General features: G+C 31.8%; 3 protein-coding genes and 2 non-coding genes across 6 annotated transcripts; 4 read left to right on the forward strand and 1 right to left on the reverse strand.

The window, feature by feature from the left end:
- Nucleotides 1-1,109: 1,109 nt before the first annotated feature.
- LOC111624557 (short-chain dehydrogenase/reductase family 16C member 6-like) lies at nt 1,110-11,663 on the reverse strand. 2 transcript variants are annotated; one of them, XM_023367431.1, is made up of 5 exons: nt 11,115-11,662; nt 9,943-10,187; nt 2,687-2,803; nt 2,465-2,594; nt 1,110-1,379 (listed from the first exon to the last, which is right to left on the reverse strand). In XM_023367431.1, the coding sequence occupies exons 1-4, from the start codon at nt 11,568-11,570 to the stop codon at nt 2,498-2,500; spliced, it is 915 nt and encodes a 304-aa protein (XP_023223199.1). In that variant the 5' UTR covers nt 11,571-11,662; the 3' UTR covers nt 1,110-1,379; nt 2,465-2,497. The 2 variants fall into 2 exon arrangements, with proteins under 2 accessions (XP_023223199.1, XP_023223198.1); XM_023367430.1 differs by lacking the exon at nt 1,110-1,379 and adding an exon at nt 1,515-2,355 and having other exon boundaries at nt 11,115-11,663.
- Nucleotides 11,664-27,842: 16,179 nt separating this feature from the next.
- LOC111624551 lies at nt 27,843-28,759 on the forward strand. The gene is made up of 2 exons (XM_023367425.1): nt 27,843-28,093; nt 28,186-28,759. The coding sequence occupies exons 1-2, from the start codon at nt 27,843-27,845 to the stop codon at nt 28,757-28,759; spliced, it is 825 nt and encodes a 274-aa protein (XP_023223193.1).
- A 2,574-nt stretch (nt 28,760-31,333) lies between these two features.
- Nucleotides 31,334-31,439, forward strand: LOC111624585. Its single transcript, XR_002756605.1, has one exon. It is a non-coding gene; the product is annotated as a U6 spliceosomal RNA (small nuclear RNA).
- A 685-nt stretch (nt 31,440-32,124) lies between these two features.
- Nucleotides 32,125-32,196, forward strand: Trnam-cau. Its single transcript has one exon. It is a non-coding gene; the product is annotated as a tRNA-Met (tRNA).
- Nucleotides 32,197-34,881: 2,685 nt separating this feature from the next.
- LOC111624559 (pre-mRNA 3'-end-processing factor FIP1-like) lies at nt 34,882-60,213 on the forward strand. Its single transcript, XM_023367432.1, has 5 exons — nt 34,882-35,085; nt 48,682-48,819; nt 50,606-50,926; nt 53,251-53,457; nt 59,105-60,213. Exons 1-5 carry the CDS (start codon nt 34,933-34,935, stop codon nt 60,014-60,016), a joined length of 1,731 nt encoding a protein of 576 aa, XP_023223200.1. The 5' UTR covers nt 34,882-34,932; the 3' UTR covers nt 60,017-60,213.
- Nucleotides 60,214-72,089: the final 11,876 nt, after the last annotated feature.

A 72,089-nucleotide genomic window follows, 5' to 3' on the forward strand; every position in this document is an offset into this window, starting at 1 on the left:
TGAGGTCACGTGATGACATCAGAATTTCCGGGTCTCTTTCCGTAACAAGTCCGCCCCTGGTCGGAGTCGGAGTCGGATGATAAGGAAAAGTCGGAGTCTGTAAATTTTTACGCGACTCCACAGCCCTGCCTAGTACTCAGCCACCGGTGTCAATAGAGTATAACCTACTAAACCACATAATAATAATAGTAATCTGTTAATAAAGGTGTCAAGATCCCAACTATTGTTTATTTGAATTTTAATTCTCCCAATGATAGAGGGGTTTAGAGAGATTTAATGTACATTAAATCTCTCTAAACCTCTGTACGCACATAACAATATTTACTTGAAAGCATTGTTACGGTTGTAAAATAAACGAGTGTTATTCTCAGATTTTAGTTACTTGTAACATATTAAAGAATATTCATCATAATTTGAAATTTTGCTAATAATGTCCAGCGAGTGAGCTTGCTTTTAGGCTAAATTCTGTATATTCGTTAATAAATTCTTAGAAATAAGTTAAACAATAACTCCTCGCTCACTANTCGGCAAGCTAAAAAGCTTTATTTGTACACTAATACGCTAATATATTTCATTTATACTCTATATTACTATCCGATTTAAATATTAATGTCAAATAGACTTACTTACTGCGTAAAGTATTGGGAATGGAGTAAGCGTAATTCGGCGACGAAAGTATTCGATATTCCTAACTTTCGACGATTTAGAATATTTTTCCTATCCAAATTATTCGTTTTTGAGGTTTTTTTTTATTTGCGATAAGATCGAAGGCAAACTTAAAAAGTTTAATTGATATAACTGATAGTTTAATATAAAATATTATATAAAATAAAATAGTTTGATATAGTTTAATTGATATAATTTTCGACTACTGGCACGTGGCCTACCTACTGTAGTAGCTTGTTTATATTTACGGTTGGCAGATGGCGCGTTTCAATTGTAGGGTAATTTCCTCGTGTGAGTACACGCGACACGGAAAGACGACGGAACGGTAACTGTTTCCGTCGACGATTTCCGTCGTTCGTTGCCGCATGTGAGTACCAGGCTTTATGTGGATATAATCGCTTATTATAAATGAGTAGTAGAGACATAAGATTATATTTTACAAGAAGAAACTTTATTCTACAGAGTACATAAGAGATACAATAAAAAATAATTAACATAGTGTAAATGGTGTTCAGGTAAACTTTTTGAGAACAATATTCTGAACGGTAAACAAAATAATACAACTGCTAAATTCGGGAGGATTGGAATGCAGCTATTAACAGCTTAAACCTGAGTTGAAAGTCTAGAACTTTCAGTAATTTTGTCCGAGAATTTCTTATTATTCGGCCTTCATCCATTGGAAGTCTTTCGTAACCATAATGATCATGCAAGTCCTCCAAGGAAAAATTAAAAACAATAAAATTAAAATGAAGTAGAACAAAAAAATTATAACTATATTAAATTAGCTATATTAAATTTTTGCTTTATGATCGGTATGAATTTTTTTCTTAAGAGAAATGCTGTAATTCTTATTATTCATTTCCAAGAACGAAATATCATTTTATAATACCGAGCCTATGAAAAATCAGCATTCGGGTTATTAGGTTTATAACAAGAATTAATTTGATCGTAAAAGCGGAGTTTATTTCATTCGTGGTTTCATATATTTCGATTATGTAATTCCAAGGGATTGTCTCTTAATATTTTCATCAGATACAGGTTAATTTTATACTATTTGCTCACTAGGATTAACATTAAACATTATTATAATACGGAATGAATTTTAAATTTGAGAGTAAATAATTACTAGGACATCGCGCGACTTTGTTGCTCGTGATAGAATTGATGCGGAGCCGGAAGGAGAGAAGCGATCCCTGCACCTGTTAGGCACAGAAGAGGAGATTCTTGTACAGTACCTGACAGACGCGGACAGGTGAACTTTGCACTTTCCGCCACAAAAGAGGCTATCCTCGATAGCCTCTTTTGTAGCCTCTTATCTCTCGTATCTTCAGGCTACGGGAGACACGATCTTTGCACTGGCCAGGTACGGAGAAACGAATCCAAGAACAAAGCAATCGATGGCGATTGCTTTGCTCTTGTGTTATGTTCGTTTTCGCGCCTATTTTCCATTAGGCGCACGTAATACTGTTTTTATTTTTGATCCCTAGGCGTAAATTCCGTTAGGTCCATGCTCGTCGCATCAGAGAGCATAAACATTGTCACTGTAATACTTTTGTATATCGAAAACGAAGTCATGGACTCCTATTTTCACTTTCTTGGCTCTGTTATAGATAACAGAGGGAAAATATGCCAATCGGTCGTTATTTGACCGATTGCCATACTTTCCCCCTCACAGAAACATCGCAAGAACTGGAACATACAATTTAGTAAAAGAAAACAAGTAAACTTCATAAAATTTAAACAAATATTTACATAAACAGCAAGAAATATCATACAGTTATATAAAAACAATACTTACAAAGGTAAAATTTATAAAAAAAACAAAAGGTTATTAATTGTTTTTTCTCGATCTTCCAACAAAATTTTTCATAGAGTTATACCCTTGTAATAACTCGTAGTATACAGAATATGCTGTTACAGGCATTATGCTACCAAAACAGAAAAAATATATATATATTATATGTGTATATTTTAGATAAAATTTTAAATAATTAAATTAAAAATAGCAGAAAACACTAACGCTTTCACCATGACTATAGCGCTAAAGATACTTGGAAGAATAACTGTCTCTTGATTGCATCTTACACCAGATATTACTTCGTCGGCAACGTATTCAGGTGTCAAGACTGAAAAATATCTGAAATTTTACAGCATTTTAAGTTTTTAAATGATGTTTAAAATAATTTATAAAATTAAATCAGTATAAAACCCAAGAATAAAACACAAATATGTTATATCGAGAGATACTGGAAATTTACGATTACTCTTCAATATTTCTATATGTTCCAGCTTAATATCTACTCTTCTGAGTGTTAAAATTTATTTAAAAACCTCAAATTACGTATTCAATTTTTTATTTTAATATTTTATATTAAAATCCATAAAACCGAAGCCCAAATCCCTACATTTGAGTATTATGGTAGAGTAAATAAGTTAAACGAAAAATTATAAATGACAATATGTGACGTAAATTAATTAAAATCCACATTAAATATGTTAGTGATATTTTTTATGTTGTAAAATATAAGGAAAAATACTAATTTTTATCAACTTATATATTGTTTATATGGATGCCTGCGGTGTTTAAATAGGATATTCGGTGGAGAGATGAGATAAGGCAACGCAACATTTGGGCAATCTCCCGATATCTTCCGAGAGGACTTTCTATGGAAAACTGGCCTCTATTTAGATGTTAGACAATGTGAATAAAAGTTTAGTCAAGTTTACCCCCAACTTTGTATATTCTTTAAACTTTTTTTATGAATCATTTGCCGCTCATTTGCTAGTATTTGCTAGTCACATATAATCGTTTCTTCATAATAATAATAATAATAATAATATATGCAGAAGCTCACGTTCGAAAAATAGGCCACAGTCTCCCTTGGTTACCGGTGGCGAAAGCAGCATCGGCCCAAGCATGGCTACTGCAATGCCCTCAACAGACGTGAGGAATCAACCTAGCCTTGGTGTTTCTGTGGCAATGCATCCACAGACCACAAAGGCTGGAAAACGATGCCAACGGATGAAATAGACAACAGAAATGAATGAGTTTATCATCCGTACTTACTACACAATCACAAAACTCGAAACAAACATGACAGCATACAGACAACAACTACACCATAGATTCACACAACAATATCCTCACCTCACGTCACTGTCACCGAACAAAGGGTTGTCGATCAAAAAAGAACAATTATACACGTCAACCTTATCCCACAAACAACACTTGAACTTATCAAACAACAGGTTGCTGATCAAATACATCAACAGACAGAAACATTTAACATTAATGAAGATCGTGTAACCTGTCAGGATAATCAAGCAACAAGCATTGATAATAGCACACATACAACAATTACCATTAATGATAGTACAGACACTTCCACATCCATCACTGATAACGTAGAGAAAGATTTAGTTAATACGCTCTCACTTATATTTCAGGAAACATTTACTAAATATACAGGTACAGATCCCACACAAAGACCACGAATACCAAAATCAACACGTCAAAGGTAGTAGGGAAAACACTAAATTATGTAAACACTCACTTACTACCAAACTACATTCATTCAATTTCTACACTCTCAGACATTCATACATTAGTTTATGCTGGGGCAGTTACGGTAGTAACACACCATGGACTGAAAATACAATTGCAGACAAACACACACAAAACACAATTCTATCACAAGCCTGCCTGGCAGAGACGAATAGAAACACAAATAAATGACATTAGACAGCAATTAAACAGGCTGACACAGTACACTAAAAACAAAATAACACCCAAATTAAAGAAACAACTCAAAAATATTTTCAAGAAAATCAAAACACACACAAAACATGAACATCACAACACACACATTACAAAATACATCGATACACTAAAACAAAAACTCGCAGCCAAAGCACGTAGATTCAAACGATACAAAACATGTACACTACGAAAACAACAAAATAAATTATTCACAAACAATGAAAAACTTTTCTACAGACAAATCAGTACTGAAACAAACATTGATACACAGCACAGTGGAACATCAACAGAAGAAGAACTCACAACTTATTGGTCTTCTCATTGGTCCAATGCTGTTACACACAATGCTCATGCAAGCTGGATCGAGGAGGAGAGCAGAAACTTGCACAACATACCAACTGTGCCCTGTGCTGAAATAAACGTACACGACATCCGCTACGCTGTTAACAGAACACACAACTGGAAGACACCTGGTGTAGACAACATTCACAATTTCTGGTACAAAAAGTTTACATCACTGCACCAGGAACTAACTAAACATCTAACACAAATCATCATCAATCCNTTTTTTTTTTTTTTTTTTTTTTTTTTTTTTTTTTTTTTTTTTTTTTTTTTTTTTTTTTTTTTTTTTTTTTTTTTTTTTTTTTTTTTTTTTTTTTTTTTTTTTTTTTTTTTTTTTTTTTTTTTTTTTTTTTTTTTTTTTTTTTTTTTTTTTTTTTTTTTTTTTTTTTTTTTTTTTTTTTTTTTTTTTTTTTTTTTTTTTTTTTTTTTTTTTTTTTTTTTTTTTTTTTTTTTTTTTTTTTTTTTTTTTTTTTTTTTTTTTTTTTTTTTTTTTTTTTTTTTTTTTTTTTTTTTTTTTTTTTTTTTTTTTTTTTTTTTTTTTTTTTTTTTTTTTTTTTTTTTTTTTTTTTTTTTTTTTTTTTTTTTTTTTTTTTTTTTTTTTTTTTTTTTTTTTTTTTTTTTTTTTTTTTTTTTTTTTTTTTTTTTTTTTTTTTTTTTTTTTTTTTTTTTTTTTTTTTTTTTTTTTTTTTTTTTTTTTTTTTTTTTTTTTTTTTTTTTTTTTTTTTTTTTTTTTTTTTTTTTTTTTTTTTTTTTTTTTTTTTTTTTTTTTTTTTTTTTTTTTTTTTTTTTTTTTTTTTTTTTTTTTTTTTTTTTTTTTTTTTTTTTTTTTTTTTTTTTTTTTTTTTTTTTTTTTTTTTTTTTTTTTTTTTTTTTTTTTTTTTTTTTTTTTTTTTTTTTTTTTTTTTTTTTTTTTTTTTTTTTTTTTTTTTTTTTTTTTTTTTTTTTTTTTTTTTTTTTTTTTTTTTTTTTTTTTTTTTTTTTTTTTTTTTTTTTTTTTTTTTTTTTTTTTTTTTTTTTTTTTTTTTTTTTTTTTTTTTTTTTTTTTTTTTTTTTTTTTTTTTTTTTTTTTTTTTTTTTTTTTTTTTTTTTTTTTTTTTTTTTTTTTTTTTTTTTTTTTTTTTTTTTTTTTTTTTTTTTTTTTTTTTTTTTTTTTTTTTTTTTTTTTTTTTTTTTTTTTTTTTTTTTTTTTTTTTTTTTTTTTTTTTTTTTTTTTTTTTTTTTTTTTTTTTTTTTTTTTTTTTTTTTTTTTTTTTTTTTTTTTTTTTTTTTTTTTTTTTTTTTTTTTTTTTTTTTTTTTTTTTTTTTTTTTTTTTTTTTTTTTTTTTTTTTTTTTTTTTTTTTTTTTTTTTTTTTTTTTTTTTTTTTTTTTTTTTTTTTTTTTTTTTTTTTTTTTTTTTTTTTTTTTTTTTTTTTTTTTTTTTTTTTTTTTTTTTTTTTTTTTTTTTTTTTTTTTTTTTTTTTTTTTTTTTTTTTTTTTTTTTTTTTTTTTTTTTTTTTTTTTTTTTTTTTTTTTTTTTTTTTTTTTTTTTTTTTTTTTTTTTTTTTTTTTTTTTTTTTTTTTTTTTTTTTTTTTTTTTTTTTTTTTTTTTTTTTTTTTTTTTTTTTTTTTTTTTTTTTTTTTTTTTTTTTTTTTTTTTTTTTTTTTTTTTTTTTTTTTTTTTTTTTTTTTTTTTTTTTTTTTTTTTTTTTTTTTTTTTTTTTTTTTTTTTTTTTTTTTTTTTTTTTTTTTTTTTTTTTTTTTTTTTTTTTTTTTTTTTTTTTTTTTTTTTTTTTTTTTTTTTTTTTTTTTTTTTTTTTTTTTTTTTTTTTTTTTTTTTTTTTTTTTTTTTTTTTTTTTTTTTTTTTTTTTTTTTTTTTTTTTTTTTTTTTTTTTTTTTTTTTTTTTTTTTTTTTTTTTTTTTTTTTTTTTTTTTTTTTTTTTTTTTTTTTTTTTTTTTTTTTTTTTTTTTTTTTTTTTTTTTTTTTTTTTTTTTTTTTTTTTTTTTTTTTTTTTTTTTTTTTTTTTTTTTTTTTTTTTTTTTTTTTTTTTTTTTTTTTTTTTTTTTTTTTTTTTTTTTTTTTTTTTTTTTTTTTTTTTTTTTTTTTTTTTTTTTTTTTTTTTTTTTTTTTTTTTTTTTTTTTTTTTTTTTTTTTTTTTTTTTTTTTTTTTTTTTTTTTTTTTTTTTTTTTTTTTTTTTTTTTTTTTTTTTTTTTTTTTTTTTTTTTTTTTTTTTTTTTTTTTTTTTTTTTTTTTTTTTTTTTTTTTTTTTTTTTTTTTTTTTTTTTTTTTTTTTTTTTTTTTTTTTTTTTTTTTTTTTTTTTTTTTTTTTTTTTTTTTTTTTTTTTTTTTTTTTTTTTTTTTTTTTTTTTTTTTTTTTTTTTTTTTTTTTTTTTTTTTTTTTTTTTTTTTTTTTTTTTTTTTTTTTTTTTTTTTTTTTTTTTTTTTTTTTTTTTTTTTTTTTTTTTTTTTTTTTTTTTTTTTTTTTTTTTTTTTTTTTTTTTTTTTTTTTTTTTTTTTTTTTTTTTTTTTTTTTTTTTTTTTTTTTTTTTTTTTTTTTTTTTTTTTTTTTTTTTTTTTTTTTTTTTTTTTTTTTTTTTTTTTTTTTTTTTTTTTTTTTTTTTTTTTTTTTTTTTTTTTTTTTTTTTTTTTTTTTTTTTTTTTTTTTTTTTTTTTTTTTTTTTTTTTTTTTTTTTTTTTTTTTTTTTTTTTTTTTTTTTTTTTTTTTTTTTTTTTTTTTTTTTTTTTTTTTGCAAATCTACACGTTTGGAGATCTTCCGAACCCCTCAAAAAAGTCAATAAAGGGGAAAAATTCGCGTGCGTGTGTATGTTGGCGTCTAATTTGTTTAATTTTTTTATTTTCTGTTCTGAGATTTTAACAATATCTCAGAATGGGTAAAGTTTAAGAAACGAAATGTGGCACTGTGGCTTGCGTATAAAGGGGCATTAATACTATTAAATTTTGGTTCTTAATTAAAGGTCGACAGGTGAAGACATAAAAGTGGTCACGTGTCATATCTTTTAATGAATGTTTTACTCGTTATTAGCATTCAAAATTAAAAAAAAAATAAAATAAAATTTGTCTCTACTCTCAAAGTAAACTTTTTTGTCATTTTATAATAGTACAGTAAATCCCGTTAAGATGTTCTCACGTAAGATGTTAGAACGTATATGGGGACACGATTTACTTCAACTACTTTGACGCTTAATAATTAACTCTTGTGTTCAACCATCTGACTCCGATTCTGACCACTCTGACCATAGAAATTATTAGGCTTCAAATAGAGTGAACAAAATCATGCCCCACACACACAGTCTAACATCCACACATATAGAAAAAAAACCTCGAATCTTTTGCATATCTCGAAATTTCAAGGTGTCCTGAGTCCAAAAATGTAAAAATTTGGAAAGGGTCATTTTTTTGATCGAGCGCTACACTTTCCCTATGTTATATATAACAACCGGAAAAGTAAAAATTATCGAATGCATATTTATATATTACTTAGAAGAGTCTTTTAGCTTTGGAATAAAAAGTTTCTACGTTTTATCTTTATTACAACTCTATTTATTGAATATTTTATTCTGAGGTCACGTGACGACATCAGAATTTCCGGGTCTCTTTCCGTAACAAGTCCGCCCCTGGTCGGAGTCGGAGTCGGATGATAAGGAAAAGTCGGAGTCTGTAAATTTTTACGCGACTCCACAGCCCTGCCTAGTACTCAGCCACCGGTGTCAATAGAGTATAACCTACTAAACCACATAATAATAATAGTAATCTGTTAATAAAGGTGTCAAGATCCCAACTATTGTTTATTTGAATTTTAATTCTCCCAATGATAGAGGGGTTTAGAGAGATTTAATGTACATTAAATCTCTCTAAACCTCTGTACGCACATAACAATATTTACTTGAAAGCATTGTTACGGTTGTAAAATAAACGAGTGTTATTCTCAGATTTTAGTTACTTGTAACATATTAAAGAATATTCATCATAATTTGAAATTTTGCTAATAATGTCCAGCGAGTGAGCTTGCTTTTAGGCTAAATTCTGTATATTCGTTAATAAATTCTTAGAAATAAGTTAAACAATAACTCCTCGCTCACTACAATTGAAGCAATTATTGAAGTGGGGAAGAAACTATAATCTGGAATGTTACAAATACTTGTAAGTGTTCACTAACAAGCAATTTTAATTACCTAACAAACAGCAACGAACGATACGTAAAAGCTTTTTAAAACATAAAGTTGAAGGCTTACCCGACTCTGGTATAAATAAAAATCACGTGACCTCGGTGAGGCACGAATCACTACTGTTCAGTGATTTTATTCATTCCGCCTTTGGTGGGCTAATAAGATATTTAAACATCGCATTTATTCCCTTCTTTAAAAGGAAATTTTGGCACCTATTAACAAAACTGCTATTCAAAATTTAATTCTAAATTTATGTATTGTTCTACTTAAATTTATAGGCTATATTTCACATGAACATTACTCTATTGTTAAACTCGATATTTACAGAGTAATTAAGTAACCAGCGCCAGCTCAAGCATTTATGATGTCCGGGTTGTCCGCCCGTAGAGCGGGCCCTGTAAGTAGCAAACACTTTAATATCTTCACGTATCTGAACACCTACTCTAATGATTAAAGTAGTGTTTAGGGCTTTTTACAGAAAAAAACTAATTGTCAAATCGCAGTCAAATTTGGTATAAATATTGTCCTGAATATACAGTTTCGATTTTCGGGAGTCATTCCCTTCGACAGATCTCACACGTCTTGCGTTTTCGTGTCCCATCAAATCAAACTGTATACAAAGTAACAAGTAACTGTATATATTTGGTTTATTTGTTTATGGCAGGGATGTCTTCCGGGAAGACTTTCTAAAGAAAACGGCCTAATTAGGTGTTACAAATGTGAAGAAATCCTGAGAAGCTCGTGGCCAGCCCGTTGACCAGGCGCGAACCCACGACGAAATTTCAATGTTCAGTGGTTGTATCCGCTCGTCTACTGATGAGATATTATATATATATATATTTCCCAAATAATAATAATACATTCCCAAATAAAATTGTGCTTTACGTTATCAGTTATTACAAACTTAAGAAAGTGCTTGTTACGATACATATAAAAGAAAACAAAGTTAATGGCTATATAGCGTGTACGTTTAATGACAAAAGTTTAAGAGTAGGAAACAACTTACCCCCCATCAGCTCCTTCAAATAAGCCTGTATTTATGAAGAACGGTGCCACTAATGTCATCTTGATACCCGAAACATTATCGTTTTTCAATTCAAAATGTAAAGATTCGTGTGCAGCGATGGCAGCAGATTTACTGGCGCAGTAATCGGAAAGACGATTTATTCCAGAGAATCCGGCCAAACTAGAAATCGTCACAATATGACCATGGTTCATACTGATCATATCAGGCAGGAAGGCTTTCAGTGTCTAATTAGAATAGAGAATATATTTTATTTTCTAGATATAATACATAGGCCTACATAATTAAATGTTTATTCTAGAATTATAATTTATGTAAATATTGTCTCATATTTAATGTATTTGTGATGCAATAAATAAAAATCCAACGAGAAGTTACGAGTTACGTAACTTCCCGGCAAAAACATTTAAAATTGCGTATGGTGTCATCTTTTATTAGATTTTTATTTAAAAAATTTTACATTATTAATTATTATAAAATAAGAAAAAAAATTATCTCCCCACCCCACGGATCTTTACTTCTTCGAAACGGAGAGAATTTTTTGGAAGAAAACCTGTCAAAAAAAGGAAACCTGCTAAACCGGAAAAAATATTCATTACCCTGCTATTGCGGTTTACACAGGTTTATTGTATTGTACAATATATTTACATGAAACGTATTAAAATATTTTATTGTTACACTTCTTTCGTTCGCAAAAAAAATGTGATCTATAATAATAAATTGCATACAAATTTGTAGTTTATTTTTCATTTCTTTAATTCATAACAGCATAATTTTCTATTTTTCATTGTTGTTTTATTCTGCCAAAGTGAAAAAATAATTAAGGAGGGAGTAGGCTAAACATAAATGTATTTATCAATGTAATTAAATACAGTAAAGCCTGCGTAAAGCGGAATTGCATGTTAACGAATATTTTTCCCGTTTTAAACAGGTTTTTAACAAAGAAAAGCGCTCCGTTCCGAAAAATTTATCCCGTTTAGGCCGGTTTCCGTTTTATCGAGGTTCCGTTTTGAACAGGTTTTACAGTATATAATATTAATTATTAAAATTGTATGACATGCGTTTAGAAGATGGCACTGTAAAACGTGTTGCTAATTTTTTTATGTTAAACAAAAAATTGTCGCATATTGTTCAAACAAATTAATTTAACTCACCCAAAAATGTGCTATGACGTTAACTTGAAAGGTCTTCTCGATAAGATGATCGGGGATATCCAAAAGATTCTTCCCCGTTACGATGCCAGCATTGTTGACAAGTATAGTGACTGGACCCACTTCTTCCTTCACTTTACGCGCCACAGCGTAAACTTTCTCTCTATCGGTGACATCACACACATACGAATGACATTCACCTCCTCGGCTCTTCACCTGTTGCTGTGTTTCGCGATTACCTTCCTCGTTAACGTCCCAAATTACCACACGACACCCCACACCTGCGAATCTCAGCGCTAGTAGACGACCTATTCCGCTTCCACCTCCTGTAATCAGTACAATTTCTCCATCCAGTTCTTTATAACGAAGCTTTCTCGGTACAAACTGCAACACTACCGCCTCTAACCAGAGATATAACATGTAAAATATGTTTACAATCACCTTAACTACCTCGTTCATGTTTGTCACACGTTTGTCAACTTCGCTTCACTCTCAGCATGCTTCGCATATAAAGAGAGATGTGACATCGGTCACGTGACTACTACAAACGAATAAGTGTGTTGCGTTGTAGTGTATGTGTACGAGTAAAAGGAGCGAAATAAAAAGTTGGTTATCAAGGGTAAATTATGTAATCACAGCGATTTATCATTCAATACTTCTGGAATATCATAATATATTATATTTATGTTTTATTTTACAAGTAACGTATTATCTCAGGACGAAATTTTTTACAATTATAAAGAATATACGTAAACAAAAATAGAGTTTAAACATATTTTTCATTTGATTTTTAAAGCGTTAAAATAATAATTGGCAAGAAATTTAACACAATAACTGGTAAGTAATACCGATAGCATATACACCGAACTTCTGATTATCCGTGCGGTGAAAATACTAGAATTACTATAAAATGACAAAGTATCATAAGCAACATTTAGCTTATCTTTGCTCCCTCAACTGTAAATTCTAAGAGATGGAAGTAAGGTGAGTCATTAGCCTTGTAATATTATTTTACAATAGACGTAGTTGGTGTTATAACCAGCTGATTTAAAAAATACTCTACTAGTCCTAGAATAAAAATACAGTAATTTGAATATATATAAAGAATTTTACAGATAAATGTAGAATATAAATTTCTACACGGTATTTCTGAAAGTAGAAGAAATCTGCATTTTATATTTATTGATTAAATATACATTTTAGCTTATGAAACTTTAAACTCAAACTCACACTTATGTGGTGTTTTAACAGAGTTCAGCTGTATATACACTGAAGTTCGTTTAAACACTCTGAAGAGATTTTTTTATAGTTTAGAGGAATATCCGTGTATTTGGTTTTGTGCAGGAATTAACACAGAAAATCGAAAGTTCGGTTTACTTGCAAAAGAAACTGGCATTCAGATTATTGACAAGAAATTTAAGAATATACTTTAAAAATATATCAAACTTTTTAAAGATACTATTAATTTAATGCTTGTTTATGTCTCAATTGTTCCATTTTTATTTAACTATTCAGTTATCAATATCGTATTATATAAGAAACGCCCCACACACGTGTACTGTATTTTTATAAATATGCACTTTGAAGGCCAACTTCTAAGAATTTTTAATGTCTGACACAACATTTTCAAATAAATAATTGTAAATGAGTAAAATGTTAAAATGATATTTATAATACATTTGCGGTTAAAAGATTTTTTAATAAAAAGTAAATACACACAAAAATTATTATTTCTATGATTCTCCGGTACAACTGACCGTGGAAAAAGACCGTCTTTGTGCCTACATGCTAAAATACCTTTTTCAAGATAGAGAACTTAATTATAATTTGAAAAAAAAATATCCAGCAACGAGTTGCTTAACTCTTCCAGCAGCAAAATTTAAAACTGCGATTGTCGCCATCTGTTATTTTATTTAAAAAACTTTTTATATAATTAATTATTATAGAAAGGTAAAAAGGGTTAATTTCGAGAGTACAGATGATTTTATAAAAACTTGTATTAATAAATGCTAATAACAAGTAAAATCTTTATTAAGTCGATCTTCACTCGAGATACAACTCACTATCCCTTTTATCTCCCCATCCTCCGGATCTTTAACTACCAAAATTTAACAGCATCAACCCCCCCAATACTTAAATCTTCCTGCAAAATTTTGGAAATTTTCGACGAAAGGCACGGGAGTTATTAAGCTTCGAATTGGGTAACAAAATCATCCTTTCATATACACAAACATGGATATACACAGAAAAATCCCCAAAATTTTTTGTCATTTCTCGTTTGCCTTTTCAAGGTGTCCTGAGTCCAAAAATGTAAAAATCAAATTTTCCTTTCCTTTTGTTACAAAAGAAAATTTGCCAATCGATCAAAAAATGACCCCCAAGATTATAACAGCCGAGAAAGTAAAAATGGCAATGAATTTCGAGTTTATAAAGTTATTTTTAGTATAGTTTACTACGGACGAATTTTCCATAACTGGCACCTACCAAAAGCGGCCATTTTTCAGAATAACTTTTCTTTCTTAAACAAAAATACATAGGATATAACCTGAAAAAACGGTCATGTACAGTAATTTCAGACCAACATATTCCCGTCAGTTGCCATTATATAGAGGTTTGACTCTATAAATTTTTATTTACTAGAATATTTTACAAAATTATCTACTTTCGAAAAAATACTGTAATACCAATTTTTAAGAAGAAAGAAGGTAAAATGACAGACAGTGATGTGTTCAGTCCTGATCTACCAAAACAATTTAACAGAGCTTATCGTTTAACGAAGCATATTTTTAAATGAGATTTTTATTTAATTATTTTAAATACCCCGCAGAGAATTAATTTAACAAAAGAATACAAGGAAAACTCTACGTTTAAAACTTGATTTATATGAGACTATTTTGGTAGGAGGATAATGATGACGAAATCAATTAACTTGAAATTAAGTTAGATAATAATAGACATGTATACGGTATATTAGACGCAAAATCAGATAGAAGGGAAAAACACGGCTACTTGGCAAAAGTAGGCTATTACTTTCCTGGCTGTAATATATAAGAGCGGAAAAATATGGCGATCGGTAAAAAAGTGACCCCTCCCAAGATTTTTACACCTTTCGAATTTTGTTCACTCTGTTTGAAGCTTAATAACTCCCCTGCCTTTTGTTGAAAATTTTAGAAATTTTTCAGGGAGGTTTGTGCATTAGAGGGATCAATACTATTAAATTTTGAAGGTTAAAGGTCGAGGCGGTTGGGAGATCATGTGTCGTATCTCGAGTGGAGTCGAAACTAATGAAGATTTTGCTCGTTATTAGGATTTATAGGCCTATATATATATTAAATAAAACGCAACTCTACCGTCGAAATTAAGTTTTCTGCCGTTTTATAATAATTAATAATATAAAAAGATTAAATAAAATCTCATAACAGATGGTGCTACACAGAATTTTAAGTTACTTGTAAGGAAAGTTACACTAATCATTTCTGATTTGATTTTTATATATTTTATCGATTTAATTCAAGGGTTTTAATGAAGGAAGGTCCCACATTTATGTCTGGCATGTGCTTCATCTCACTTGTTTTAGGCCCTGGATAAGTAAATAATTTAAACTCTTTAATATTAAAGAGACAATAGCTTATTGAAATTCTTATTTTTTATAAAAGTTCGCGATGTTACGTATTAAAAATATGATTTTTATTAGGCAAATGTACTAACAGAGTTTGAAACAGAAAAAAAAATCTATAAATAAATATCTATATAAATATTTACTTACATTTAAGTACACATTCAATAATGACAATGAACTTTCGCTAAATGTCAAATTAATTTCCTTAATAAAGAAGGATTAGAGAAATCTACTGTGACGTATCGTTACTTTTCCTTCATATCTGATTGAAACCGAACATGCGAAGGGATGCATTTGTTAAATGACTTTTCTTCCAGTCGGCGTGTCAAATCTTTCGCTTTGTCACAAGTTAACCATCCCTAGAATAGTTTATTCATAAAAATCTGTCTGTATGTACCACGGAATACAATTATAATCATATATAATTTTAGTATTGGAGATTGTATCATGAAGGAAAAATTACGATGCGGCCGAGTATATTCCTTTTATGTGTTATTTTTAAATAAAGCATTACTTAGAACGTTAGCTTTTATTAAAATAGAGACCACAATAATATTGAAAAGTCGGACTATTTAAATTATTATATTTTAAATAAATACCTAAAAAATCTTCAATAAATCCAACACTATTCGAGATACGACACACCAATCCCTCGATCTCTCCAACTACTCAATTTTTAACCACCAAAATTTAATAGCATCAATCCACTTAATAACGCAGATCTCACTGCAAAATGTACGAAATTTTCGACAAAATGCATAGGAGTTATTAAGCTTTAAAGATGGTGAAAAAATCGTACCCACCATACATACACTAACGTCCGTACATACAGAAAAAAAAAATCTTCAAATTGATTTGCATATCTCTACGGTTTAAGTTCTCTAAATCCAAAAATGTAAAAATTTGGGGTAGTCAGCCTTTGATTGATCGCCATACTTTTCCTCTGTTATATATAACAGCCAGGAAAGTAAAAATTAATATTTCAGCTACAGAATAAGCAACGTGTTCAAATTGTTAATTTAACACGTTTCTATCAGACATTGTTCCATTTTTACGTATCGTTAACCTCAAAAAGTAATGTATTAAAAATATTTTTCCTTAAAACAAGTTCTCTCGAAAGTAAATTTACTTGTCAATAATTACTCAATGGGAATTACTGACAAGTCAATTTATTAATACTCACCAGCCACTCACTAGTAATAATACTAATTCAGCGAGTAAAACAGTGTATTAATGAGTTTGCTATATCGAGAGTGAGCATGACTCTCTATATAGTGAACACTTTGAAGGGATTGAGTGAAATCGTTTATTGTATCAAGTTCACAATAACACAGAGAAACCCTAATTTTTAGCTTTCTATGTAAAAAGTAAATAATAGCAATTTAAAATTAACTTATAAAAGTGTTATTCTGTTAGTTAAGTACGTACAGTCGAACCCCGTTTATAAGTTTTTTAAAAGGAACCGTGTAAATGGGGGTGCGACTGTATTGGCTCTCGAAGACGAATAAGGGCTTCATATCCTATTTCACAATTATGCTCGGTGTAAATTAAATAATTAAAAGAAAAATTAATTAAATTATATAACTCACAGTTAAATTATATAAGAAAGTAAGAATAAAAATGTTTAAATTGATCGTAACAAGGAAATAAATATTTTAAACATTAATATAGTAGTACAACATATTATTGTTTTGTTGTATGTTTCTATTGTCTACTTATTACTTTGAAATGTGGAATGTTGTTCTGCATAGCTGTAGAAATGTCCAAAATTTATAAAAAATATGAAATTGACAGAGTATTTCTTTAGGCTATTTCAGTGTCCTTCTTTAAATTATATTTTGAGACACCATAAAGTGTCTCTAAAGTACACGGTTTCAACATAGAGAGAATAAAATTTATGTTAATAAAAGTTAAGGCTATTGTTTTTTTTCTACTTAAAGAATGTATTGACAAATAGGGAAAGTGATTTATTTTGATATAAACATTACTTGGGTGTTTATATCTGACTGATGACTGATAAAATATGTTATAACAGTTATCCCGTAGAAATAAATATAAGTCTGAAACAAGTTTGTAAACATTTGTAAGATACTCTTTAATTGGGCTGCAGTTTTCAAATTGGAGACCTAAACATTCCCTTCTAAACACTGTCCTTCGTTAATCTCGAATTAGGTAGATGATAATCGAGACCAGATATGAAAGCATGGAGACTGGAGGTCCCGATTAACTATATAACTTATATAAACTTATGGTCTGAAGTCACGTGACACAAATTGAAAAGTTTCTCGAAAACGGAGTTGGAGTGATTTAGTTTTATTGGTGTACGGCAACGGGAGATGTACCGAGAGAGGAGTGACTCCCGGCAAGTCTTTTATGGAAAACTGGCCCCTATTTAGGTATTATTAACGTGAAGAAAACCCGAAAACTTGGCCACGCACGACCACGTAAGCTGGACAACGGGTCAGGTGTTTGGCGGTTTAATCCACTCGGCCACTGGTGGGCGCAGAACAGAGTTAGGTACGTGAAAATCGAGATCAGATACAGAAATCTTATTTTTAAATTAAAACATAATTAAAAAGTTCAGTATGACATTGTGATGATGTCACAATAAGTAATTGCTCGTTCTTTTATAATCAAAAAATTATATAAAAGAACGTTTATGACTTTCCGCATGGTTTATCACACTTGCGTTGGATGTCATTATTAAGAAATGATGAATCGTATAATTTCTATAAAAATTATAGAAATAGAAACTGTATAGAAATATTTTCTATAGAAATTTATAAGAAATAATACATAATTTATACAGAAATTATAACAATAGAAATTTTATAGAAATATTTTTTGTAGAAATTATAGACATATAGAAGAAACAATATNAATAGGGAAAGTGATTTATTTTGATATAAACATTACTTGGGTGTTTATATCTGACTGAAGACTGATAAAATATGTTATAACAGTTATCCCGTAGAAATAAATATAAGTCTGAAACAAGTTTGTAAACATTTGTAAGATACTCTTTAATTGGGCTGCAGTTTTCAAATTGGAGACCTAAACATTCCCTTCTAAACACTGTCCTTCGTTAATCTCGAATTAGGTAGATGATAATCGAGACCAGATATGAAAGCATGGAGACTGGAGGTCCCGATTAACTATATAACTTATATAAACTTATGGTCTGAAGTCACGTGACACAAATTGAAAAGTTTCTCGAAAACGGAGTTGGAGTGATTTAGTTTTATTGGTGTACGGCAACGGGAGATGTACCGAGAGAGGAGTGACTCCCGGCAAGTCTTTTATGGAAAACTGGCCCCTATTTAGGTATTATTAACGTGAAGAAAACCCGAAAACTTGGCCACGCACGACCACGTAAGCTGGACAACGGGTCAGGTGTTTGGCGGTTTAATCCACTCGGCCACTGGTGGGCGCAGAACAGAGTTAGGTACGTGAAAATCGAGATCAGATACAGAAATCTTATTTTTAAATTAAAACATAATTAAAAAGTTCAGTATGACATTGTGATGATGTCACAATAAGTAATTGCTCGTTCTTTTATAATCAAAAAATTATATAAAAGAACGTTTATGACTTTCCGCATGGTTTATCACACTTGCGTTGGATGTCATTATTAAGAAATGATGAATCGTATAATTTCTATAAAAATTATAGAAATAGAAACTGTATAGAAATATTTTCTATAGAAATTTATAAGAAATAATACATAATTTATACAGAAATTATAACAATAGAAATTTTATAGAAATATTTTTTGTAGAAATTATAGACATATAGAAGAAACAATATATAATTTCTGTAGACATGAAGTTACAAGTTGTTTCTTCTACGAATATACGTGATACATATGTACTGTACGTGTTTCCTCTGAAATATCCTAATATAACCGGAACATTAGAAAGTGCATTATCCATATTTTTATTATTCTGCCATTTTTACAGATTCATGTGTATACATATTTTTAATTATTTTCTCTCAGAAAAAAAGCTTAATTAATAAAGTCCTTTTAGCAGGGTACGTTATGTGCCTGTCAATAAAACACTAGAAGTCCAAGATGTATAAATCTGATCACTAATAAATATTAGTGTTGAAACGAATAGTATATTCGGCCTCAGGCCTAATACCGAATATTCGGCCAGGAGTGTGGCCGAATTGCCGAATATTCGGCCAAACTATTCGGCTTGATTAACGCACGTACGAAAATTGGCGCGCAAACCGCATTATGGCAAGGACCTGCTCTCTATTGGCCCGCTATCACTACACTTCGCCAATCGCGTTAATTCTTGACAGTTGTAGCGGACAGACACGAGCGTCATGGCAGTATGTGATAAATTATGATATCAAATGTGGATAACAACGAAATGACCTACATGTGTAAATAACGGAAAAAGAACAGAGAATGACCGCGAAAATATGAAAATAAATATGAAATTGAGTTGATAACATAATCGAACAAGTCGAGGTAGCTTATTGGAGGGAAATTCGCGGCCGTCAATGCCAAACAATTGTTGTCATAGACTTCGGAAAGCTAAATGCTTGTAATGAATGTCACTTAGCGTGCACGGGCGAAAGCCTGGGGCCGTTCGGGCTACCAAGCTGTCTCGAATCAGTGAAATCATAACTGTGACTTAATTTGACGTCCTGTCTCTTTTCACCGTTATCACCAGGCTATGAGTCAAGTAATTGTAAAATGGGAAATCTACGACGGAAAAGTGACGAATCGAAAGTATCGTGAGCGCGTATTATGATGTATGCATACGTGGACTAGAGCGATAGAGGAAAGAGAAAGGGAAGAGCGCTTAAAAAGAAGGATAGGCAGGGTCAGACCTCAGATGTACGACGATTCTCGAACGAATAAGTGTGTACGTCTGCTGATCTTTGTAATTATAAATTGCGAATACATGTGACTAATATTATTTTCTTTTTTATTTTGTGCATGTTATAAGTTATAAATAAATATAAACAAGCAACATTAACCCGATAACATTAAATCTAAATACCAAAATGATAAATTTACTGTGTTTTTGTTATTTCTTACTTCTGTTTTTAGGTATTCGGTATTCGGAATATTCGTTACATCACTAATAAATATCTTATGTCTACATTCAGAACCAATGATCAAGATTTAGAATTAGAAGGTAACCAATGTTCATTCACGTACAAAAGTAAAGTGAATGGCAATTGGTTAATTGCGAATACAAGATAAAAACAAGTGTTGAAAATGTAAAATATTAATATAGTTTATATTCAGAGCTGATTTATTTTAATATTTTTATTTATATGTAATGTGACCTTTCGGGTCGGGTCCTCTTTGGTACCCTGTCAGGATTGACACCACCGTGTTTCTCGAAACACGGAAACCGAGACGGCGATTACGTCACGCCGTCGCGCGAGCGGTCCCGTACGTGGTCAGACGGATTCGTAATGTCGATTCGAGAGACAACATTGGAAGTGACTCAGATACACTTAACAATTAACAAGGGTTTATTTAAAAATCTATTGGATAAAGTGTTGTCGCAGAGAGAGAGAGTTCACATACGATTCGCGGGGTGATAAATACCTGGAGTTTGGTTGATTCTTGAATATACTTAATCCAAAGTTCTAGCGACGACGTTCGTTCAAGTTTCTTTGGCACTTAATAAATCCTGTTGCAAATAATCCAAATAGGAGGCACAAAAACACAAAAGTCCGGTTGCTATCTGACGACTTCTATCCAGAGGAACGGCGGCGACTGACTCTCTTCGGCCGTCTCTGATGATATTCACGAGCGATTTCGGCCGTGCAGACGTTAATAGTTCACGAGAAAGCGTCATGTTGCTTTCGAGAAAATGTAACGGGAGACTTTCTCAGGTAGCTAAGAACAACAATTGTTGCGTAATTCGCGAAACGTTATTATTAAAGACTATTTCTAATATAAGAAGTTCTGCTATCTTAAAGTAACATTTATTACTTTACTTGCAGTTCTTTTATTTGATTTCAAAACTCAATTTTGTAAAGATTCGTTAAACAGTGAAACAATTAATTAAGGCTGGGGCACACGAACGTATAAAGTACAGTACGTTTGTTACGACAAACGTATTTTTGTATTGACGTTGCCATGACAACACGTAAGCGTATAATACACGTACAGTGTGATACGTTTAAAAAGTACTTTTGCCGACTTTTTAGCCATCCCGTTAGTACTTATAGACGTACTGTACTTTATAAGCTGCGTGTCTGCAGCCAAAAGTGAATTATAGGTCCGATCGAAACAGTTTGAAACTTTACAAAAATATTTCAATAATTTCATTACTTTCGCAAAAAAAAAGCAATATGTTAAAGACAGCTTCAGGATGGATCAGATACGGAACGAAGACATAAGAGAGGATCTGCACATATTCTCCATGAATGACAGTATATAACAGAATGGCAGACAGAAAACTGCCAAAGAAGTTGTTCAATCATAAATTTAGAGAAAGAAGAGACGTGGAAGAACCCATGAAAACATGAAATGAACTTTATTAAAGCTGAAACATTCTCGAATGATTCAAGTGATAGTAATTATTCTAAATTCTAATGTCAAATTACGCATGTTTTCTGTAAAGAATGATGTTCGTGAAAATTGTGTAATCTTCTGATTACGCATGTTTCATACGACTTTATTGCATAAAATTTGCCTGAACAAGTCTAAACAAGTTTAAAAAAGTCTGAAAAGTTCAAAAACACAGTTTAAAAGTTATACTGTAGTGAGATTTATGCTCACATTTCGTCAGATTTAATCACTAAAATAATATCGTTTTCTTATGACTTTCTAACAGTAACACGATACATAGAACAGTACATAAATATTCTGTTGTTAAATCTTAAATGTGAATTACAATTTATTGTAAATTTATAATTTAATGTAAATTTTGTGAGTAATTAGATGAAAAATTTTGTTAGTAGTTGGGAATATTGAGAAATCAATAAATTACAATGTAATGTAAATGTGTGGTGTAATTAATTACTATTTTTAAATACCTTCAGTTCTTAGCAAAGTCTAGAGCGATAAACTATGTACACTCACTGCCAAAAGTTAAGCACGGAGCAGAAAATGTTCAGGTCCGGAAAGCCATCTGCATTTGAGAGGCTGCAATTCACTGCAGAGGTAGGTGGAAGTATGAAAATATGTTACATTACTATCAATCATGGTTACGTGCCACGAAATATGCAAAACAGGCAGTTGTATAAGAAGCTAGCCTTCTGAAGTGTGAGAGGAGTTGCATTTAAGTGCCAAGAAAAAGTGTGGAGAACTGTCATATAATTAGTTTGCATGACTGATATGTTTCTATGACTTCCAGAAGACGAATGACAGACAGTGAGAGCTGACGGTGTGTGGGATGCCTTGAAGCAGGACAATCAATCACAGATGTTGCTCTTTTCTTCGGCGTTCATCATTCCGTCATTTCACAGTTATGGAAACAATTCCAAACAAGTCAAACAGTTGTCTGAAGACCTGTGGCCGGTTGCCCAAGAGTTACGACCCCTGCAGAAGATCGCTATATTGCTGTTGTAGCCAAGCGGAATCAAAGAGCAACCTCTACACGTGTGACATCGATGGTTGCAGCAGCGATTGGTAAAATGATATCTGCTATTACTCTGCGCCAAAGGCTACACATGAACAGACTGTACACCTGGGTACCACGAGTTTGAGTTCCACTATCTGTCCAATCCAGAGGCACATGATTAAAGTGGTGTCGGCAACATGTGAATTAGACTGTCTGATTGGGGCAACATTATGTTCACGGATGAGTCGCATGATGAGCCAGATGACAAATGTGTAAGAGTATGGAGAGAAAAAGGCACACACAATCGACCCCAGAACATCATTGAGCATCACGCATTCCGAGGTGGAAGCATTATGGTGTAGGCAGGCATTTCGTTGGGATATCGCACCGACATCACATCTATCGAGGGGGTTCTGTGACGGCTGTCCGGTATCAGGATGAAGTCCTTGAGCCCATTGTGAAATTGTATGCTGCAGCAGTTAGTCCTGCTTTTGTTTTAATGGATGATAACGCACAACCCCATAGAGCTGCCCTCGTCGACAACTACCTCAAGAGTGAGGGAATCACGTGTATGGATTGGCCGGCGTATTTGCCAGACCTCAATCCCATTGAGAATCTTTGGGATGCCCTCGGCCATGCTGTGTGTGCACGTTTCCCCCCCCTGTCACTCTCACAGAGTTGCAAACTGCTCTACAGGAGGAATGGCACTTATTTGACTCTGGAGTGGTTGATCACCTCATGGAAAGCATGGTTACATGCTGTAAACTTTGTGTAAGGATAAGGGGTGACCATTTACCCTAGTAATGTCGGGTTTGTTTGTTTGTTTTGGATTTAAACATCATTTTGTTAATGATTCCAATATGATTTCATCTTATACTTTATGAAAATTCAATATTGTTTTCATTTTTCTATGTAATTCTTTGTGTTGTTTCATGCATAAACATATTTGCTACTGTCCTGCTGCATTTCGTGTCAATCACAGCTGTACTTGTCGATTTTTTTGCAGTTTATCGCTCCGTGCTTAACTTTTGGCAGTGAGTGTAAATTGATTCCATTCATATTAAAGAAAGGAAAGAAAGCGATTTGTTCTCTTTCTTGCTGATCGGAGAAAGAGCCGAAAAGGCTAAAACTCCATATGAAACAGTAAGAAGAAGACGAAGTTCTCTTTCTTTGACTTGAATGCAGAAGGATAAAGCAATTGTTAATGTTCGACTATTGTCACACGTGCTTATTTTAATTTACAGCTCCAAATTAATCTTATTATCATCAGATTATTTATAAATTATATTAATGAGCATCGCAAAAAGTTTAAACAAGTTAATTTAAGTCAGGAAAAATTGAACCTCAGAAATATTTCTATTAATAAAAACAATTTCGATGTAGTATACCAATGAAGCGCTCAAAGAAAAAAGCTATTAACGATAAAATTAGCCCAATTCCTAGAATTAAAAACGGGCCAGGTAAGTCATTCATATTCAGAGCTTGATCAGTTTCTGAATTTTCTTCAAGTAAAAGTTGATATCTTCTGATCTCGTTGTCTCTATCAGTTACGAATTTCCTTACAATTCCAATGTCAAATAATTGTGAAATTTTAAAATTAATTAAATACATTACGTATTGAAAACAAATATAAAATGAAATATTTTATCAAACATTTCTATAAAGTACTTACGTGTTATCGATGACTTTTGTATACGGAAATGTCTTACGGAAACCAAATCCAATGTTTGCAAAATATAATTCGTCGATAGACAGAAAAAAATTTTCAATTCCATGAAATCTCAGAGCAAGTTGTATGAGAGATTCAAAAAATATGAAAGCAGTTTTTTCTTTCATCATTCCTACTACAAAATCATTACTAAGTTTATCATAGTGTATTTTATTCGATCTGAGTAAATTTTTCAACGCTAAACCACTGCTCTCGGTTGATTGCTGTAAACATTTAAAACAGTTTATTAACAGTATTTAAAACGTAATTATATATATAGCGTAATAGATTATAATTGTAAATATATATTCACAATTAGAAGAAACTTTTTTACTATTGAATAAATAAATAATTGACACTGACAGGAAAGAGCAGAGAATTGGCAGATGTTCTAAAGTAAAGGAGGGTCGGTATGGCTTGCTTACAAGAGAAAATGGAAAGGATGAAAGGCTAGAGAAATTGGTTGTGGCTACAAGTTGTGATATTCTGGGATGAGAAATGGAAGAAAATGAGTTAGTATTGTGGTCTGTAAAGAGCTGAAGTAGAAAGTAGTAGAAGTAAAAAGAATAAATGACAGAATTAGGATGATCAAGATGATCCTTAGAAAGACAGTTTAGAACTTTCTCAGTGTGTATGCTCCTCAAGCATGAGTAGGAGAGGAAGAGAAGAAAGAGTTCTGGAATTGTCTAGATGACCTATTACAGGGAATATCAGAATGTGAAAAGGTAATAATTGACGGAGACCTAAATGGGGATGTTGAGAGAGAAAGAACAATTCTGGCCCTCGATAATTTGTACCATCGTTTTACTAATATCTATGTCCATTTTTCAGAATATGCGGATACCGTACCTTACACCCTTCGGCAGGAACCACACCGACTCGGCACTTCCTGGAAACAATGTTAACACGTCCTTCGTTTTTCACGCTCGTCTTACGACCACAGGCTTAGGCTGTGAACACATTAGGCGTTGGGCGTTGCTTTAAACGCGCGTTAGCAGCGTACACACCGCGCGTTTAACACGGCGTTCGACGGCCATTCGAACTGGCTCAGTTTGGAAATGGACGTGAAAGTAATTGCTTGTGTATGGCTCCTCTATCGTCGCTATAAAAGACGATGGCAGAGGCGAAGAGAATTTTGGGTGCACCCAATATTACGAGATAGACTGACGCATGGAATGTTTATGACGTTGTATCCAAAACTAAGACAATATGAACCTAAGTTTTTTAATTATTTTAGAATGTCTATAAAATCATTTGACGATGACTGGTCGCTTTTGGATTTCATCAATAAATAGATCAGTATCGAAATGATCGTTCTCCATTTTGGCCAACGAGCGTCCACTCTACCCGAAAGCGCGCGATCGAATGTACAGAAACATGGAGGCACATGTATCTCAAAGCGCGCGGCTGACGTCCGCAAAACCCGCGTTCTAACCAAAATCTATCAACGCGCGGTTGGCCAGAAGCGCGCGTTTGAGTGTGTATATTTATGCGGAACTCTTGGTTCTTTAAAACGCGCGTTACCAAAGCACGCGTTTCAAAACACCTAAGGTGTACACAGCCTAAGAGTGTATATCCCAGCGCGCAACGGTCAGGCAACGTCATGAGATTATCGTGAACGATCCAGCGGCTCGTCCGTGCCGCGTAGAGAATTAGAGACAAGAGGGGATGAGAAGGTGGTATAAAAAGGATCTTGGATAGATATGCTGTGTAAAGGTTGGACAAAATAACACAAAGGATCTTGGATAGATATGCTGTGTAAAGGATAGAGCTAACTGATGGGAGAGACATTAGACAGCGTTGGAAGCAATACTTATATGGTCTACTGAACTTCCAGTCTATGATTGAAATGGATCTGGAAATGGGCAAAAAGGAAGACGGAATTGAAGTAATAAGTGGTCATCAAGCGGTCAAAATCATCCTGAGTAAAATGGAAAATGGAAAGCTGTGGGTCCAGATAGAATACCGATGGAATAGCGGTGGAGACATGAAAGGCATTGGGCAAGAGAGGCTATGAAGGCTAACTGGATTATTTAATATAAAATTTTGAATCTGGGAACTATGACAGAGGAATAAAGAAAAAGCTATCTTATACTAGTATACAAGAACAAAAGGAACATTCAGGATTGCTCAAGTTACAGAGGCATAAAGTTGATGAGCCACACATTAAAAATCTGGGAGAGTTAACCCCTCTACACTCAAGACTTCCGAAGGGACTTATACCAATTCTCTGGATTGGACACTCAGGGAACTTTTTGACTATCACTTCCCAACCGATAATCCTGATCATGACAACGAATCCCAAAGAGACACCCGTAACAACTGTAACTACCCAACGAATCAAAGTAACGATAGAATATTCTTAGTGAACGAAGTCAACCACGCAATCAAGCTAATCAATAATAAAAAAGCTACAGGAATAGACCGTGTAACGGGGAGAATGGTCAAAGAGGCCTTCTTAGCAATTCCCATGTCTTTTGTCACATTGTATAATCGCTGTCTTGACTTGGGATACTTTCCGAAAAGTTGGAAAGTCGGATCAATTAAGTTTATAAGAAAACGACCAACCGAAACCTCTCAATCAGCCAAAGACTTCAGGCCTATCAGCCTGTTACCTATTTTGGGAAAAATTATGGATAGATTAGTGATTAACAGAATCTTAACTTTTCTCAGGAGTAAAAAGGCCCTTAGCCAGGACCAACATGGCTTCACTCCAGGCAAATCCACAATAACAGCAATTAACCGTATTATGGATTACCTAAATAGAGCTAAAAGAAATGCCAGGCACACCCTTCTTGTATCAATTGATTTTAGAGGAGCGTTCGACAGTTTGTGGTGGCCCGCCATATTACAGCAACTCCAAATTCATAATTGTCCTAGCAACTTATTTTATTTAATTAAAAGTTTCATGACCGATAGGAAAGTGGGCTTCTATAATAACAATATCAGTTATACACGTCAAGCCACATTGGGTTGCCCTCAGGGCTCAATCTCTGGCCCTGCGTTGTGGACCATTGTCCACAATGACCTACTCACCACTCTCAATAATTCTGAAGGAAATCATCTATTACAGGGCTACGCCGATGACACAGTTGTATTAGTATCAGATAAGAATAGTGACAATCTTCCTACACTCTGTAATAAATTGCTGACAAAGATCTCAAATTGGAGTAAGAAAGTTAAACTGTCATAAATTACTCAAAATGTTTGTATATAATATTTTCTAAAAAGACCCCATTACAACGCAGCCCCTGCATTAAAATTGATGGTGTCCGGATATCTAGTCTCTGAAATCATATATTTGGGAGTTAAACTACAACAACAACTGCAGTGGACAGGTCATATAGAAATGGTTGTAGCAAAAGCAGTTAAGGTATCAAATGTACTTATCAGTATTGCTAAAAACACTTGGGGAATTGGCAGTAAAGCAGCCAAAATGATTTATCTTGGGGTAATTGAGCCCATCATTCTTTATGCTGCTCCTATCTGGGCAAAGGCCTGTTCAAGAATTAACATTCAAAGGAAATTATTTAAGGCTCAAAGGGTGGCAGTCCTTAGAATTTGCAGGGCCTATCGCACCGCATCCACCTCTGCGTTATTGTCCTAGTAGGATTGATACCCATTCACATCAAGGCCGGGATGGTAGCTACTAACTGGAAATTTAGTAACCTTTTTGATAATGAAAATCCCCTGAGCGACAACAACAAAAATATTATCGCAGATTTTCCCGACCAGATCAAAGAAGATATTTCTAAGTTTGGTATAGAACAAACAAATGTCGACTTAAATGTGGAACAGGACTATCCCCAACTAGATAGCATCGCTTCAAGACCAAAACAATGATATCTCAATTTATACAGATGCGTCTGTATAAATTGAAGCAAGGAAACAACGTGGGCTGTGCTTTCATTTTATATAGCCACCGAAATGGTTCGTCTCACAGATCGGCCTATAAACTAGGTCCTCATTGTTCGGTACCACCGGCGGAAATTCTGGCCATAGCCAAAGCTATTGAACATGTCTACTCTGATTGGTTTTCTCCGAACAAGACAATAACAATTTATACAGACAGCACCACAGCCTCAATAGCAATTTTACACATAGTCACATAGCAATTTACAGTCTCAAGAACAAAAAGAGAAATATCCTTAAAATTCACAAACTTATCACGACTAACACCCATAACCATAACATTTCGTTCAGCTGGGTGCGCGGACATTCCGGTATATCCGAAAATGAAGCTGTTGATGCTCTTGCGAAAAAGGCAGCCAACTCTCAACTTATACACACCTATACGAGAATCCCATTATCAACGATAAAGAATTGGAACTTCCAACGTTCAGTAAAACAGTGGCAGGAAGAATGGGACAGTTGCACCACCGGTAGACAAACCCACAGTTTCATACCAAATATTGTTCATCGCCTTGAATGGAGAAACTTCACCTCATCCTTTGCCATGAGTCAGATCTTAACTGGTCATGGCAATTTTAATGCCTATCTTAAGAGATTCCATATTCGTGACTCCGAAGAGTGCTACTGTGACAACGTCTCTCGACAGGACACAAATCACTTCCTATTTGACTGTGCTCTCTTCAACACAGAAAGGACAAATCTCATTATGTGCGTGCTATACGAAGGATTCAATTGGCCTTGTTCACTGTGCACCCTGATAGACAATAAAAACATTTACAAGGCTCTTGAGAAATTCATCAACGAAACCAAGGCGCTTTTCCCTCCAAGGGACGTTCAAGATAACAAAAACGATGATGGAAACTAAGGCTTCAGCTGTGAACTAAGTGTTAAACGGGAAGCGACCTGGTTACATTTATTTTATAATTGTTACTAAACGGTGTGTGTAATGTGAACAAACTGTTGATTCCGGCAAGCATATAATTTTTTGTACCTCTTTATTAGTGGTTTATGTCGTTAATGCTCTGCAATCAATGTACAGTTTCTGGTAAATGTGGTGTCATCCTAAGTTGTATATCTTTAATTTTAATGTCAACCAAATGGTTGTTGCACGGTAAATTAGAAATATGTTATAAAATCCAGAATTGTCTTGTCGGTCACTAACCACTTCTGGAATAGTCTTAACATCCCAATCGGAAGTATCATATATAATATACATTGTATCTATGTTTTCATTTTCCTTATGTACAGTACATAACCATTCCTGATATTGTCATAATTTCGTCACCCAAGTTCGGTGCATTATTTNTGGATCGAAACCACTCTCTGCTAAAGTTGTAATTTTGTTTTTCTCTCCTCTAACTTTGTCTTTTCGCGGATTTCAATCCGGAAACGCTGTAGTAAGTGGATACTGTTATTTCTTATTAAAATCGAGACAATTCTTACCAGCGATAACACAACGTTTTCTAATCGATGCTTCTTATTCTATTTGTTCGTTATGAAACTTAAATCATCGCAAAGAGTAATGAACGTGATACGAAAGAAAATTAAAATTTTAGTGATTAACACTAAAATTTTAATTTTACCGCAGTGTCGTTAAGAGTACGTATAAAAAATTTCATTCAGATTTAAAGTTTAATAATTGTTTTAATTACTTTTCGCTCGGTCATGTGCGTTAGAGTTAGCATGGATTTAAAATACTCGAACCTGATTTCATTATTTCAGAAATCTCACGGAATATTTTCGATTAGTTGAAAACGAAATGGAGACCGTTCACCATTCCCAGCAACACCGAATTGTCAAAGCGAAGAAAGGGTTTGTAGTTTAAAATAGAACTGTCTAGATAATCGTTGTGATAGTAGCCTATATTTTATAATTCCGAGTAGACAGCTTTGCGTTCGAACTGAAACGATGCAACGCCATTAGAAAAAAAGTGATCTGTACGCGGTTGGTGTACTTTTCCGAGTACCAATGAATTGAACTCGGGAAACGCTTACGTAAATATTTCACTTTCGAACAGAACACAAAGTTCATTATCGAATTTTCACTAGCATTTACACAGGATATTTTCTTAAGTGGTCAGTGCCAGGTATGTCGGCCCCCGTTTCCCCGTAAAAAATCCTGTTAGTGCCAAAGGACAAAAAAAGATAATCAAATATATAACATATGTGAGGAACCGGGGATATATTAAGAATAGGTGAATAATATATTGATTTATAAAATGAATAAATGTTCCTTACTAAGGTAAAAAAAATTTTCAATACTGTATACTTACTCTTTAAGGAAAGTGTAAATATGCTTAGAGAGTCAGTTATAATAATACAATATCTCGATGCTTTGACAGATATTAAATTAAATCAGCATTAAATTTTTACGTTCTGAAATATTATTAACTTTTCTCCTCAGCTAATTCTAATCTGGTCAAACCTATTCAATCTTTTTATAACTTCTGCGTAAGTTACACAGAGTTATGCAACATTTTATCTCATAATAACGGTTAATTAATTATTATTTTTAAAAAAAATATTGGTTATGGACAAAGTAAAAGCGGATAGAAAAGACATTTTACTAGACTTACGTCCAATTGACATATCTACATTTTTGATACCTTAAAGTTTATTATATTATAAGAACCCTATCGGAATCAGCAATAAGAAATGTATATTATAAATCGAAATTTAAGTACTTCAATTTTAGCAATTTAAAAACCGAATTTGTAGAATAGGTCGGTCGCGTTAATCAATAAAATATGACAATTATTTCTATTTATAAAAAAACCAAGCATAAATGATAAAACTAAATAAATTCAATGTGGATGAGTTCAAAAATTATTATAACAATAGCAAGAAATCGCTGTAATTTATATCGTAAATCAGATTCTTTCATATTTAAGCACCTTTTGCTATAAAACAGAACATCGCAGCTGCGAAAAATAACCCGTCAGCGTGAAACCAAAATACCACGTAACACAAATATTGAAATTTGTGCTTCACCATCGTTTACTATCTGACAATGCCGCGAAATGATATTGCAATTATCAAGTACAATTGCCGAGAGCTACAGTAGTATAAAATTTAAACAAGCGTTCGACTTCTGATGATTGTATCAATAGCTCGTGATTCCAAAGAACGGAAGTGTAATGTATAATATAATTATTAAGGTCAAATTAAAGCAGGCCGAAAAACGACTGATCTTGGCAGGTATAACACTCAGGTCGAAGGGTGTAGCTATCGCAGGATGTAAAGAATGCAACTATCCATCGTCGGTCAATAACTTATCTGAGAGAATTTCAAGAAATTTCCAAAATCAATCGTTCGTATTTTAAACGAACCGCTATAGTTAAGTCTATAAGGTGCTGTCTGACGATAAACGTAAACACACCCGTGAAGACGCGTGAGCTGAAGTTGTTGGTATATATACGGCCGATCCGGTAATACCGAGTGTACAACTTCGGTCGTACATATTCTAAAATTGGAACGATACAGAGAAGATTAGCATGGCCCCTGCGCAAGGATGACACGCAAAATCGTGAAGCGTTCCATATTTTTTTAATCCAACTATTCGAATCGTTTCCGCGACAAAACGAACTTGGCTTACCAGCGAGCGGTATATCTGATAACACACATTCTCTATTTTCTGAAAACTTATCAACGCTTTCTTGTTATTGAAAAGAATGTGTGCATTTAAGCAAATAATTTTCTGCATAAATTTAAGTCATCTTCAGGAAATACGAAATAATGTATTGAAACTTTAAAAAATAATCGAAATTATACAAATTGAGTTTTCCATCATTACAGATATAATTTAAAGGAAAGGTCATATTAAAAGATTTCTTGCCTGTTTATTTTAAAAAGCTTTAAACATTTTGTTTAATTAAATTAAGTAAATGGCAAAAATTAAGGAATTAAAATAATTTCTATTTACAGTTACACTTGAACTTTTCGTAAATCCTTCTTAGATGAAAACAAACATTCGTAGTAAAATAAATGCTTCAGTTAGACGGAGTGTTGAGAGAGAAACTGGTTATGGTAAATGACGTGTTTTTCATCGAAGTATAAAAGTTGAAATTAGAAATACCGAGTTATACTAGTTGGAGCTGTTGATAGTTTCGTCATTTCATTGTGTAAACTTGCATAGATATTTATCATCAGATATTATTTATACTGTTCAATCAATGGCAATCTACTTTATTTAGAAAGTATAAAAAGCCGACAGCCTCTTATGTTTGGTAGAAGCAGAGTGGCGCAGTGGGAGCGTGCTGGGCCCATAACCCAGAGGTCGGTGGATCGAAACCACTCTCTGCTAAAGTTGTAATTTTGTTTTTCTCTCCTCTAACTTTGTCTTTTCGCGGATTTCAATCCGGAAACGCTGTAGTAAGTGGATACTGTTATTTCTTATTAAAATCGAGACAATTCTTACCAGCGATAACACAACGTTTTCTAATCGATGCTTCTTATTCTATTTGTTCGTTATGAAACTTAAATCATCGCAAAGAGTAATGAACGTGATACGAAAGAAAATTAAAATTTTAGTGATTAACACTAAAATTTTAATTTTACCGCAGTGTCGTTAAGAGTACGTATAAAAAATTTCATTCAGATTTAAAGTTTAATAATTGTTTTAATTACTTTTCGCTCGGTCATGTGCGTTAGAGTTAGCATGGATTTAAAATACTCGAACCTGATTTCATTATTTCAGAAATCTCACGGAATATTTTCGATTAGTTGAAAACGAAATGGAGACCGTTCACCATTCCCAGCAACACCGAATTGTCAAAGCGAAGAAAGGGTTTGTAGTTTAAAATAGAACTGTCTAGATAATCGTTGTGATAGTAGCCTATATTTTATAATTCCGAGTAGACAGCTTTGCGTTCGAACTGAAACGATGCAACGCCATTAGAAAAAAAGTGATCTGTACGCGGTTGGTGTACTTTTCCGAGTACCAATGAATTGAACTCGGGAAACGCTTACGTAAATATTTCACTTTCGAACAGAACACAAAGTTCATCGAATCGAAATGTAACTGAAAAATAATTTAAATATCAGATTTAGTGTGAAAGAGTTTAGTAGGTTTATAAACACACCTGTGCGCGAACAGGCACACACGGTCATCATCCCATAAATAGCATTGTAGAAAGCACAAAATTGCGGTTTGTTTTTATCTAAAATTTGAAAATTGGAAGTTTGAAATGATTGCAATGCATATTTTTACCACATGTATAAGTAGGTGATAAAAGAAAGTAACACCGTGATCTACCATGGCTGCAAAAATAAAACAATCAGACCTCCGGACTAACGGACTCCAGTAGCAGAGTGCATACACTTTCTCTACTAATCGTTTCATTTTGCTGCTTTCTCCATCGAACATCGTTTATCGTTTTGGGCATTTCAATTTCGTAACTCACTGAAAACTGAATATTTTTTGCATTATCTTAAGATCGAGACGAATGGAACCGACGACGATAAGCCAATTGAATGTCTTGTTTCTTTCGTTATTCGTTAAACGACGAACTTTTGCTGTTGCAACGAATACATTAAAATTTTAGAAACGATTTCAGAAAATTTGCATAAAGATGCAATCATTATTATTATTGTAGTACGCTATGTAAAGTGCAGTGGCGTACCGTGGGTGTCAGCCGCCCGGGGCGGAGGAAAATTTCGCCCCCTTTTTAGGTATTTCAATTTAAAAGACCCAAAATACAGTTTTGTCACAGAACATGCGATGAAAAATTCGGTGGTAGTGCAGCGACCTGTTTAAAATAGTTCTATTGGATATTAGTGGTGTATATGAACGCGAATGAATCGTACAAGCAAAAAAAAAATGGTCAACAGGTTTTGCAGGATTTCCTCGGATGAAAAAATTACTAGTTCACCCAGACGGCGAGCCGATTCCCAGACTGTCCGGACGATAGCACTATCGTAGGCGCGATGCAAGTATAGATTAGGATGTTTCAAATTTTTACAAGCTATTATTATTATTTATTGTGAAATTTTGCCGCCCTTTAAAAAGTGCCGCCCGGGGCGGGCCGCCCCTGCCGCCCCCACTACGGTACGCCACTGGTAAAGTGTAAATGCTGATCGTTCTTTAAGTGTTTTTTTTTTATTATTACTATAAAATGTTAAACTATTTTTAATATAAATCTGTTTATTTCTCACTGACAAGAATATTTTCGTTTTGGAAAAAAGTATAACTTCTTTTGTTAGTATTCATACGTTAAAGTTTGTTAAATTATTTTTTACCTGAAGTTTGTTTTGTTCAAACCGATACAAAGTTTAGGTTAGAATCAGCGTGGTTTGCGAATGAAATTGTTGTTAATTAATTAAAGAGTTTTATGGAACGTGATCACGTATGTTGTTCATAAATTAATTATATATTCGGGATCGGCTCAAATCACGGGAAAATTATTATTTCCGTTATATTGATTATTATTTCATGATAATAATATTCTATCTTTATTTGTTTGACATTATGTGAATCAACACAAATTAAGGGTTAACATCAGAAATTAAGAGGTAAATAAACAGAAACCTATTGAAATAAGGGTTAATCCTTAATTTCAAGAGGCCGGATGGCCGAGCAGTCAAGGTGGTAGCCCACCGCTCTGGGGGATCCGGGATCGAATCCGGACGGGTCAATCTTTCGGGGGTTGGTCCGTTCGGATATGTCGGGTCCCGTCCCTCATCACCCGGTCGCTCATTGTGGGCCTGGCCGAACCCATAATGCGCCTGCTATAAGAGGCCCTCCTAGTGCCCACAGGGCGGAAAGAGTAAAAAAAAACACGGCGGAAAGTGTTAAAAAAACACTTAATTTCAATACGAATAAATAAACAATGTAATTATTGTTAATATATATCTATTTATTTTGCATAATTTATTAATTACGAAAAAAATAAAAACTACTTAAAAACTAAACATTATTAACACTTTCAAGTAAGTTAAAACATAAATATAATATTTATTTTACATTTTTACATCGTATTATTTCCACTAGGGAGTGTTACAGTCGCCCTTCTAGACGCCAAAACTGAATAAGCCGTACAAAATGGCTTCGCTAGTTGATGACGATGATGCTTGGCTATACGGCGATTCAAACGAAGAGAAAAAGGCAGAACTAGAAAGAATTAACGAACGCTTAAACGAGGATACTAATGGCGAACCTCCGAGCGAATTCATTCCAGAAGAAGTCACAACAAAGGTCTGTTTACAGATTTTACTTACAATCAATAAATATTTTATTGTCTTATTCAATGTTCACAGCCTTAAACTGACTTAAAAGATGATACTTAATCAATTTTTCATATTTACTTTCAATTAGTGGCAGAAATTAAATTAAACAAAAGAAAAGTTTGAATTTAATGTGATTTAAATTGCTGTTTCTACACTAAATGTTATGTAATGGGACTTACATTATGTTACAAGCAACCAGAATGAAACTTTAGTCATTTTTTATTATAAAACTGCTTAAAATACATTTTACTTATAAAGTTTACATGGTATTTTGTTACTGTTTTATAGATGATTAAAATATTTCACCTACTTTAATATAAATTACAATAATAATTAACTGGCCAACTTAAACTAACATTTATGATTATGCTTTAAGAATAGCTGAAAATGTTTAATTTTTCATTTTAAAAAGTGTATCTAGTAGAGGTTTTTATTGTTTATTATGAATAACCAGTTAATCTTTTTTATCTCGATTTTGAAGTCAAATTGCAGCTCTGAATGAGAATGTTGGGACCTTATCAAAGTTGCAGACCGTTCCTGTAGGAGTAAAAAAAAGTCAAAGGAATTAATCTATGTGTGATCCTTTGTGAGATATAGCTACAGTGACCATACGTCCTTTATTTAAGAGGACAGTCCTTTATTTCACTGCTCTGTCCTTTAACTTTATTTATTTTCTAAAATAGGCATTTTGTCCTTTATTTTGTAAAGTTGACGCAAAGTTTAAAAAAATTTTTTTTAATAATATATTGAACAAGTTAGTTTTGTATACGCCATCACGACCAGTGTTGCATTGCTACATAGAGCGCAGTAGTGCAGTGTGTCGCCAACCAAACGGCCCACTGACAGTACCAGGGGGTGGACACTCTTATGGGGATTTTTGTGATAGTTTTTTAACTCTCTAGTTGATGGATGATACACTTGTTAATTAAAGCTGAAGTTAGTTGAAAGAAAAAATGAGGGGTTTCTTCCTATTGTTATTAGAAAAGTGGTTTTAGCATTAGAAAAATCAGAAAATATACAAGCCAAAAAATTCAATGATGCTGTGTACACATTTTATCAAACGTGCATAGATTATCTAAATAATTGGGACATGTTTTTTATTGAAATAGAGGTGTTTGAATGGGTCACATTATGCGAAATCCCTTTGTGGGCGAAAGTAGAGGAAAGCTATATCTTTATTTCGAATCATTGGTCCGTAAATATACTCGACGGTGAATTATTTGATGAAGTTTCATGTGTAAAAAAATATGTCACAAACGAAAAGATCGACGAATGGTGACAGAATAACCAGCCCTGCCATCAAAGGTGGATTGAGATTTTTGAACATTTTACAGCAAAAGAAATTGTTTTCAAAAACATTTGTAAAATCGTAGAATTTTCTTTGTCTCCCTGGATCTAATGCCCCCGTTGAACGAATATTTTCATTGGTGAATAATATGTGGACGAATGAAAAAACTGATTTAAAAGTAAGCACATTAGAAGCATGTATTTCCATCAAATACAACTTTCAAATGAACTGTATGGAATTTTATGACTTTAAAGCGTGAAACGGCGCTAAAAAAAAATTAATTCTACTGAAAAGTATCAAAATTAATGTTATTTAAATTTTTACAATGTGTGTATGTGTAATAATTCAGATTGTTTAAAATTTTAATGTATGCATTGTTGTATGCTACTATTTTCGTAATAAATGTTATAAACTTATGAATTTTATAAGGTATTTTTTGATTTTCTTCGATATGTCCTTTATTTTCCCCAAAAAAATATGGTCACTGTAGATATAGCCCCAAATCAACTTGTTAAACACAAGATGGGCTTAACGGAGCGTATTGCCTGCTCTGTCGAGCCTATGCAATTTGGCCGGATGGTCAAGCCGAATTGCATAGGTGATTCTAACCATGCTGATTCTAACCTAAACTTTGTATTGGTTTGAACAAAACAAATTTCAGGTAAAAAATAATTTAACAAACTTTAACATATGAATACTAACAAAAGAAGTTGTACTTTTTTCCAAAATGAAAATATTCTTGCCAGTGAGAAATAATCAGATTTATATTGAAAATAGTTTAAGATTTTGTACTAATAAAAAAAAAACACTTAAAGAACGATCAACATTTAGAAGAAGCATTTTGCCATCTTCTACAAGTGATAAACATTCAGACACAAGCCAAACTTTATACACCTCCACAAACAGCATGGCACAAATATAGCACAGGAAGCAGAGTGATGATTTAGTCACATGAGATGACATTCATGCAAGTTCTCTATAGGCAATTGTCCCTGTACAAAGCACTCATTTCTCAATAAATTTTTCTTGTATTTTTGCTGAATTTCACTTCCGTGTTCCTCGTGTGTGGAAATTGACAGAAGGCTCGGATTTGATCCTGGCAGATCAAAAAAGGAATTTTTTGGGGATGGTTTGACCGGATATCTCAACCCTGTCCCTTGCCACCCGGCCACCCCATTGTGGGCCTGGCTGAACCCAAAATGGGATTGCTAAAATTAGTGCCCACAAGGCAGAAAGAGTTAAAAATAAAAAAAGCCTATGCAATGGCATTTTTCTTGTTTTATGAGCTTTTAGCCATCTCTAGTAAAGTGGAAAACAGTTTAGTTTGAGCATTGTTTTCAGAAATAGTTTCAGATTTTTACATTTAAATTTTACCTCGTTTTTGAGAGTCTTCAAACGTCCATGTAGACTGATTTTGGTGATGCTATATCTTGTGAAGGGACACATTCATAAGTTCCTTTTGATTTTTTACTCCTGTGGACATGGTCTACAGCTGTGATATTGTCCCAACCATCTCATTCAGAACTGTAATTCTATCCATTTTGAATCTTTCCTTCTTATTTTGTATTATGAGAAACTATTCTATTTCTTTCTTGATTCAATATAGCTAATTCAAATTAGAAAACCTTGTTTACCCTTTTCTTTTTCGAAATACAGTACAATCTTCTTAATGTAATCACTTTGGGATTAGTAATAATAATCCACCTATATCATTAATTGGGATAAGCATAGTTTCCAACCGTCATCATTTGGCACTGATTAACAGCATTTTGTATGATCCATCAGTAGATGGGCCACTTTTCTTTTTTATCGGGAATTTTAAAGAATTTGATATTATCACATAAACACTTCATTTAACAAGTCTTAATACCAATATATATGCCAAAGACATTATATGTATTTTATTATGAACAATTTGTATGCAAATTTTAGCTCAAATGTGATAATTAAACAAACAGCTAACCTGATAAACATTAAAGCAACCAAAGCCAAATTAATGGACTAGAAGCGGCTATAATAATAATAATAATAATTTAAGATAATTTGGTATTAGAGTTAGGTGTTAGGCACCATCTCATGCTAAATTTAATAATTATAATTTTGATTAAATAATTTAAATAAATTTAGAACTTTAATTAAAATTATAATTATTAAATTTAGCATGAGATGGTGCCTAACACCTAACTCTAATACCAAATTATCTTAAATTATTATTATTATTANTCAAGTTTAAGTCATTTTATTCGACTTTACGTCCGTCCGCCACAAATATTGAAGTTGTAATATCACTAGAAAAGTGTTTAAAGCACATAAAATCATATTAAAATATATACATTTACAGTATGTACTGTATTTACAGTACAGTACATGCATTCGTAAATTTAGATTACTTTTTTCTGTACTCTATTAAAAACTAAAATTTATTTGTTTGTGAGCTTAAAATAGATTCTTATTAACCATATATTATTGAAAATGCATTAATAAATAAAATACAGAACTGGGAATAGTAATTTATGGTTTTTCCTAGTGACAAGTAGATTCGGAGACAAGTAAATTCGACTTACGTCGTTTTTCGACTTAAGTCGTTTTCCTGGAACCAATTACCGACGTAAGGCGAGGTATACCTGTATTATAGTCGCTTCTAGCCCATTAATTTGGCTTGGTTGCTCAAATGTGATCATTTTAAATGGCAGATAAGATGAATTGCATCCTTAAGTCTGGCAACTTTAGTGCTATCATGTTGTTGGTTAAATCAATTATGGCTGACTCATCAGCAAAAAGAAATGAGAAATAGTTACTTTTACTGTGAAATGAGAAAATGAGTTACTTTTATAACAAATTATTGAGCAGCACTACAGTTTCTCCACGCATAAAAGGAAGAAACATCTGATTCATCACTTGAGAATATACAAACTGTATTCTATGAACTTAACTTTCTCAAGAAAAAAACTAGATGGTTTTTTTGAGATATTACTCCTCTGCATTGCTGTGTGGCAAAAGGAAAAGATATTCATTATGGTAAGAAAAAGACAGACACTACAACCAGCAAATTGTTCTTAATAATTGCAGTGAAAGTCAATAAACTAACTGATAGTAGCTGTCATGAGTACATAGTACCATAACAAAGGAAATTAAGAGAGCAAAACATTGCACAAAGACACAACAGGAGGTACTCATCATGCAATATCAAGACTCGTGACACATCAAGATGAAAAATATAATAAATCTGGGTGTGAATTTATAATGTGTCTTGTAAAATAGTTAGCTTTGTACTCTTTAACATCACAATTTAAAAAAACTGCCATACTCTTGACCAATGTTTAGGGCAACAGTATTATATAACATATGTAGAGATGACATTAAATTTTATTTATTAAAGATATTTAATATAAACACTGTGCAATATCAATGTTAATAAAGAATTTTGCTTTTTATGTTGTCAGCATTTTTTTAAATCAGTGTTTGTCTATCAATGTCCCCGCTATTCTCTATTCTGAAGGTTGGCAAGTATAGATATGTGAAAAAGAATTAGTGGAAATTTTGGTTTTATTGACACCAACATTAAAGAACAAGTTGAAATGAATCAAAATTGTGTAACTTGAAGATTTATTAGTTATAATTATTAATTCATATCTAATTTATTGAGTATTATTTGTTTACTACTAAGTTTTACAATGGCTAGAACAGGTCTTTTGATTAATACGGTTTGTTATTACTGTGATTAAATTTTGATCATTTTAGTTTTTAATGTCAGAAATTTGTAGAGGAGAATAAAAAGTTAGATATAAATGTTTTTAATAAACAAAGAAATTGTGACTTTGACATAAAATCTGAAATTTTTTCAAAATTAGCTCAAATGGCAAGAAATTGCAGAATCTGGCAACTTGCCATGTGCCTATTTGAATTTTGAAACAGTCCATAGTTACAAAAGATAGTAAGAATTTTTCTTAGGAATTTAATTCTGTATATAAATAAAGTAATGTTCATAATTGGAGCTACTGTCCCAAAGTGATATTTTTGATGCAGACTGTTGTAAGATGAATGCCAACAGTTCTAAATAAAGGAAATATTAGCAGATTTTGAAATTTGCTCATTATGTGATATAATAAATTCCATATGATCTGTAATCTGTACTATGCTTCAATATCAGTATATAAACAGTCAAATATACTGTAATTTCTATGAATTATCACACCATAATCACCAACCAATCAACAACTTTAATTTACTCAGATGCATTTTGGAAATTACAGTATTTTTCTCAGTGAATTTTCTTTCATACAAACTAAACAAGGCAGATTTTCCTGATACATATAAAGAACTACAAAAAATATTCAATATACAGTCATAATCACTAAAAGCTATTAAACATTTTACCTTCCAATTTCAATATTCCAACTGTTTAACTACTTTCATGCTATAATCATTGTCATATATTTTTTAAAACAACTTTTTCAATAATTTTAAATTTAACATATTCTAACAAATTATTGTACTATACTACCTGTATTCCTTTGTAAGTAACATTTTGTTGTAAATATTCCTTGCTATTCTTACTTTCATATATTCTCCATTACATCATTTGACAGCACTCTAATAGCCAAACACTACCCCCTGCCCTCTATTTGCAAAAAACCAATTCTACGATTTATGTAAATTTATGCTTTCACCTTCATTCATTAGTAATGTGTGTTCAAGCAACTTTCTCTTTATCATATTTTACTCTAAACAAGCTATCTTTAATGTATTAAGATCAATCTGATGTTCATTCTTCATACATTTAGCTACAATCAAGGTCTTATAATCATACTTTATTGCTCTGACATGCTCTTTAACTGTTTTTTATAGCTCTTTCTGTATTTTTGATGTAAGTGAATGGCTCTTTACGTCCACAATTAAATCTGTATACTACTAATGCTTTTTTTAGTCTATATTATTTATTTTGTTGTTATTGGTACTTTTGATTTATATAATACTTGTTCTGTTCTATTTTCTTGATTGGAGAATCAATACAATATTACTTGGATAGAATGTTTTCTTAATTTGTTAAAAAAAAATTTGTTTATAAGTTATTTTTTCAAATGTCTGATTCTCTAATTTAGTTACAACTAAAAATAAAAAAGTTAGTTACAACTTCTCCTTTTCCTTCTGTCTTATAACTTTCATTTTTGTTAATCATTTATTTTAATATACATTTATTATATCCATTTAATGAAGTCATCATAATAACATCTTTTACCTCATTTTCTTGTTTTCTAGTGTATATAGTTCTATTAATTATTTTGTATTTATCCCTCAAGTGTATTTTTCTTAAAATATATGGAGACATACAATTTGAAATGTATTGCCTTTGGAACAGCACAAGGTTTAACATATTTTTCAAAGACAAATGATTTAACTCATTTTTAATTAGATCTAAATATTTTAATTTCCTCTCTTTTCACCTTCAAATCAAATTTTAATTTTTTATTAATGATTTCATAACTTACAATATTTTGTATAGTTATTTTATTATTAGGAAATAAAGAAATATTTACTAACATTTTCATCTGTTTAAAACAGATAACACATCAGGCACATAACACACATTTTAAATGTAGCCATTTTGTTCTGTGTTATGTGTCTGATGATGTCTTTTTAAACAGATGAAAACATTAGTAAATATTTCTGTATTTCCTAATTTCAAATTTGCTGGTATTGATTTATTCTGTGTTTATTGTATCCCTGTTTTGGAGAGTTGTTATTTTAATATTGATGTAATTTCCAAAATGCATCTGGGTAAAATAAAGTCATTGGTTGATTGCTGATTATGGTGTCTATGGTGTGAGAATTCCTAAAAAATTATGGTATTTTTGATTATTTATATACAGTAAGACCCCACTTAATGCTGCCTCGCTTAGCGCTGATTTGATATAACGGGGTCTGCTTGAAGCCTAAAAAATGCTCAAAATTTATGCTGATTTAAATTAACACAGCATTTCATTGATTCATATATAATATGATTATTTACCAACACAAAACAATCAGAAAAAGGTGGCAAAAAAATGTACTTTCTTTAAATCTGTGTGTTTGGTGAAATTTTGGGAAAAAAAAATATAATATCACGGATGCCATAGGCAATATTGGCTTTACATGGCGAGAATTAACTGATAAATGCACAAAGTGTGGAAGAAGTTATGGCTGAAGGTATCCATACTTCTCAACAAGAAGAACCTATTGCTGTATTGTTAGGTTGACCAAACTCAACCTAATTGATATAGCAGGACTAGGAAATGTAGATGAGTAGGATATTGAGGAGTTACAGCAAGTTTCTAGTGAGAGCCTTACCAATGATGACCTTCAAGAACTAGCAGAACAAGGAAATCATGTAGAACTGGAAAATAGAGATTCTGAAAATGAAGAACCCAAAAAATTTCTCTACAGATTTCCTTAGTAAAAGTTTGATGATGATAACTGAAATCATTGATCAAATTGTAGCAAATAATCCAGATTTTGAAAGGAGTGCAAAAGCAAAACGAGGCATTTTGAATGCAATCTTCTGCTACTGACATTTGCTTAAGGAAAGAAAAAAGCGACAAATCAAACTTTACGACTTTTCTGAAATTCTTGTTTTTTTGCAATAAAGTCACAATAAAGGACCTTCATCACAAAAAATGAACTTTCACATTTTTGTGTGCCTATGTTTGTTATTTAACATATATTAATATACAAATTAATATAAAAATAACTTAAAATTAAAATAAAAGTTGTTTATTTTTGGTCACATGTTTCCCTATCCCTATTTACTCTGTTAAAATGACTGTTTAATTAATGTTGTTTCATTTAGTGCTTTGTCATCAAGGAACACATCCCCCGTGTTAAGCAGGATCTTACTGTACTGATAAATCCCATATGTTTATGTATTGCATTTGCCAGGGATTGTCAGTTGTTTGCTGTAGGAAGAATTCAGAAATGGGAATTTCCTGTACATTATTTAAACTTTTAAAAGTTTTTATTATGTATTATTTTGTATTATTTCTTACTTTCAACTATATCAGCGGATATGGTTGAAAGATCATCTAGTAAATTAGAAATTATAGAAGATTATAAAAGAAATTTTGTTAGGCTTTATAACAACCTAGCCTTTAATTATCCAGCATATGCTAATGTGTGATTGTGAATTACTTAAGACTAACATTTTCATGGAATCTAGTCTCACATTCTGTTTTTCGGTTTGTTTGGGTTTCATTTTTGTGATCAGAATTGCATTTCAGTGTGCCATATTATTTGTTCACCTGCTTCCAATAACAACTGGTATCAAAGAACAAGACCTATTAAAAAATTGTCATTTCAGAGAACTTTTATCCTTAAGACATATTACAGGATAATTTTTCTCATAATAAACTATGACCTTGCTAGTTGATTGCACATCCTGCTGTTACTCAGTAAATATTTGGAAACCACATTTTAACTTTATATTGATAAAAAAAAAAAGTAACCATATATATGGTTACTTTTTTTTTTATCAATATAAAGTTATAAAATGAATTTCAACAACTGAACATAATTATATACATACATTTAAAACTGTAACCCTAGCTTTGACAGGGCAATGTTTAGTTTTGTTTACACACAAAAGAATTACTTCACCATTTCTTCTAATAAAAAGAAAACTGAAGATGGTCATACAATTTTTTTTTGCTTTAGTTTTTAAACTCTGTAGTGTAGAAATTTATAGTATTTGAATTATGCTAAGAGATATTTTTTTATAAGCCCATTGTGAGTTTGGCCAGACCCTTAGTATGGTGGCTAAATCTATGCTGTACAAAATTTATACAACCAAATCAATCTACCAGCCATAACTTTTGAGCCAGACTAGACACAAATCCAATTTTCCAGACCAGTAGGTTGATGCTTTCACTGTTTAAGCTAGAAATTGCAAAGAAATTGCAATTGATTTAATGCTAATTAGCATTATACCAGTAAACATACCAGTAATTTGATACTTTTTTACCAGTGAATTTTGTAAAAATAGTTGCATCTAATAATTTTATTAAAGCCAAATATTTATTTGTATATACAGTAGACCCCCCCTATAATGCGTAGATACGTTCCATGTTATAAGAATTTCACGTTGTAGGAATCCTTAAATACATGAGCCAATCATAGCCCGACATGTGTGAAGTTTACGGGCTATGGCTGTTTGAAAGGTTTTCTTCCATAAAATTAATCAATTCTAGACTAATTCAACTCAACATTTCCAAAAGACGTATAATTTTTTGGGAATAATCTGTATAAACTATACTATAAACAAAAAATTGTAGGATTACTTACCGAGTGTGCACCATTCGACGTCGCCATTGCTTAAGCTTGTTTTCGTTGCGGAGCAGCGCACCAAACAGCGGCTGCGATTTCTGATAAATTATTTTTCTGCAAAAATTCGTTGAACTTTGGAGACATCATTAATATAAATAATTTTTATGGCCGTTGAATAAGAAATGTTTCTTTCACAAGAAATGTATAAAATTACAGTGCTGTATTAGACTTACAGTACCTAATTTACATACTGTACAGACGATAGTAAACTCAACTTACCCACCTATCATAGTTAGACTCTCCATAGCGTGGCGCTAGATGGCGGAAAGTATATATATAATTACTAGCTGCAAGGACCCACTTCGCTGGGTTTTTATTTGTATGTAATATAGTTTTTTTTATATAAAAGACTGTTTTTCTAAGTATTCTAGAATCTTGCTGCGAGGACCCGCTTCGCTGGGCAAAAAGTAACGATAGTGAAGATTAAGATAATTACATTATAGCCAATCTTACCTGTTTTCACAGAATGCAAGAATTAGGTCCACCATTTCCAGACTAATTAGAGAATTTTTGCATGAGTCTAAAAATATGTTTGCAATAAACCGCCTGTAAATCTTGCCTGCCACTTTATATTAATACTTCCTTTGTTACTCAACACTTCCATTGTTAACACTTCCACTGTTAACACTTCCATTGTTACACATCTTCGAAGTCAACCACTTTCAACCCCATATCTCCCAAACCCTTATAGCACAGAATGCAAGAATTAGGTCCCCTGTTTCCAGACTAATTAGAAAATTTTTACGTCCAGTCAAATGAACTATTTTCAATTTGATCAATTTTCTGGAACGTTTACAATCGTTCTATAATCGAATCAATTCGAATTCGAATACAAATTCAAATTTAAAATGGTGTGAACATTTTTAAAATCAAAATAGAAAATCTTCGATGTCAACCACTTTAAGCCCCCATATCTCCCGCACCCTTATAGCTATCGAGATGCAAGCACCATAGTGCACGAATGGAGACTTGGGGCTACTACCACATACAAACACCATTCATGTGCGATGTGTAGTTTTGGCTGAAAAGTGACATATAGGGACACACACGTCCATTTTTATATATATATATAGATAGATAGATAGATAGATAGATAGATATAGATAATAAAGTTACAATACATTAAGTTAATATATAATTATATATACAGTACCTAATTTATATATAATACTGTACAGACGATAGTAAACTCAATTTACCTGCCTAAACTCTCCGTAGCGTGGCGCTGGACAACGTAAAGTAGTTTGGCTGCTCATCCACTATTGGTCCAGATTCGACCAATCCTGTCGCGACACGAGTCGGTGACGACATTTTATGAGTTTCTTTTAGCATCCTTATACGAATACTGTTGCAATTTTTTTCCACGTTATAGGAATCTCCGTTATTGGATCCCACGTTATAGGGGGATCTACTGTATATATATAAAATCTTCCCAATTATCTATATCTATACTACTATATAAAGAGACAATGTATTTTTCGTTTGTGACCACTAACCGTGAAAACTACTGAACCAATTGTTGCCAAATTTTAACTGTAGCATCTTTATGATCCCTGGAATGTTTACCACTAGTCAAACTTACAGATTTTTTATTAATTAAATAAAACTGCAACGGATTTTTGTCTATTTATTTGTCTCTTTCTTCACTAGATGGTGACGCTCGAATTAGTACTTTCTGCCTATAAGAAAAGTCTGTTATTGATGTCAGTTTTTCAAATATAATAGTAAACATTAAATTGTTATTAGTTAATTAGCAAAATCTTTGAGAAATTAAAAAAGTGATGTCATCACTCTAGATGGCAGTATGTGTACTTATGGTGGGTTTTCGAATCGTTACGCATTAATTTCTGCAGGTAATTGTACAAAATATTCAAAATAGTTATTGGATTTATCTCAAGTAAATATTTTTTTTTTAAATTGATTGATAAATAATGCTGAGAGCTGTGAGAGCATGTAAAGGAATAAAAAGTTCTGGAGCTATTGTTCATAATTGTAGACAATGTGAATCTACAGCAGAGTGGTCTCAAAGATTGGAAGAGCAATGAATTTGTTCGGCTCAGAATCGAATGTGTATAGCAAGGAATTTTTTAGGTTTCAAATCAATATAACTTATTCAGAAGTTTTATGATTTTATTTTTTTTATATTTTGCAATACTCTACTGCAATGCTACACATTGATCACACAAAAATAATTAATGAACAATTAATTCAAATTTTCAAAGTTCTATATGTATATAAGAGCAGGCAAGCCGCTACAGGGGATGCTAGTTGAGCTATAATATTATAATGCATAATTATTAAATTAGTCTTATTATAGTCCTTAATATAACCTTATTATCAAATTCCAGGGAAAAAGAGAATTTGATTGTAAAAGTGCATTGTTTTTATTTCGTGCAATGTTTCAGTCAGTCCTTCAGAGGCATCAGTTAACTCTTTATGGCTGGCTTGGTTGTGAAAACATGAAAAAGATAGAAGTTATTGTACCACACTTGTGAGATAATGCCAGTTTCTTAATTGTGATGTCTTCATCGTTATTTTGACCTTTTAATATAACTTTTATGTATTTTATCTTGTGAGTTTAATTGAAACACCAACTGATGAGGGATTATTTTAAAGTCCAAAATGCACTTTGGGTGTACTTTACATATTCTATACATATTGGTTTTAATTATTGTAAAATCTCTTTTTGTAAATTTAAATAATATTAAATTTAAGAAATTTTTATGTTCGTGTTCACTGGTGTGATAAGCTCTAACATTACTGTTTTAAGTTAGTAGAAAAGTTTAACTTTCACTTATGCTTATATATTTTTGTGTGCTAGACATAGAAGCATCAAAAGTTTTTATTTAAATTGGATATAAAAGTAGTTTTGTTTATGTCGGTTATGCTTTAAGTTATTACTTTACTGTTCTGTACAATTATTAAAGTGTCCTATTTCAGTGCCATGCAGTTCTGCAATTTATTTGTTTACCTGTAATGCATAAAGTAGACCAACAATTTTAGTTGACAAAGTGGAACACATTTATTTGAATGCGAGAGCTGAACTGGTCACTCTTCTGAACTTTCTTTCTTCCTACTGGAATTATTGCAACTAAAGAATTATTATGGGTTTTATTTTTCCAATAATGAAACCATTGGTTTTTAAAATAGAGGAAAGGAAATTTAATTGGACACTACTAGTGAATGTTTAATTATCAGCTTGTCAGTCAGTTGTCAACTAAACAATTACTGGTGTAATAGTTTTCTCATTTAGTGTTAAATTTTAAAAATTACTGGTAATTTATTGGTAAACTAATAATATTTTACAAATTTACTATTTTAACAGTAAAATGTTGGTAAATTTGCAACCTCTAGTTTTTCATTCGGTCATAAACATAGATATTATGTTAGATGAGAATTCGTAACAAAACTGTCAATTCTGATTAATACATTAATAATATGAAATCATTGAAATTTGTATTTCAAGTATTTTCATATATCTATACATTTATATGAATATGAATTTATAAGACCGCATTGTCATTTGATATTAAATTTTTCAAGAAATTGTTTAAATATTTTTGAAGTACAGTAGTCTCTCTATAGTGTCACTCGCCAGCTTGAAACATTCAGTAATCTGACATCCATCAGCCCAATATACAGTATATCAGATAACAGAGATTCTACTATTTTAAATGTTTAGTAAAAAGATTTAGAATCTTTAAAGTCAATAGAAGTTCAGATGTATTTGAGTCATTAATAAGCATTTAAACTTCAATTCACTTCAGCATAAAGAAAATATTTTAAATATATCCTATATAATATAACTTTTAATATATAGATTTTTAAAATTACAGCTTTGTCATGTATGTGTATTGTCTATGAAGAAAAAAGATTGGTTGCATGAATTAATATGCTTTTATTGTATTTTTTTACCTGTAGGCAATTGATCCTATTTCAGAAGAAGATAAGGAAGCAGGTGAATTAAGTGGTGAAGAAGAAAATAAAGAAATAAATAATCAAATCGAGCATGGTTCTGAAGAAACTGATTCCGACGATGACGACGACGATGCTGTACAGGTTGGTTTTGAAATATGTTTTTATTAATGAAATATAATTGCAAAGCATATTAAGATCTACTGATTCAAAAGTTTATTAAATAGAATATAGCATAGTGAATGTAATTGAACTTGAACAACATATAAAATGCTAATATTTTCATAAGTCCAAATTTTAATTATATTCTAATGCCATAGAACTTTTTCTAACATCTCATCTTCAGATTCACTTCAACTATTTCCCAAAGATAGACATTCCAACCAGTGTTCTTCAACCATTATAACTTTTTATACAGGTTCAAATTATTCAAACTTTTCACAAGAATTTAAGCCACATTAAACACTAAGAGATATCATGACATTAATCCTAGTCATACTGATTATGGAACATGAGTTGCTGTTGAGTATCCCTGAGACTGACATCAAACAAACATCTTCATTTAGGATCATTTTCATTTTATCATTGACTCCATATAAACATTACACCAGCATTATAAAATGCTAAATTTTTTCTGGAAGTCCATTTGATACCCTTGAAGTATATAACATAGTTTAAATTCTTGTTAGGAATTCAATTAATTTGAATCTGTATAAAAAGTTATAATGTCTGTAGAACACAGGTTGGAATGCACATTCAATTTTAATAGTAGTTGAAGCTGATCTGAAGATAAATGTTTAAAAAATCCTTAAAAAAATAAGAGATTTATTTTATTTAATCACATTAGAATTTAATTAAAATGTGGATTTCTGAAAAATAAGCTTAAATGTTATATAATGTTTATGATGATTATAACAAACTTGCATAAGTAGATATGTAAGTTATAGAAATCTATTGTTTATTTTAGAGATATTTAAAAATTAGTTTTAAAAAATTGATATCTCTTTTTATTAATAAAAAAAACATTGCCTGCAATTAAAATCTTGAATATAATTTTTACTTAATCTAATTATAAATGTTAATTAATTTATCATAAAAATAATGATAAAGATTATTAAGATTATTATTATAAAAGTATTAAATTAATAAAATCTGACAGCTTCACAAATTTCAGTAAACTATTTTGTTTGGCCCGTCATCAATTTTTTCTGTTGCCTAATAATTCCTCAGTACAGCCAGTTTAGAGAAGATTGTTTAGCTGTAAATTCAGTTAGATTCCATTTCAGTATTTCATCTGGAATTTTTTTACTTTTTGCCAAATAAAGATTTTATTAGCCACTGCATGTGATCTATTTGTAATCATTTCTCTATTAACACTTTCATATTTTATAATGAACTGTGTGTATTTTTTGTTTCGTTGTCCCAAATTAGTAAGTATGATACAGGTAAAAAGTTGTTTTCTTATGCATAGACTAAATAGAGAGAACTTTACTTTGTAATAATGGGAAGTGCTTTCATAAGAGACAATTGGGCATTGTGGCAGTCATTTTTTTTTTAAATGTTAAGCCTTTCCTTCCAAAGGAGCAAGGCAGATATTACAAATTACAATGTAGGACATTGTCAAAAAGTTGGCAAGAAACAATTCAGCATTAGTGTGTGGGTGTGTCTGATGATGAATAAACATGCAAATGCACAAACTCGCACACAAAGTACAATTTCAGTGTAAATTTATAATTAATAAAAATTCAATCAGTTAGTTTTTTACTTTAAAAGATATCTATTTTATGTTAAGAAATATGCAGATTAAATAGATATAATATGTAGCTTGTTAAATGTAAATTTAGAGCTGATAAAATTTTCATAAAATAAATTTAATGATAAAATAATATGAAATTAGTTAATGATTGCATTTCTATATTGTAAATTTTAGGTTACAATTGGTGATATCAAACCACCACCTTATGGTTACAGTGGTACTCCTGTTAATCTTAATATTAAAAGAGGTACCTTTGGAAGCACCACCACTACAGGACCATCTACCAAAACAAAAGGTATCGACATGGATTCGGTTGGATCTATCAACGGTGTTCCTGTATATGAATTTAATTTGGATACACTAGAAGATAAACCATGGCGTAAACCTGGAGCCGATATCACAGATTACTTTAACTATGGCTTTAATGAAGAAACATGGAAAGTATATTGTGAAAGGCAGAGGAAATTACGAATTGATAACAACGTAGTAAGTAAGGTAAGTTTATTCATTGACATAAATTTCTAAAGCAAATAAAAATAATTATACAATTGAAATTATTTTAGTAACGAATTGATAGATCCAGATTAACCATTGGGCTAGAACTTAGGACACTATCTTTATAATGAATTAGCTAACTATTTGTTTACCAAATTATGTAATATTTGTTTAATTAACTATCCAAGTTTACTCTATTAGTTAATCTAGTGGTACCATTTGATGATTAAAATAATTAGGACTCTGGATTTAGTCGTTCATATTGGTTTGGCAGAACTGCTTCCCAAAATATTAGTTTGGCAAACCAGTTGTTTAAATTGTATTTGTAATGCAGGTATTTATTTAGATAATTAAAAACTAACTACTCACCACACCAATATATCAATCACATACATTGAACCAATTTACAGTGTGGTATGATTGACTAACAAGTAAAAAACAAATGTTTTCAAACCCCTTCTGGGCTCTTCATCAGGTTCCTACAGTTTTAGCTCGTAAATTTGATTAATGAATGTTGTTCAAATAACTTTGTTCTTGAGTTCGAACAGTTCCTTTTAAAAAATTATACGTCGTGCATGCGTGACGAGTCCGCCTGCTCGGATGTAACGAGTGGCTAAAGCGTGCTGTGTATCAACTCTTGCCAGGCCATCGACAAAAGCATCTCCTCTTTAAAATTTATGCACGTGGTTTCGATAGAGGATTATTGCGATGCACATCTTTAAATCCTCTATTGAAACCACATTCATAAATTGAATAAATAAATAAATAAAAATATTTATTTATTCAATTTATATTTCAATTTCAAAATTCAATTTCAGATATCATGAAAACCAAAATGCAATAACAATTCCAAGAGACATTACAGATTTATTCAGATTGAATGATTTTCCAGATAGCATACATCTGATAATAAGTTCCATAGCAAAAAAATAATAACCGAACTGAACATAGATGTATTTGCAAACCCAACAGAAATATTATGAAATCAATTAATGTTTAAATAATTTTATAAATCCCAAGCAGTGGTGGGTTTCAAATAATTTAACAATAGGTTTGCTACACTAGTGAATGTTTTATGTATAAAAATCAATATTTATTTATAATTATGTTGTATCCTCTAATTAATAGTAGCATTAGTGTACTTGTGAGGTGTAACTGGTTATGCTGATATCCAGTTAAAACTGATCATATTAAATATAGGACACTTCCGTGTTGTGGCGTTATTGACAGCGATCTGTTAAATTTCAGATATGCTCACTAGTACTTTCAACAGTTTACAACTGTCGTCTTCAGGTGAAATCAAATACCTTTGTTTTCGAATTGACAGCTTTTAATGGACTTTTCAAATTATGTAATGCACGTGATTGGAATATAGAACATATTAATAAAAATTGAATGAATAAATATTTTTATTTATTTATTCATTCAATTTTTATTAATATGTTCTATATTCCAATCACGTGCATTACATAATTTGAAAAGTCCATTAAAAGCTGTCAATTCGAAAACAAAGGTATTTGATTTCACCTGAAGACGACAGTTGTAAACTGTTGAAAGTACTAGTGAGCATATCTGAAATTTAACAGATCGCTGTCAATAACGCCACAACACGGAAGTGTCCTATATTTAATATGATCAGTTTTAACTGGATATCAGCATAACCAGTTACACCTCACAAGTACACTAATGCTACTATTAATTAGAGGATACAACATAATTATAAATAAATATTGATTTTTATACATAAAACATTCACTAGTGTAGCAAACCTATTGTTAAATTATTTGAAACCCACCACTGCTTGGGATTTATAAAATTATTTAAACATTAATTGATTTCATAATATTTCTGTTGGGTTTGCAAATACATCTATGTTCAGTTCGGTTATTATTTTTTTGCTATGGAACTTATTATCAGATGCATGCTAGCTGGAAAATCATTCAATCTGAATAAATCTGTAATGTCTCTTGGAATTGTTATTGCATTTTGGTTTTCATGATATCTGAAATTGAATTTTATTTGTTCATTGTAAATCTTTTTGCAAAAACATGATAATAGTAAATTGTGTACACATCTATAATTTATTTCCATAATTCTATAGATGTATCAGAATATATTTAAAAGAAATAAGTAATTAAATCTTATTTTGCATTACAATTTGTTGTTCAAAAATTTTCCTTTGTGATTGTTAAATGATAAATTTTAATCAGAAAATATTTATAACTTTTCACGATTAAAGTGTTTATTGTTGAAATAAGAAAAACAAATTTTGTGTAATAAACTTGGCATTATAATTAACATATATGATTACAATTATTTTTCAGACTCAACCTGCTACTGGAAAAGATCAACAAATTCCAGTTGCAACGGTTAATGAAAACAGTAAATATTCAGGTTTAGGAGGACTTACAAAAAAAGCAGGTCCGCCACCTGGGAGAAAAATGTCAGGTAGCATTGATGTCATTGGAGGTGGAACACCGTCATTGCCTAGTCGCAGACCTGCAAACAGTCCAAGAGAAAATGTCATTCAGGTACTAAGATTTTAATTTTCAGTCATTTAGTTCATTATTGTAACTTCTAATGTCTCTTAAAAAAATTGAACTATGGATTCTTCTAGAATTCTTTTATTTTAATTCATCCAATAGTTCCACAGAACCAAAACTCTTCATTTACACCAATTATCCAAGCTGGAACTGATATAGAATCACAAATTATGATACACACACTTCCAGAAAAGTAATTTATTAAAACGAAAAGCTAAGTCACACAACTGTCTTCTTCAGGTAAAATCACTCATAGTAAACAGACATTTGATTGGAGGAATAGAACATTTTCAAATTATTTCTCATGCACAAGCATGGAAATTACATAATATATATGTAAAAAACTATAAAATTATACAATATTAAAAAGAATATGACATACAAAGAAATAATGCTAATAAAGATAACAATATTAAAATACAAAACTAAAGAAGTAATAATAAAGTAAATAATAAATAAATACAATGCAGTAACATTGATGTGAGATGTTTTATCACACACCACACAACCCATGATTTTGAAAAGCTTAAACAGCACTGTTCACAGCTCCAGTATATTGATTAAGGGAGAGTTGCACAGCAACATTGATGCCATGAAAATGATGTCATATGAACAATGTTCTTTGGTCCCCACAGTATTTAAGAAATGAAGTTTGTGACCTAAGTGGATCTAAGTTACTCTTTTTTAGCAAGTTCTGTTGTATATCTGTTAAGTACAACATCTTCGTGATATTTTGCAAGGTGTAGATGAGCATTCTGGCAGTTGTCCCAATATATAATATGTTTGACACAGCTGTGGATTTTGTAAGGGTATAGCATATACTCCAAATTTTTCAGAATTGACCCTGTCTAATTTTTCAAAGAATCCTATGTAACATGGGTTGAAGCACTAGTGGCAAAATATAACCAAACTTCTTGAAAACTTTGCAAATACATAATTTATTAAAATGTACAAATGTTTTCAGCTTATTTCAGAAACATGCTTCATGTTCAACCATTACATTTGAAGGCTTATAGAGAATTCTATTTTGGAATGCTTTAAAAATTCTTTAATGTTATTACTTTTTATAATAACCTTAGTGCTTACCATACATTTACAAAATTTATTAATATACCACACACAATATAAAACTTACCATATTTACTCGCATATAAGATGAGGTTTTTATTCATTTTTCACTGCTTCAAAAACCTAGGTCGTCCTATACACGCGTACGAAGGAGATTTTACATATTTGCAATAATTTTTGTGAACATTGTATTTGCACTTTTTACTGGATGTTCATCCTCTGGTGTTTAAAAACAAAAGTATTTTATCTAGCTTATTAATTAATCTTTCTTGTGTATTGTCAGAAGTAAAGATGAATAGCAATAGGAAAAGCAGAGCTTTTGAATTGAATTCCAAATTGAAATTCCAAAATCACACGGGAGCTCAATATAAGTTATAATCCATTCCCATGTGAAAATAGTTGATTATTTGGAAATCAGAATTTGGAGAAACTCATAAGTTTGATCTATGGAGAGTGGATTCGACTGTTAAGAATTGGTGAAAAAGGTTCCTGATTGTCCAGTTTTACATGTGAACAAATTATGTTGTTGATTTTACAAGATTTTTTTTAAAGTTTAAAATGCCAGTAATTTTTGCAGGACAAAATGTGTGCATTTAATATTTTATTTGTGATTAAACAAAATAAAATTAGAATTGTATTAATAAACCTAATTTTCTTTATTTTGATCCTTAAAGTCACACCTCGTCCTATAGCCGAGATCGTCTTATATGCAAGTAAATATGGTATATAAACATGAGACTATAAAATAATACTTATAACTTAAGATTGGGTTTGTATTTTAGCTTTTACTGCACATCCCACTCCTTTATACTTCTAACAGGGCTATCAAACAATGCTTGCCAGGCAATACACAGTAGACAGTGCTGTACAGTCTTTATTATTAATGCATGCCTCTTTTAAGCCTTTTCTTATTGAAATTAGTGGACATCCCAGGCTCACTGACATATTGGGCAGATGTGGTTAATTAATGATTTTTTTTTTATTAATACAGTATTAATACTAAATTTTTTATAACACTGATGCTTTTTATTTCTGTGGGACAATGATCTGTTGGTGGATCCAATTTAAGTTAGGTGTCCATATATCAGGACAGAGTATACCCAAGGGCTCTACTTGCATCTCATGTATCTTTACAGTTTGTTAGCATTCTATGGACAGTTGCATTGTGCCAATAAGCTGTATGGGATGGCATATTTAGTTATTAGCACATTTGCCAAACTTAGCTTAGGATCATAATCTATAATTATAGTCTGCTGGCTTTGTGTGCATGGTTATAACTATGTTCTCCCTTGATGCTGATGTTTAATATAAACACCTTCTGTTTTCATGCCAGGCTGTGTATAAGTTTTTTACTGTACCTGTGCATGTTTGCAATGTTTTCTATGTGCTTTAGCTTGCTCATTGTGTTTTCAATGTTGGAGCGTACTGCTCCAACATTGAAAACACAATGAGCATGTATGCACTTTTTACAAATACAATGCCACACAGACCTCTAAGCAGTTCTTCACTTCCAGACATATTTAAACAAATTACTTAATATCTAATTATTAATAATAGCAAAGTAATAACCAAATTATTTATGGTAGTTGTTTGGTTTAGTATCAATGCATCAGGCTTTGGGATGTTTACCTGGCATGTTATGTATGTATGTATGTATATATGTATGTGTGTGTGTGTGTGTGTGTGTGTGTGAGAATTCGGACTCAAGTGTAAATTTTCACACGTTGGTATAGTTTATTTTTATCATTATTTCCTTTTTCTTTTCCCCTCTCGTGAAGTAAAGAGTAGACCTTTTGACACCTCAGTGTACTGTGTTACCTCGAAGGTGACTTTAATCCTCCGAAGAAGGACTCCCCTCACACCAGGGGATCGTTCAATTCTAATGTAAATATGAGGTGCAGATAAGCAACCAATTAGAAACACCAAACACATGTTACTGTCTAGAAAGTAACCAAAAGGTCACCGACGAGGATAAAACAAAACCCTGTACTCCCCTCTAAGTCCGATCGACCTGATGAGAAAGTCAATCTAAATGACCAAATAAGGCAATGATTTTTACTAAGATGGGGAGACATATTCTGACATGAGTCATCTCACGTCAATAAGTCAGGGAGTTTGACAAATTTATGATGGGAAGCTGTCAAATATTGGACGGAAAGGATGACAATAACATAAACACAGCTGTGCGCAAGTCGAGCTGGCAATTGCATCAGATTTTCTTCCCCCATGATTCCCCCTCTGAGATAAGTATAAAAAGGGGTCAAATTTGCACCTCCGGGCAGACAACTGAAGAGGACCCCGCCAGGTAAACACCCTCCGCAGACATCTCCCTGCAGACCTCTACAGTCGGAGATTAACGGAGCGTACCCCCCACATCAGACATAGCCGAGCGGACTTCAAGAGACACCAGCTTCATACCGCCATACCATCCATTGCTCCATACCGCCATCCAAGGGAAACTCCGATTAGGAACCTCCGATCCCAGTGCGTCCTACCAATGCCTAATATGATGAGATCGAATCCCAGGAGGTAAACCCTTGACCGATTTGTGTCTCTCTCTCCAAAACATCCTTCTTAGAGAGGTATCTCTCTCGTTCTCTAGTTTAGGGTAGAACGTAGATTTAGAATAGATTCCTTTTATTATTATATGTGTGTCATTTCTGCTTTTGCCTTCGATATGTATAATCTCTTAGTACTTTAATAAATGTGTTGTTAGTGTTCACCTTGTCTCATTGATAACCTGTCTACGAATTTCATGACCTTTCCACTCATTTTTGCCCTCCTATAGCCTCTGACCGGAGCTACAGGTAAGTGGGGAGAAGCTTGACACTTCCCCCCCTCGGTTCTCACATATACACCATGATGGGTAAAGTCATAGAGGAGGAGGTGGGCATAGGAGTCATCCCAGCTGGCACTGTGAGTAACTGTAAATGGTTATATCTAGGTTTAATTAAATATGTCTGGAAGCAAAGAATTGTTTGGAGGTCTGGGTGGCATAACTGGCAGCACACCATATGGTAAGCAAAGATTGTGGGTTAGTTCTTTTCTTCTGGGCTGTTCTAAATTATTTAATGAATTATTAAATTATTATTATAATTATTAATTTAGATAAGAGATGGTGCCTAACATCCACCTCTAATACCAATTACTTAATATCTAATTATTAATAATAGCACAATTAGTTACGGCAATAGTTTTGTTTAGTATACAGCTATTTTATAACTATATGTGTCACTATAAAAACAGATAATTGTTTGTAATATACCTATGTGCTCACATACCTGTTTTTGAACATAATGTTAATGTCAAGATAGTGGGTCTTTCCATTGCTGTATTTGTTCAGTTTTGAAGTCAAGCCATAGGGGTTGTTGTTAAATGCCTGTAACACTATTTATATGTGGCTTTGATTACCACATAATTAAAAATTAAGTAAATTAATTAAAAATATCATCCACATAGTGGGTGTGTAAGATAATTCCAAGAACAAATTCCTGCAGTACTGTACTTTCTAGTATCCTTATCCTTACCAATAATTCAAATAAGGGCCAAGTGATTACCTCATTTCTGCATGTATGTTTGATTGTTAATTGTAAAGAAGGACATGTAACAGTGTGTATGAGCTAATCCTAATATCTTGTTGATAGAACAATCTGTAATAGGAGATCCCAAAGAGCACAAAAACAAAGCTCTAACACAGGGGTCACCAAATTTTTTGTACAGCGGGCCAGATAACTGAAAGAATGTCAAGCTTGGGCTGCATAACCATTTTGTTCAATATTGTATACTAAATACACAAAAAGAAAACAACATATTTATTTACCAATACACAAACACGATTGCTTCAGCAAGCTTGTAATTGCTTTTCTTAGAAACTTCATTCCAGGTACTTACACAAAAAGCGCTCTGATATCCAAAAAGTTGCCGAATTTTTCATTTCACAGATTTTCATAAACATTATATTACTGTGAAATGCAAAAATCAGATTGACCAATTTTGGCATTTTTACTTACACTTATTTTAATTTTTTTTTACATAATAAGTTCATCTACAATCTATGATATTTCCATATACTGTAAATAATTATATTTTAGCTCATTTGTGGCACAGTGCTGTGGTGGGCCAGATAAAACTGACCTCATGGGCCATAGTTTGGTGACCCCTGCACTAACGTAATAGACGGGCACTTGGAAATGAAATCTAGTATCATGAGATGTTCATCTGTCAAAGCAGTTTCATTTAATTTGTTAACGTTATGCAAGTAAATTTCATTTACTTGCATCTCTTTTTTGTCAACAATTGGATGCAAGTAAGTGGTTGCATCCAATTGTTGACAAAACTAGGTCACTGACAATAGGACTTGAGAGGCAAATACATAAAATGTTACAGTGAAGCACATCAGGGACCATAAATACACTGTCATGGATATGCAAGTAAATTTTCAGTATTGTAGAATTATTGCAGAATTTTATTCATTTTCATCAGATTTAAATTTTTATTTTAATTTATAGAATTTTTTGAAGTAAATTGAAGTAAAGTAATTTAGTTTCTAAAATTAATTTCATTATAGGTTATTGGAAGAAAAGGTACAGCGTTTGAGCCACTTCCAGGAATGCCACCTCTACATTTACCTCCTCCTCACATGCCTCCACCTTTTCTACTTCCTCCACCTGAACATAATATAAATATAGCACCACCTGGACCAGTTCCACCACCTGGTTTACCCCCACCAAATATTCAAGCTACTCCGTCGGGAAATATGGGAAATCAAGATGGAAATTTCCAAGATTCTTTCGATTCGTTTAATCAAGCTTGTTACGTGCCGTCTCATTCTGTTCCTGGTAATGATCGACAAGCACATTTTGACGAAATGGCTGGTTTCTACAATGGAAATCAGTCGTCTCATAATCAATTTGACATGCCCTCGGAATCTACTCAACAAAGTTGGGGGAATTCCCCACGTGATAGAGAGAGGTCGAGAGAACATGATCGCGAAAGGGATCGAGAACACGAAGAACGAGACAGAGAACGTGATAGGAACCATAATCGTAGCGGATACGCACAGTGGGATTATTCCAGGGATCGTTCTTCTGGTCGTTCTCCGGCAGTGGAGGAAGAGCATGACAGAAGAAGGTACCGCGAATATCACGATCGCCCACGCGAGAGAGAGAGGGATCATAATTGGGAACGCGACAGAGAAAGAGACGAACGATACGAGCGAGACAGGGATCGAGAAAGAAGACACAGGGATCATCACAGAGACAGAGAAGAACGTTACAGAGATAGATCCTCGAGACGAAGACATCAACACGAAGAGGAAGAACACGAGCATCGCTCTTCTCGTCACAAACACAAACGATCCAAACGAGAAAAAGAAGAAGAAAACGGTGGAGGAGAATCGCAGGAAGCAGAAGCGACAAGTTCTGCAGGAGGAGGAAAATCGAGCGGAACGGCAGCCGAGGGGGAAGAGAAAAGTTCGTGATGTACATAGCCATCATCAATTTGCATCATTGTTCATACAACACTTTTGTCAAGATCAACTTTACTTGTCATGCATACAAATATTTGAGCTACTGTAACACTCACTATTAAAATAATTTTATATAATTTTCAGTTTATATAGTAATTTGTAATTGTTCTGAAACAAAATAAAATGATGTAGAATGTTTGACTCGATAATAATACAAAACAAGTGTTTAAGATTAATTTACAAGTAAAAATTTATGGTTTTGTAAATATTCCAAACAAGGAAGGCTGTTAAAAATTTTCAGCAGATTGTAAATATTAACATAGATAATTTTGTTTAAAGAATAACAATAACTGTAATTTTTATGCATGAGTACTGCAAATGAATTAATTTTTTTTTCCAATATTTTAATCGTATTTTTATTTTTTTCTATCATTTATCGTTAATGTTTACAGAAAATTTGCCATGCCTTTGTTGAAGAATACACTTAGATCATTTGTATGTTATATTTGGTATGTTTGCTAGGTTTGTCCTCTCATAAATTTTGTATATTCAGAAAAATTTAAATCACTTCATGCCTTTTAATATGTATTAATTCATTTACATGTAAAATGTTATGTCAAAATAATATATCATTGTATCTGTTTAGACAAATTTTTTATTTTAGCAATATTCGTGTAATGATACATTACACGGCTATTGCTAAAGTAATACACCGATTCTCGATTATAACAATGATATAATTTGCAAATAGTGGCTTAGATTTTTGATAATATATTATTGGGAAGTTCAGCAACCAGTTTGAAGAATACAAGTAATGGTAAGTGTATTATTTTTGCAATGTAATTTTTTAAAGTTTTCAGTGATTATATGTAATAATGTTTTTGTTTGTTACAGTTATAATTTTCATCTGTACCAAGATGAATAATTGTCCAGCTTGCTTTTTACATTTCCTATTCCAGAAAATTTATATGTTTGCATAATCTTTGGTATTATCGAATGTTTTTTGCCAGACACCATTAGAATCTTATTAGGATTGTAAGCCACTTCTATAAGCAAAAACTGAAAGGATCTATGGGTCAAGAAGTGGCTCTCTCTCAAGATATTCTGTTCTAATGTTATCCTTATGATTTTGCCAAAATTTTTCATGTTTTTATAAAGATTCGGCTCAAACGTTTACTGGAAGGAATTATAATTTCTATCTGGTATAGTTTAATTTTTGATAAGTTATACTATGCAGCAGCAATTCTATGCACTAAATATCTTCATACTGGCAACGCAATTCATGTCAAAGCTGAATGGTGAGGTGGTTGATAACATACTACTGTGGGTCTGATTGAATTCTGGCAGTTGAAAAACCTTAAATTTTTCATGAGTTGCCACTCGAAAAATTCTGAAAATCTGCCTCCACTTTCGGCCTGTTGAATCCACAATGAATGTGGGAAAAGGCCATTAGTGCTCGTAAAGTGACTTTAAAAAACACTTAAGATATGTTAACATTTTCATTAAATTTTGTGATCTTTCCATATTTTAGGCAGAAAGCTTTGGAGGCTCTCGAGTCACTCTTGTATCCACGGTTTCTGTTTGCTTTTCATGTAGAAATTGATAGTCATTACATGGTATTACAGCAAAATGAAAATCTTGCGTAAGAGAAATTTTGAAAATACTAAACTATATTTTAAAATGTGTTTAATGAATTAAACTGTTGATATATAGTAGTACGCACGGCGAAAGAGTAGACATGAGCCAGCCTGAGCGGGAAGGGTCTATGTCAGATGAAAGGAATGGACGGAGATGTAGGAGTTGGCACATGGATCAGAGTAATAAATAAACCAGCAACGAATTGCAACGTTTAAAATTGTCTGTTACCATATTTTATTTAAAAGAACTTTATACTTAACTATTATAAAACGGCAGAAGGCTTCATTTTGAGGGTACGGGTGGGTTTTATAAAAATGTAAATACTTATGACGATTTTACTTATTAGCAAGTCCGACATTCTCGACCTTTAACCACTAAAATTTAATAGCATCGATCCCCTAATACCTTCCTGGCACATGAGTTAAGCTTCAAAGAGGGTGAACAATAATGTGTCCCCCATATTTTAACATCCATACATATAGAAATTATCCCCAAATTGTTTTCATTTCTCGGTGTTTTAAGGTGTCCTAAATCCAAAAATGTAAAAGTTGGGGTCACTTTTTGACCGATCGCCATACTTTCCTTTGTTATACATAACAGATGGGAAATTTTCATAAAAAGGAAATAATGAAGTTATTTATGATAAAGATGGTATAAAAATTAAAAACAAAATAGGTGAAATAAATTATTTCCATGTGTTAACTCCCACGTCTCCTTTCCTTCCATCTGACATATAGGGCCAGTTCATGCTGACTACAGTTAAAAGTACACTTCATTATGTAAACGAATGACATTCAAATTGCATTGTGCATATAGAGAAAATATTTTGTCAAAAAATTACCACCGAAATTATACTCAATTATGTTCAATATTATGCAGTGGAGTAAAGATTTATAAGATATTAACATTTTTAACAAAACTTTGCAATTAAGGAAATACATTGAAGATAATTTGATTTGATTTTGTAAGCTATTTTTAAATCATAATTAGTAATATTGTTTTTCAATTTCTTTTAATGATAGTGCTGAATATAATATAGAATATAAAACTGCGATTCTTCTAAAAAAGAAACTGGAAATAATAAGGTAAAGTTCAATAGGTGTTTAAAATACAGGGTTAGAAATAACTTCCCAACTCGGATGCTCCGGAACATGTTCTGCTGTCGAAGTGAAACTTTTGAACAATGCGCTCGCCAATTATAATTTTTCGTACGAAAAATACTATAATATAATTTAAGTACGAAATGATGTAATAATCTTAATCTTTACTGCTGTTGTTCTTTGCCCGAGCAACGCCGATCACATCTGCTAGTTGTTGTTATAATTGCATATGCAAGTTGTATTACCAGAATATATTTTTAAGCTTTTTGCCTCAGGAGCTATGCAAATCGCGGTTATAAGTACAGTGGAACCCCGGTTAACGAATTTAATCCGTTCCGCGACTCCATTAACCGATGCAATTTTTCCCATAGAAATTAATGCAAATGCAATTAATCCGTTCTAGTCTCCGAAATTTTTGTGATTTTATTTGTAATATACAGTAATTTTCTTTGATGAAAATGTAGGAAAACGTAGTATCTATCATTACAGCAACAAACATGTAAACTTTGTTTAATAAACTAGCACTGTACATACATTCGTTTGTTGTATTGGTTGGTGGCAGAAAAGTGGAGATATACGAACCTTAATGATTAAAAGGGGAATCCCCTCCAAAAAATAACGGGTAGCACTTCATTGGAAGATTCTTCAAGTCGAAGTCTCTTTCGGTAAAAAACCCACCAGTGGCTAAGTGGTCTTCGTACCTTGAACACGGGGAGTTTGTTCGTGGGTTCACACCTCGCTCAGACGGGCTGGCCACGGGGAGTTTTCCGGATTTTCTCCACGTCTGTAACGCCTAAATAGGGGCCAGTTTCCCTTAAAAACACCTCCCAGAAGGCATTCCACTAGGCAGATCGCCCAAGTGTTGCGTTGCCATAACTTAACAAACAAACTCTTTCCGTAAGGAACAAGAAATTGATCTAAAGTTGATTGTCTTACTATTTTAATCAAAATTTTTCTCAAATGCGATAGCGCATTGTCGTTTATATTGCGTTGTCGTTTTCTATTGCCACTATGACTTTTTTCTTTCTTGGATGCCATATTGATTAAATATATACAGTCGACCCCCTATAACGGAAATTCCTATAACGTAGCGAAAAAATTGTAGCAATATTCGTATAAAGTGACTCGTAAAACGTCGTCGCCACTCCTGTCGCGACAAGATTGATAGAATCTGGACCAATAGTGGATGAGTAGCCGAACTACTTTCCGCCGCCCTGCGCCACGCTATGGAGAGTTTAGGCTAGTAAGTTGAGTTTATTATCGTCTGTACAGTATGTAAATTAGGTATCGTAAGTCTAATACAGTACTGTAATTTTATACATTTCTTGTGAAAGAAACATTTCTTATTCAATGGCCATAAAAATTATTTATATTTATGATGTCTCCAAAGGTCAACGAATTTTTCGCAGAAAAATAAATTATTAGAAATCGCGGCCGCCGTTTGGTGCGCTGTTCCGCGACGAAAACAAGGGTAAGCAACGGCGTAGTCGAACGGTGCACAGTCGGTAAGTAATCCTACAATTTTTTGTTTATAGCATAGTTTATACGGATTATTCCCTAAAAATGATACGTGTTTTGAAAATGTTGAGTCGAATTAGTCTAGAATCGGTTAATTTTATGGAAGAAAACCTTTCAAACAGCCGTAATCCGTAAACTTCACACGTGTCGGGCTGTTATTGGCTCATGTATTTAAGGATTCCTACAACGTAAAATTCTTATCGCGTGGAACGTATCTGCGCGTTATAGGGGGTCTACTGTAAATAAAAAAACTGAAAAAAGGAGTATAGCACAAACACTCGGAAAAGCAATGCTTAACTCGCGCATGCCTAACACCAACTAAAATTTTACACAAAATACCGTTACGTTCGTTATCCGAGACAAAGTTTTTGCAAAATAAAAGTTCGTTAACCGGGGTTCCACTGTATTTAATATGTCGTCCTTAGTTTCCAACAACGATCTCCATTCTCAGAATGGCGTTAAACAAGAAATATATTTTATTTAAATAGGCTACAAATGACTAGTATGTTATGCTGTACGTAAATATGTAATTACGAAATACTAAAATAAATATTAGGAATACTTTTGAGTAACGTAGTGTTTACATCACGTCGAAATTGATAATCTAAATGACTAACAAGTAAGTAGAGAATTTCTTTATAAAGTGTTTCGTGGGACTTCTTACTGTTTAGTTGCTAAACTAGATCATTCATTACACTACTACGTTTTTTTTTTATTTGCTAGAGTGTAAAAACTTACATTTCGGACCATTGCCCCCATCAGCTGGCCTATATTAATATAATTAATTATATAAATAAGTAGATAAGTCCCGAAAGACTTTGGGATATCTACATCTTAAAATTAACAAATATACATAAAAACAAAGCAATTATATAAAATTAAAAATTATACAATGCATTTTTACATTTTAATTTAAAACAAAGATTAAGAAATTTTTGCTTTCGCTTACATATCCCTTGCGCAAAAAATGTTTGTGCCAAGAATACTTTTTAATTTATGAAATTTTTAATCCCAATTCATGCTATCTTTTAATATTCAATTCATGACAACAGACAAAACAAGTCTCAGGTCATCCTATGACTCCGCGAGAAAAATTGCCATCTGCATTAATTTAACAAAGATTATTGGTGTTTCTGCCACATAACCTTTACCCCTATCTTCAGGTCTTCTAAAGCAGAGTACAACCTGGAAATTCTAAGCTTCCAGGGGCCGTATTCTGATCACTGTCTCTGGTCTCTCACAAGCCGATCGCTGATTGGTTAATCATTTGCTTACGTCTCGAGAGATCATCGCGTCTCTAAACGTGATTCTGGACAACTTTTTCTCTCTTCGATTCTCTCGTTTATCAGAGACGAGCGGATAGTTGTCTTTCGGCCGTTCTTTCGTCTTTCGCCTCGATTTCGTTATATCCAATATGGACGATTGGATGCTACTCGCGCTGTACAATCGTATTAGAGAACGTTCTCTATCTCGGGAAAGAATATTTCGAGAGAGAAAATGCTTCTGATTTTTGATTATGAAGAGATTTGGGCAAAATCTATGAAGAGATTTGGGCAAAATCTCTTCATAAAATCCAACCACAAAAAATATTATATACTGAATATTTAACAAAATTATTTAATTATTTGCGACTGCAATGAAGAAAATATTAAATTTTCCTTTACCTTAAGCTTGTGAGATGGAGATATAATGGATAATGAGGAAATCTGTAATTCGTTAAAATGTCCATATATCTAAATCACAACTACATATGAAACAATGCTTTACTTTATGTTAGTATAAATAAAACACATACCTGGGCACTAAAACGAGACATAGCATGACATATAACTATTGTTCCAGTTGCGTAGGAAAAAGATATAAGTAATGTTACTTTCGCCATTGTATCCATCTCCATGAAAATTCAGCACAAGTGCAGAAACAAGTCATATTATGTTATGGACAAAGAGATTAATCGGGCATTATGAATAATGACCAAAAAGGGCACGCAGTGTGATAAATATTGATTAATTTATCAAATTGACTGGTCATTATGAATACTGCTATCACCTAATCGGGCAAAGTGATAATAATACGTGGAGGAGTGATCGTCCGACATACGCTAGCCAATTGGCACTCTGAGTTGCTGATTGTATCGTGTTAAGTGTGTAGTACTGAATTTTAAACTGTGCAACATTTTAATTTCATTAAAAAAACTCCACTTATTTCATTTAGAAATATTTATTTTTTGTGAATTATTTCAAAGTATTTTAAAAAGAACANTGAGTTGCTGATTGTATCGTGTTAAGTGTGTAGTACTGAATTTTAAACTGTGCAACATTTTAATTTCATTAAAAAAACTCCACTTATTTCATTTAGAAATATTTATTTTTTGTGAATTATTTCAAAGTATTTTAAAAAGAACACATAATCTTTAAAAAACTAAGTACTATTAACTATATTAGGTAAAATTTTACTATTTAATTATGTCGTGGCGGTTGTAACAGTTTGTGCTCCCAACGGATTCCTCCCGGAGGGGAGCCGCCTGCAGGCTGCCGATTATTTAATGTCACTAGATATTGACACTATTAATAGTTATTGATACGTGTGTTCAAGAACTACCGTGAATCAATATCTAGTGATATTAAATAATACGCGTGAATCCATCGAAAGCACAAACAGTTGCGACCGCCGCTAAATTCGGTACTAAACGCAACACGCACGCGTAACTCAGATGAGAGTACTGATTGGATAGCATATTTTGGATGATCATTCCTCAACGCATTATTATCACTTTGCAGTAGTGGGGGCGGCACTTTTTAGGGGGCGGAAAAATTTCACAACAAATAATAATAATATGTTGTAAAAACTTGAACCATTTCATCACATATTTCCGTCGCATCTACGATTCGGACCGATTGAAATGAGCACGGAACAGTGTTACCATCTGGACAGTCCGACCTTGTTTTTGTTTGTACGATTCATTCGTATTCATATACACCTCCAATATCCAATAGAGCTAAGTCATCTAGGTTACTTGCGTTACTCCTACCCAAGTCTCCCTATTCGCTAACTGTAACTGATTTAGAACCGTCATGCACTGCACATTATTCTTCGCATTGCAAAATGATATACGCATGCGTCCGGAACTTCTGTTCGAACAAACTTCACCAGCCGTCCGGGTCAGCGATTTTAAAAAGGTGGCAACACTAGCACGGAATTTTTCATTACTTATTCTGTGACGAAACTGAATTTTAGTCTTTTAAATTGAGATACCTAAATAAGGGGACGGCGAAATTTTCCTTTGCCCTGGGCGGCTGACACCCACGCTACGCCACTGTCACTTTGCCTGACTAGATGATAGCATTATTCATAATGACCGGTCAATTTGATAATTTATTGAAATTTATTACAATGCCCGATTTTGTTGGTCATTATTCATAATGACCAGGCATTAGGAATAATGCCCATATTAATTAGGTTAGGTTAGGTTAGGTTAGGTTAAATCACTTTGTCCATAACATATCCATAAGTAATTGGAACGAAGTATTCATAAGAGTCATTAAGTTTCTCAATTTGATACAAAAATTTAATGTGTTTGTCGATTAATTGATTTAAACCTCGTTTTGAATTTTCGGTTTCGATTGGATTTCGATAAAATCCTGGGGTAAACGGCGAAATGTCTTATATACTACCCAACCTGTAACAACAAGCTGTGATATGACTAAGATTATTTCAAGAATTGCAGTAATATACACTACGTTTATTATCACAGTGCAGAAACTCGCCTCGAAATCTCTACTAATACTTTTCTGAAGAAATGGAAACAGCAAATCTTCTGATGCCAATTTGATTGCCAGGACAATAAAAGTATGTCCTATAAACGATAACCTTTATAAATATAAATAAAATACTATAATATAATAGAAGGGTTAGAAGTACGAAATGATGTAATAATCTTAATCTTTGCTGTTATTCTTTGCCCGAGCAACGTCGGTTACATCTGCTATTATTATAACTGCTTATGCAAATTGTATTATCAGAATATATTTTTAAGCTTTTTGCCTCTAATAAATTAAATAATTATCTCAAAACCAGTTGGTAGAGATAATATGAGGATAATCAAACTGCAATAGTGTCAAGAGAGATTAAATCAAGAAGTAAGTCTTATTTGTGGAATCCATTTCGGTTTTCACTAGACCTTCCTCAGTCACAATTATATAAATACAGATACCTATAACAGTTGTAAAATATTTGTATTAAGCTAAATATTAAATATATTTATATATAAAATTTTACGAAAGAAAAGCACAAATCTGCAATATTTAACTTGCAGGTTACAGGTTTAATGGGTATCCTCGAAGTCGGAAATAGAAAGAGTATAATTTTACTTGTTTTTTAACTAAAAATTTTTTATTTTTAGTATATTAATAATTGAATTTATATTTATATACTGTAACTGTTCGTGCTGCCATCTGATTACAATTTCTACTCACAGTTCAAACAGAAAATTCCTCGTGACACTGTGTTAACATCTTTACCAACTGGTTTTCAGATAATTATTTAATGCATTATTAGATTTGATACGTAGCACTTCATTTCATTCGAGATGGTTCTTAGAACAAGGTTTCATATTTTTCTGTTCCACTAATGATGTCAATCCAGACATAAGAGAATCAATGGCTCCAAGTACCTAAATGAAGAAATGTCTTTTAACTAGAGTTTAAATAATTACGGTTTTAATAAACAATATTTTTATCCTCATAAGGAAATTCTTTTTAATGTGAAAACATCCACCAATCGAGAAGCCTATCGGAGACTTGCCAAATCTCTTCATAAAATCCAACCACTGAAAAAATATAATAATTACTAAATATTTAACAAGGCAATTTAATTTACCTCAATATTCACAAAGAAAGTATTAATTTTCAGTTACCTTAAGCTTGTGAGATACAGATGCATCAAGCGATGAAAAAATCTCAAATTCATTAAAATGTCCATACATCTGTAAATCATAGTGATATAGGAAACAATACTTTACTCTATGTTTACAAATAAACGACTCACCTGAGCAGTAAAACGAGCCATTGTGTGGCATATAATAAGTGTTGTAGTGCCATATATAAGTACTACTGAAAACAATGTAATCTTTACGTTTATATCCATCTCCATGTAAATTGCAGCACAAGTGCAGAAACAAGTCATATATATACCATATCCATAAGTAATTGGAACGAAATATTCATAAGAGTCATTAAGTTTCTCAATTTGATACAAAAGTTCAGTGTGCTCGTCGATCAAATGATCCAAACTGGATTTTGAAATTTTCGGTTTCAATTGGATTTCGTGAAAATCCTGGGATAAACGTCAAAATGTCATATACTATCCAAACAATAATAACTACCTGTGAGAAGACTAAGGTTACTTCAAACATTGCAGAACCATATGCTACAGTGATCATCACAGTGCAGAAACCTGCCTCAAAATCTCTACCTAAACTTTTCTGAAGAAATGGAAAAAGGAATATTTCTGATCCCAATTTGATGGCGAAGATACTAAAAGTAAGTGCTATAAATGCAAATATGTAAAATCTCTCAATATATTTTTTTAATTGTTGGTGCCCAGAGTATTTCATTGTATTATGTTCAAAATACATTTTCTTTCTCTTAATAGTACTGTGCATTACAGCGTTATAAATAGCAGCTATAGACGCAATGCAACGGACGCTGAAGGCGCCTGTACCGAAAATTTCTGTCCATGTCTTACAAATGACGTCGTCATTTATTACATGCAGGAACGAAACAATTGCAATTAACCACCAGAAACTTTCGATTATTATCAAAAGAGTATTGTGTAGATAATTACTCAATCTCGAATTGGATAATTTCGACTCGCACGGGCAATCGTACAGGAAATTTATACCAATGACCTTTGCAATGTAGATCATTGATCTCATTAAGTATGGCAAACAATCGTTTTCATTTTCGGAATTCATTATAAAACTGAATCCTACCAACCAACTTAGAATACCGAAAAGAAATAATTTAAATATATAAATGGAACGAGCAATTGTTTATTGTGACATCGTCACAATGCCGGGCTGCNAAAATGAAAACCCTGCTCTGCAACGACAATTTAAATTTGAAATTGCGGCAACGCGTGGCCGAATGTTATATTTGGTCAGTTCTCCTCTATGGTGTGGAAAGCTGGACATTAAAAAGGAATACAGAAAGAAGGCTGGAGGCATTTGAGATGTGGGTTCACAGAAGGATAATGAGAGTCCCATGGCTGCACATCATACTTTTCCTGTTAGAAATAGACTCGTGCCAGTCATTTATCTAATTCCTGTGGGAGAAAATTTTTTAATTAAAATAAGGTGACTTCCGGTTTGCATCGGAAGTTGGTATATACTTACTCAGGGCTTCCTACCTCTAAGCTTTCCAGGACTGTTCTCGATTTTTATCTATATAACTCCATTTTCGAGATTAAAGAACGACAGCCAGACAGTGGGAATTTATGTCTGAAATACAACTTTTCCAAATTGCAGTCTAATAAAAAAAAAAGCTCGTTCTTTACCAATTCTGGACAACGAAAATAAAGTAAACATAATGAACTTTAACGATACTCCAAACAATGTTGAAGAAGTGAACAGACATTTTGAAATTAACTTATTTGCCCATAAAAGTGCTAAACAGAAAATCTATTTTTAAATTTTAATTAAGTGATTAATTTCCGCAAGTTTCACTTATATCCAGCGTGTTCTTTAGCGTGCGAGTTTTAAAAATGAAAACAATGTTATTATCGTAATCAATATTCTTGTGGTATTATGCAATAGTTTCGGGCAATTTCTTAAAATCATTGTACTTAATCGATATTGTGCTTATGTAATACAGAATAAATAACTTCGCTTTTGTATTAGTGATTCTGTTCAAAGTGCTTTCGAACGAATCTGCATTTTCCTGATTTCCTTTCCTTTAGTACAAACAATTTATAGAGTATTACTTTACGAACTAGTGGTAATATCTATAATATTCTAACGTTTCTATCAATTATTGATTCTATCAAATATGAGTACGTGTTTTGCTTGTATATCCTTTTAGTAAGATAAACTATATGGAGAGAACGAAATGTACTGAAGTAAATGGATGTCGTATAACGAAATTCGTGAAATTAAGTATAAATGAATGGAAATAAAATGCAAAAGCACGAAATTTATTATATAATCTCTTATTTGTAAGGATCGAATTTAAAATCACAATATATGCACATACGTATCACATAAAACTATCAGATATATACATTGTGTACATACAAGGTATATGTGAGTAAATCCTATTCATATCTATTACGTCACAGACTTTATGTAGGTGAGGAAAACTATGTTACAAAAGGTCTCTTCGATTGGTAACATTCGTTGTCCTACAGGCAAAAAGGACTATCGTCTGGGCCCCCACCAACTGGGAGCCCCAACAAATAGATTTGAAAATTTTGACGTCACAAAAGACGTATTAAAATAATTAAATTGTACGAAATCAATTCAATTACGAATAAAAATTACATGATCAATGAAATTTTATAACTTTCTATGCTATCTATTCAATTATTATTGGATTTATTTCTATATATACAATTGTTAGGAAACTTAATTTGAATTCAGAAATGCTTTTGGAACAAGAAAAACGTTGTTTAGTATCAACGTCCTTCTACAGAGATGTCGTGAACAACAAAAGACATATTTGCTTGTTTCATAGACTATGAAAAGGCTTTCGATAGTGTGAAACACTCCAAATTAATAGAGATCCTACACCAAGTTCAATTAGATGGCAAGGACATCAGAATAATTCAAAATT

Source organism: Centruroides sculpturatus, unplaced genomic scaffold (assembly GCF_000671375.1).
Source record: "Centruroides sculpturatus isolate CEXI.00-Female unplaced genomic scaffold, Cexi_2.0 scaffold15, whole genome shotgun sequence".
NCBI lineage: Eukaryota > Metazoa > Arthropoda > Arachnida > Scorpiones > Buthidae > Centruroides > Centruroides sculpturatus.

Bases quoted from the DNA above. Each gene is read 5' to 3' on its own strand.
- LOC111624559 (XM_023367432.1), top strand. From the start codon at position 34,933: ATGGCTTCGCTAGTTGATGACGATGATGCTTGGCTATACGGCGATTCA. The intron at 35,086-48,681 runs GTCTGTTTACAG...TTTTACCTGTAG, and splicing joins CAGAAGAAGTCACAACAAAG to GCAATTGATCCTATTTCAGA. The intron at 48,820-50,605 runs GTTGGTTTTGAA...TGTAAATTTTAG, and splicing joins ACGACGACGATGCTGTACAG to GTTACAATTGGTGATATCAA.
- LOC111624557 (XM_023367431.1), bottom strand. From the start codon at position 11,570: ATGAACGAGGTAGTTAAGGTGATTGTAAACATATTTTACATGTTATAT. The intron at 10,188-11,114 runs GTGAGTTAAATT...TATTCTAATTAG, and splicing joins ACGTCATAGCACATTTTTGG to ACACTGAAAGCCTTCCTGCC. The intron at 2,595-2,686 runs GTTAGTGTTTTC...CTGTTTTGGTAG, and splicing joins GCTATAGTCATGGTGAAAGC to CATAATGCCTGTAACAGCAT.
- LOC111624551 (XM_023367425.1), top strand. From the start codon at position 27,843: ATGCGTCTGTATAAATTGAAGCAAGGAAACAACGTGGGCTGTGCTTTC. The intron at 28,094-28,185 runs GCAATTTACAGT...CATTTCGTTCAG, and splicing joins ATTTTACACATAGTCACATA to CTGGGTGCGCGGACATTCCG.